Source organism: Colossoma macropomum, unplaced genomic scaffold, assembly GCF_904425465.1.
Source record: "Colossoma macropomum unplaced genomic scaffold, Colossoma_macropomum, whole genome shotgun sequence".
Classification (NCBI taxonomy): Eukaryota; Metazoa; Chordata; class Actinopteri; order Characiformes; family Serrasalmidae; genus Colossoma; species Colossoma macropomum.
In genome coordinates this window covers 25,278,817-25,350,905 of record NW_023494785.1, presented here as the reverse complement: position 1 = coordinate 25,350,905, position 72,089 = coordinate 25,278,817, and the positions used below count along the sequence as shown (strand labels likewise).

The 72,089-nt window shown below is 38.8% G+C and overlaps 1 protein-coding gene across 1 annotated transcript; it reads left to right on the top strand.

Moving 5' to 3' along the window:
• The first annotated feature begins 35,111 nt into the window (after window positions 1–35,111).
• On the top strand, window positions 35,112–66,541 carry LOC118820161 (lysophosphatidylcholine acyltransferase 1). The gene is made up of 14 exons (XM_036588316.1): window positions 35,112–35,354; window positions 41,888–42,027; window positions 44,784–44,998; window positions 51,681–51,793; window positions 54,279–54,339; window positions 54,557–54,615; window positions 58,243–58,277; window positions 59,526–59,580; window positions 61,993–62,075; window positions 62,508–62,633; window positions 64,229–64,382; window positions 64,768–64,866; window positions 65,482–65,623; window positions 66,254–66,541. Exons 1-14 carry the CDS (start codon window positions 35,235–35,237, stop codon window positions 66,427–66,429), a joined length of 1,578 nt encoding a protein of 525 aa, XP_036444209.1. The 5' UTR covers window positions 35,112–35,234; the 3' UTR covers window positions 66,430–66,541.
• The last annotated feature ends 5,548 nt before the right edge of the window (window positions 66,542–72,089 follow it).

The following is a 72,089-nucleotide window of genomic DNA, read 5'->3' as shown; positions in this document are numbered from 1 at the left end:
CAAAAGTTTAATCTCCCATCTACTCTTGCAACAGTGAGCAAGTTGCTGGCACAGTTTGAAGCGATGAGTAGTGCAGGGCTACACTCGAAGTGTTCAGCAGGGTGGACCAACAGGGTAGTGTTTTCTAATAAAGTGGACAATAGAGGAGTCCAAACTTCATTGGACTGACTCCATAAACATATGCACATTGTTGTGATCTTATGATGCGCATCAAGGAAATTCAAAATATTCTACTTAAATCTGCTTTTGTCTGCTTGTTTTGTATGTTTTTAACCCTTTTGCACCTCCAGCTGGTTTTAACCTGTTTGTATCCCTACTTCTCTGACCAAATCCACATTTCTCTCTGCTGTAGTCTGAAACGTCTCATGCCTTTTCCCTGTCTTACCCTGAGAGGCCCTGCGCATCCTGACAACAAATGGATATAAGCAAGCGAATATGTTTCCTCCTCTCTCTCTCTCTGTGCGTATTACTAATACATATTCTGTTGCTTGCATGGCATGAATACTTCAATACGCCTCCATTTGTAACTTGCACCAAACATTTCGGAACATATGAAATATAAATTGTCGTTTGTAATGGCCCTTTGTGTCGGGGTCTGCAGGGACGGCTATTGTTGCGCGCCAGGCAAAGTAAATTGAAATGGTTTCTGTGGGGAGTTGGCTCAGTACAAAGAAAATACATTTCATCTGACACTGTCGCTGTAATTATCTTCCCCCTATTATCTTTTATTGAACAGCAAATGAGTGTTGCCCAGGAGGATGCCGCACCATGCTTACTGAGGCAACTACATCGTTTGCACCAGGGACATGATCTTTTAAAAGTAGGTAACCATCTGCGGTGTGTGAGTGTGTATGTGTGGAAGATGGAATGAGGCATCAGTGTGGCTTTAAGTCTAAAATAAAACGAAGAAAAAAAAAATTCTTTTGCGCAGCAGAAAAGCCCCGAGGTCGGAGATGTGGAGAATGCCACAGGACGTCCTCAAAGCCAACAAACCAAGTTACAACCGCACCACGAGGGGGACGCTTCGTGCAGACTTGTCCTACATCTCCACTGCAATTGAAACGAGGAAACCGTGGCTGTTCGTGGTATGAGGAACATCTGCTCTGCTTGTTGTAAGCTTTGAGAACACAGCAGCTAGATTGCAGCTACACAACTCGCGGTGTGCTCTATCAGCTTGCCTTCGACTAAAGACAAAAAAGCCCTCTTGTTCACTGACAGTGTTGTCAGACTTCAATGTGGTAGAGTTCATTCTAACAACAAATCAGTGATGATTTTAGGACTTTTGTGGCACTAAGGGGCCATAATTCCTGTTTAGATTCCTGTTCAGGGGCCAGATGAATAACTCAAAATTCAGATAGTGCCCAAATTATTTAATATCTCTAGATTAACTCAAAACTCAATTCTGGTCCAAAACTCAATCCTGGCCCAGTGCTTGAAAAAATTAGTGCTTTACCTGCTCTCAGCACACTTGATCCAACAAATTAGTTCATTAACATCAGTTAATTTGGGTGTATAAAAGCAGAGAAAGGCCTCCAGGACCTGGGTTAGAAAACACTGCTCTAGATATACAGCCAGGTCCGTAAGTATTTGGACAGTGACACAATTTATGTAATCTTGTCTCTGTACACCACTGTAACGTTTTTGAAATGAAGCAGTCAAGATGTGATTGAAGTGTAAATGTTTAGCTTTAATTCAAAGGGTTTAACAAAAGGAATTACAAACATTTTTTTACATAGTCTCTCCATTTACACAGTACAAAAGTAAGTAAAGGACAAAAAGGACAAACTGACATAATGTATATATATAATATACATAATATATATATATATAAATACAAACATAATTTTTAATACTTGAATGCATCCTTTGTAGTTAATGACTGCCTGAAGTCTGGAATCTATGAACATCACCAAATGTTGAGTTTTCTCCCTTGAGATGTTTTGCCAGGCCTTTACTGAATCTGCTTTCAGTTGCTGCTTGTTTGTGGGTCTTTCGGCCCTCAGTTTTGTCTTCAGTAAGTAAAAAACATGATCAGTTTTTCCACACCATGCAAAGAGTTCATCCACTTTTGTTGTTTTCTGTTGTCTTCCAGGCCTTCTGGTGTTGCTGAGCTCGCCATTTCATTCCTTCTTTTTAAGAACATACTAACTTGTTGATTTGGCCATATGGCACCGTCATAGATTGCAACAAGTCAGTTCATCAAACATCTAGTAGCAACAACAAATCCACCACAAAGCACTAGGCCACACAATCAAGCCTAAAACCTAGTTCAGCCTAAAACTTTACTTCATGTGGCAACAAGCAATGCAAAGCAATTTCTTAACTTGAGATGAACAAAAGTTCTTCAAATCAGCTTCTACCCTGTTCCTCTTTTTACAATCTATGCTTTACAAAGAACACAGTTTATTAAGCCTAATTAATATCAATTAACCTTTTGTTTGATTACTATACTACATAATTTGATAATTACCACATTTTTCCATATTTTCCTAACCCTAACTACACTGAAGTTTTTTTTCCACTGATCATGTGGTATTAAAATTTGTATTAAGGTGACAGTAACATAAAGGGATCCCAGGAGAATATTATCTTAAATACTTGAAAGTAATTTATCTAACAAGTTAACCCTATATTTTCTGTATTTTTCTTCTTTAATTCTTTGAAGTACAACTTTGTCCAGAAAGTTTAGTATCAAATTTTTACCAGAGCAAGTACTCACACAGCACCACCCTTTACTCTGAATGAGGAGAATATGTTAATGTGGCATCATTTTTATTAGATTCACTACATTCACTCAAAATGATTAATATAAGCAATTTTGCATATGGTACTGCATTAACCAATATTTCCAATGCACTAAATGCACTTATTAGGAACTTTATCAGAAACCCCTATCTTGTACTTCCTCTCTCTGAGCACTTTATCTGTCTTACAGGTCCACTATTTAGGTGTAAAAATACAGACTGTAGACCATCTGTTGACATCTGTAGACCATCTGACCACAGGACTGTTCAATATGGATTATTCTCAACACAGCAGTGACACTGACATGGTAATATGTATGGTGCTGGTATGTATATGGAGTGTATTAGGTAAAGTGGTGTTGCTGGAGATTTTACACATGCCAGTGTCACTGTTAGGTTGAGAGTGGTCCACCACCCTCCAGTATGCAGCCGAGAGCCAGAAAGCTGACTGGTGATGAAGAGTTGGACACAAATGATCTAACACAAATTGTGTATCAGTAGATGAGCTACAATCTTCAAATGTACACCATTATCATAAGAGTTTCTAATAGACCCTAAACTTAAGCAGAAATGTTTATTAAAATATTAAAATATCATGTTTAGTATTTTATCAATGAGATGATAAATGCTCTACTTGAACCATTAAAAGTCTAGAGCTTTACACTAAATTTAAATTCTATATTGACAGGTTCAAGTCTGAGTGGCAAATATTGTTTGTTCTAATGTAAAAAAATGATAAACCTTCTTTGTACAGAACCAGACCACATATGCATTAATACATTTTCATAAATCCAAATTACAATAAAATATTTTTTGTTTACGAACACAAATGTGGTATTGATTAAAGGTTTGTAATCTGAACTTTCAACAGAATATATCCATGTTTCTCAATGAGCTTTGAGCAGGTAATAATTTATATGAAATTGGAACATATTTTTGTTATTGTTGGTGAAACTGCAACTTCTGAGGGTTATATTGCACACTGTACACTGTACAGAGAGCGCAAGCGTCCCACTCTCTGAGTTAAACCCCTGTGGTCTTACAGCAGAGCGAGATATGGGAGTTCTGACCCCATTTCAGAAAGGCCAAACTGTGTGTGTGTTCAGAGCCCTGGCGATAGCTGAGCAGTTGAAGGGGTGGGGGAGTTGGCGGGGGAGGGCGGTCAGCGCTGTCACTCAAACACACCATGTCAGAACAGCCTGGGCCTCAGATCACACACACCCACACACATCTTGTGTCCAATCACAAAACACTAAACTTCATAGTTTTGGAATCACTGTTCAAATGCATGTAATCTTTATTCCATTGATGTAAAATCAACTTATTTGCAGACAACCACAGACAATCATTCTAAAAATAGTGACTGGAGGCCTGGTTTGGTATGAAGCACTGTGTCAGAGACAAAGTATGCAAATTAGGACAGAAAGGCATTTAGGCCCTTCAAACAGAGAGTAAAACAGAGAAAACATAATGAATATGTTATGATCATGAAATAACAGGTAAAGTAAGTTTCATGTTATCATTTTTAAGCTTTGTCACATCATCATCATTATGCCATTGTAATATTCACTAAGCTACAAAGACAGTTGTTATGACATGCTATGTCACCCAACCCAATGTTTTTTTTTTCAGTTATATATATATATATATACATTTTTTTTGTTGTTTTTTAAAATGTAAAGTCAAACTTTTGAATGGTACAAAAACTGCCCCTGCTTACAAACACTCACATGCTAGTTGCTGACCCTGACAGGCAGCACTGAAGGAGGGGAAACACCTCAGTCCAAATTTATCTGCTGCTGGACAAGGTGTTGGCCGACAGCCTGGACTGATCCTGTCTAGCTCCAAGACTCACTAACTCTCTCTCATACACACACACACACACACACACACACAAACACACTGCCAGGACCTCTTACAACCTCTTTCATCATTTGACAAGCATCAGATTGGGCCAGGGCTGCGGAATGCCCTTCGCTTCTGAGCGAGGCCATGCAGAGGTTATCAGGCCAAAAGCGAAAATCTCGCCTCCGCTCTCCTCCCGCAGGACCTTTATCTAAAGCGCCTTTGATTCCAGGCCCCAAACGATGGCTATGGGGGCTGGCCAGCGGTCTGTGGACGCCATGAGGCAAGCTGAACAATCTCCCTCCACACCATAGGAGAACCACACCTTTTTATCCCTTCAAAGTCATTTATAATAATAAAAACAGTTTTTACATTAATTATTTCTCTTTCATAACTCAAACAAGCAAAGAAATGCTTTCAGAAGTGCAGATTCTAAACTTCTTCAATTCATTTATGTTTGTAAATATGAGAGAAAATATTTTATTATGATTTGAATTTGATGAACAGTTATTTTTGTGCATCCAGCCTTGTTTTGTGTAAACGGAATGTAAATGTAATTAACTAACATTGTCTAACAATGTACTAGCTTTACTAACTATGTAATGAATATAATTTAATAATGCAAATACATTCAAATGATATAGCAAAGCCACAATAATAACTCTAGGCTTCTAAGGGTTAAGTTTCCTCTTTTGGTGTGCCAGACAGAATGATGTCAGTGCTGCCAGCTTCTCTAACACTCAGCTACAGTCATGTGGGAGGATTTCTCACCCTCTTTCTCACTTTGTCCCATCATGATCCTCTCCCATAAATCTCCTGCAACACTTTATTTGGATGACCCACTGTGGATGATTTGCAGATGATTAACTTGTCATTAAAATTTATTCATTTAATATATCTGTTAGAAATCTAGAGTTAATGTTGTCAATTTTCTACACCAATGTAATAACATGTAATTACATGATTAATTACGCTGTTATGTGATTAATTATGCTGTTATGTGATGAATTACGTTGACATTCACTTTTCATTCTTTATCAACAAGTTTGAGTCTGCACTTTTGACCTTTCTTGTATGTTCTGTCTATTTAAGAAATAAAAAATCATGGTAGAAATTAAGTTTTTTTTTTCCTTACAAAAAACTGTAACTTCTAAAAATTAACTTCACCTTAACAACCTACCCCTAAAACTAACACTTACTCTGACCCTAACCTTAACCCAGACCATAACCCTAATCCTAACCCTAAATCTGATCCTAAACCTCACTCTAATGCTGTTGATAATTAACCAGAGAGTTTCACTTTGCTATTAATTTGAGCATTAGTAGATCAAATATATTAATGCATCCAAATAAAGTGGGACCAAAGCCCCCCACCCTCCATTAGATGATCTTCAAGCTTGATTCCTGGCCCATAGTGGGACAATATAGTGGCCTAACTCTGTCACTACCTCTCTAAGATTAAGACTGAAGCCAGGTCAGGAGAGATAGAGCTGCCTCCTTTTGATTTGGCCTGATAATCTCCTTATCCTGCCACAGTGATAGTATATATTGGATCTGGCCTGACTGGAGGCTGTCTGGTGAAACACACAGGGGATGGGTAGCGTTACACTTAAACACTTAGTGCCAACTGACTGGATGAATGTGTCTCAGGGCAGCAATACATCTGCTGAGACAGATCTTTGGCTAATGGCTGAGGAGAGAAGATGCCACCAGCTAAAGGTTAATGCGTCTTTGAGGGAATATTATATGGCAGGGACGGTGATCTCTTCATAACCGTCCAGTCTACTTCCATCAGCCCTCACAGTCAATGAAGAGAGAGAGAGAGAGAAAGGAGAAAGACTTAATCGCTTTAAGAACCCGCTGTGACAGTCAACTTTTGCACACTCCATTGAACTTTAATAGTATTTGATGAGTTAATCGTCTGATAGATTGTTAACAGAGGGAATAGATGGAGCGATCTGGATCAGTCAGAGCTCACTATCTGCATGAATGAGAACACGCAGGACAGATGAGACTGCACTGCCATTAAAGACGAATCAGTCTGCCTTGAAAATTTTTCTGAATAACTTCCTTCACACAATGTTGGCAAGCAATACTACAATGTAAGTTAGAGATACTTTCAGTCGAAGTGCTTAACTCTTTAAAACCCCAGGCTATTTGCATACTAAGGCTTATTTTTAATAAATAGACGACAAAGCAAACTTATTCTTAGGTTATCGTGTGTAGTGAAACTTTGGATCCATGTGTGTTACACTGGTATGAGTGCAACAGACAAGTTTTTACACACCTCAGCATCACTGCTAGATGTCATGTCAGGCAGATGAACCAGACTCTTGTGGACGTAAAATGAGTGAGTTTTATTTACAATAGGGCAAAACAAGAGAGTGGTCAGTGATCAAGTCCAGGTCAGAACCGTGAGAGCAATGAACAAGTACATAAGGAAACTAAGATCAGAGTCCATAAACAAGCAATGGTTGAAATACAGAGAAGCAAACATCAAAACCACCAAAGGAAAATCCAACAGCGCAAACAAGGGACAAAAAGGGTCAAAAAGCACAGGATGTCAGATCCAGATGCATTATGGGAGTTGGAGTTCGCAGGTGTGTTGAAGACTTCGGGGAAACCAGGTGGCATGAAACTAGACTGAGAATAGTCCACCAACCAAAACTATCTGTGCAACAAGGACTACAGGATGACCAACACAAACTGTGCAGCAGCAGATGAGCTATCGTCTCTGACTTTACATCTACAAGGTGGACCAATGAAGTAGGAGTGTCTAATAGAGTGGACAGTGAGTGGACAGTGAGTTTGCTCCAGCAACACTGCTGTGTTGGATCCACTCGCACCAACGTAAGACACTTTAATGCGCCACCACCACATCACTGTCACTGCAGTGCTGAGAATGATCCACCACCCAAATAATAGCTGCTCAGTGGTGGTCCTGTGGGGGTCCTAATCATTGAAGAATAGAGTAAAAGGGGCTAACAAAGTATGCAGGGAAACCAATGGACTACAGTCTGTAATTGTAGAACTACAAAGTGCTCCTATATGTTAAGTGAAGCTGATAAAATGGACAATGAGTGTAGACACAAGGAGGTGGTTTTAATGTAATGGCTGATCAGTGTATATATACCCTGCCTGTGGAAACATTCCAAATGTTTGATTGTCACTGTTACTTTTCTGTGAAGTGAGGAGAAAATACCTGCAAAGTTGTTTTGGGTTTCTTTTTATTTTCCTCACTGGCCTAAAGAAAGTTAATTATTAGCTGTGTGTTAGGGACAATAGGGTGAGTGCACTGTGTGCAGGTTAAAGCACATTTTGTAATGTGAATCAGCTTCTGCATTATACAAGTGGTGTTAGATGAGTTTACAAGAGATGGCGGAAGGGCTCTACATGTCACTAATATTAAGTAGATGCACATGGCCATTACAGTTTCTGACAAATGAACAATCAGACAACGTCCTTTATTTATTGGCTCATTCCTCCTAATAAGTGATACAATTCAATGAAATGCAAATTCAGACTCAATCAATTTGCAGCATGTCTCCCATAATAATGGCTATCCATTAAACATGGCTTGGGCCTTGTAGCCAACAAGCTGCGCTTACAGGAACGGGCGTCTTCTTTAGGCCGGTCAAGAGCCTGATAGCGTATGCAAAAAAACGAGGCAGTGAAACCAATAGTCAAATGTAATTAATGGCTTTCCCATATGCATTTGGAGGATAATTAACTATTCACAGGTGAGAGGGGCTGATAGGAGTGGTCTTCCTCCACAAATCGAATGAGTCATGATAGTATCAGCCGATCCCCCCTCTTTTTTTTTCGTTCCCTCGCTTTCCTTTTCTTCCCATTTTCCCACCAGTGTCCTTTGGTTATCAAATTATCAACAAAATTTGTCCACCGTCCCTCTCTGAGAAGTGGGGAGAGAAAAAAAAGAAAAAACTTTAATTACTGGCCTCGTCCAGTGGCAGGTCATTAATAAAACCTAGTTATCTTGGGCCTTGGAGATGGGGGTAGCCTCTCTCTCTTATCCTACTTATCTCATAAAAATTTTGGAGGGGGGGAATTCCATGAAAATAATTCAAGATCGTATCTGGTCAGATATTCAAAATGCAGCAGCTAGGTATTCGGTGTGTGACGGAAAGCTTGCATGTGTGTGTTCTCTGGACAAATGTTGCGGGATTACACGGCCTGGCTTCATAAACATTGATGGATCTTACCAACCTGCGAATGCAGATAAGGGCCGAGTCGCGGCCAGACTTGGCTCTGCCAAATGTATATTTAAAGGCCTATAGGTTACATATGCATTACTTATTCCTTTTGCCACATACATCAATGCCAAGGCAGAGAAAAATGAATAGGCAGTAATAATGCGCTGGCTTGGCCAGTGCACTCTGACCGTGCATAGATTACTCTCCGGTGTATCACACAGAAATAGTGGGTAATACCAGCTTCATTTCCTCGAGTGTAACCCCAGTGGCCTGAACGCTGCAGAGAACCAGAGATAGAGAGGCTAGCTGTGTAGTGCATCAGCGGCCTGGACACGGACACACTGTTTAACCAGCTCCCATCTATCTCGTCCAGCTGGGTCTCAACAGGCCAGAGGCAGACACAGTATTTCTCTAAAGCACTGCTAAAGACTCAGACATTCAGAGACAAAGCACCGCTTCCTCACCTAGTCTTGCTGAGACCTGACAGATACAGCCTCCTCCCTGTTTCTCTGCAGTGTCTCTGTGGGACTGTCTTTTCATTTGATTGTATGGGCATGTAATGTAAATGTCTGACATCACAACACAGTGTGATTCAATTTGATTGTCTTAGTTATTTATTTTATTTCATTTTGGTATATCAAACATTCTACCAAATTAGATTGAACTGCCATCCCACAGTAAAAAAAAGAAAAGAAGAAGAAAAATGTTTACAAGAATTACGTTATGATCTATTTTGAACTTTTTGTGTTTTAATGTTAAAATTATGATTTCATATGTGTAGAGCTATTCAAAGCTGTGTTTGCTAGTCATTGAATGACCCATGTATTGGGTCATTCAATGCAAAAGGTTTTAGATTTTAGTCTTAAGTCCAAGTCAGTTAATAGTGTGTGTTTTCAACAGTGACACTGAACTAATTCAGTAGAATGATCTGTACATATTCTTATTTATTTTATTTTATTTCTTTTCTTTGAAGGCAAGTATTTGTACAAGACCTTTCTGGGCTTTCTGGGCACATTCCCTTTTTTCTTTACAATCAGCTTTCTAGTTTTATTTTCTCTCTCTCAGTGTTGTGCAAATAAATAAAATACATAAATTAATAAACAATTAATAAATACAATTAATAAAAAACTAGTTTGTTTTTGAATGTTTATCTTTAAAAACAGACAGATCATTTTATATCTGTCAAAAAAGCACATTGTTTATTGAATGTTATCATAATCTATTATTTTTCATTCTAACGTTCCAAAGTCATTGGAATCACCACCTTCAGAACAGATGCAATCAAAGTATTTCTGCCCCCTTAATGGTTAGACATTTTTCCTCTGCTCTATAATCCTGAGGCATACCAGCACTTAGAAAAAAAAACTGTCAAAGCAACACTAAAATCAATGCATGTGTGGTCCAGGCTGAAATAGTGGCTTGTGTTGCCTGGAGACGGTGTAGCCGTGTGGGCAGAGCAGTTTGCTCACATCTGACAATAGACAAAACCATGTCACCTAACTGCAGTATAATGGTAATCAATGTTTAGATCAAAAAATAAAGATAAAACTTTACAAACAGATTTTTTGTTCATTTTATAAGAAATACCAAACTTGTATTTTCATTCACCGGCCACTTTCCTGCCTACCTTACAGGTCCACAGTATAGGTGTATAATTACAGACTTTTGATGGTGGTCTAGAGGATGGCTAACACACTCTGCATCAACAGATGGGCTACAGTCTCTAAATGTACACCAGCAAGGTGGGCCTACAAGATAGGAGTTTCGAATAAAGTGGTGAACATACAGTGCCATTGTTAAATACTGATCTACTTCTCTCTGCCAACCTGTCCATCAATGCAATTGGTCTAATACCTTCAGAGATTCTTTTAAGTAAGCCCAACAAAATCTGAGCTGAGTGTTTGGAAGACAAACTTGTTGAAATGATGTCTATGAATGTCTACTACTTGCTATTGATTGCAAACAATATCTACACAGAGAATCACAGGACAAACATGGTGGGCACCTAAGATGGATTAGGGGCCAGGGGGCAGCATCCAGGAGCCTGAAGGAGCCTTGGCCTCTGTCCAGTGTATATATTTGAAGACATGTAAAGTGAAGATATTTGAAGACAGATATTACATAAATATTAGCCAGATATTGTAGGCATAATGTGTTATCTGTGACTCTAACCTCAACACTAACCCTGTTCATCTGGCACTGGACAGTGTGCATCTAAAGGACACTAGTAGAGAGAGAGAACATTTCTTTCATTTTATTGTAGCACTGCTCTTCTTGCAAGTTTGATGTTGTGGATCTAAGTGCTGATCAGTCATTGGTCATTTTGGTTGCTGCTCTTATGCTGCATTGAATTATTTACACTTTTGAAAGAGAGAAGAAGAAGAAAAAGAGAATGTCATTTGTCAAATAAATAAATGAAAAAAGAATTCATTTATATGACTGATCAATTGATTGTGTTATGCCCAGCCATAGCTAGGAAACAATGACAGAAGGCAGCAGGGACCAGAGAGCAGCCAATAAAAAAATAATACATTTATATACGCCCATCGTTTACGGTATGGGCATTGCTATGTAGCTAGCTATTGTTCCTCATCACTGGTGGTATTCACTCCTAGTAGGATGGCAACATAATGAGTCAAGTCGAAAATGTAATAATAATAATTTTTTGAGTTTAATAAATCTAGTTCAATTGCTTTTTACTACATGAAGTAACTCTGTTGATCTGACAAGCCATTTTTTACAGCGTACAAGAGAAAAACATGGCTAACTGTGAGTGTGGCTAAAAAACACTCTTCTGCTTGCCTGCCCTTGCTATGCTATCAATTGAATTCGTTCATTCAATTTTTTTCAAGCAGTGAATGTCACTGGTGAGTCATTTTGCATTATGACCAGGTGTGTTATTCCTAAGGCCCAGAAAACAATGTGTTTCCCTGCTCTGATATGTTGCTTTGGATATGCATTTGCAAACCACAATGATCGTGGTGCTTGATGACTTTGGACTTGGCATGTGATGCTGAATAACAAGGTTTTGTAAGATCTAGTGTTGTTATCATATCACTCATATTGTCCACTTCCTCTAACTCCTGCACCACGTTACTTTAATTTGTGAATTGTGATTTCATTGATGGAGTGCGTTTGTGTTTGAATCAGGTTTGTGTGTAGTTTCATTGATGAGTCGGCTGCCGCCCCTACAGTTTTTTTGTGCCCCTCCAGACTTTCTGCGCCAGAGATGACTTTCTTAGCAACATAATAGCCAGCTGTTGTCACTTTGCTACTGACTGCAAAATACTGAGTTTGTTTATGCTCAAACACTTGGTGCTGATTATAACTGTTTTTCACTATAAAGAATTATTCAACCCCACTTTATATATAGCATCTGTTTTGTGTTTCAGTCCAAAAGCAAACCGCCAATTTCTGCCAAATCACAAATCTGCTTATTTGCATTATGTCATTATAGAATGGAATAGAATGAATCTCGCAAGCAATGAGTAGCTGTAAGGTGAGTTTTGCTAATAAAATGACACGAAAAATATAGTTTTGTTGAACTTCATGCCATACTTACACTGAAAGTCATTTTTTCATTCAATTAAAAAGTTCACCCTTAATAAAAGTCAGCGTGCAGGTGTTCCACTTGCTCCACTGTTCATACATGTATGGTTGTGTGTGCGTGTGCCCGTATGTTTGTCCTCACAGTAGAATCAGAAATGCACAAATTATTAGCAGTAATACAACAGGCCACACAGTTGTGAGAACTCACAAGCTAAATGGTTAAGAAAAATTGCTGACATATTCATAAGAGCAGTGTGGAAACATTGATCTGAACAAACAACAAGCATCTGGGTGAGTCATTTCCAGCCTGAAACAACCCCTGCCTGCCTCTGTCAGCTCCTGTGCAGCAGTGCCAGCAGCGGCAGGAAGTGATAGTGGAAGAGGAGAGAGATTCTCCGTGTCTGTGCTGTCTGGATCGCTCACTCCTCTCTCTTATTAGGCTGCCTGCTCAAAGAACATTCAGCATCACTCTGAAACAGTAGCACACTCAGCTGGCTCCAAAATCAAAGGGCTGCTTTCATCTGGATATTGAATGTAAAAGGTGCCTTTCATTCAAAACATTCTTTTCAGATGGCACTAGATGGGTAACTGGACTCACAGGGGAGAAGTGGGGATTCAGAGACTCTGGTTTGATGGGAGGGATGAGGCAGAATCTGCGTGGCTGCTCCCTGCTCCAAACATCAGTCTCTCACTGCAGTGAGCTGAGCAGAGGAGATCTAGGGACAAACTCTGAGATGTACATAAGAATGATTCTAAATGTTATTCTCAGAACAGTCTTAATGCAGTTGAACTTCCCTGGTCAAAATACATGTTTTGTTGATTTTCGTCTACAAACAGATATATAGCAATATTGTACAAATTGTAGAGAACTATTTTTGGCTGAATTGAACATGTTAAGAAAAAAATAAAAATAAAATATGAAATGTGCCATGACCTTTGTACAGGCCACATTTTGTATTGTATTTATGTAAATTTATGTAATATGTGAGACTGGACAAGGTTTACAAAAATCTTATTTAATCTAATGAGACAGTGAGACATTGTGGTAACTCTTTTTGCTGAAGTGCCTTAGTTTCGAGTATGTTATTCATTTCAAAGGAAGAGAATAAAGCTGTGGGAATGACCCAGTCAATCACCAGACTTACAAGCAATAGAAAATTTGTGGAAAGAAACGAAGATCAAGATTCACCAGAATCGGGCCCCTAGAATCTTCCAGAGTTAAAAACTTGAAAACTGTGAATGATTAGTTTCTTTGTATAGGAAGAGTCTTGAATCTGTCATTGCAAACAAAGGCTTTTGTCAGTTAGTGTGTCAATGCTTTTTTTCACTTACGTAGCACGCATAACTTTTTTAATGTATTGGAATGTTACAATTTCTTAGGCTGTGTAGCTGTATTGAGTTAATACTAATGTCTGGTCTACATTTCATGTGAATAACTGCTTTTGAAATATGTTTAACAAACATATAGTTAATATGTTGAAAATTAACTATGGAGTCCAACAAAATAAGACCAATTTTTGTTTGCTAGCTAGCTAACCTACTTACAGATTCCTAGTCTGTGCCAGGCACAGCATCAACTGCAGAGTGTAAATCTTATAAAGTTACAGTTTTAGAGGTTTTCAACTTTATAACTCCTTCAGTGTGAGGCAATTCTTTTTAAAACAATATTCATACCTTTTTACTTTAAGTAAAAAATGATGATGATGATGATAATAATAATAATAATAATACCCTGAAAATTCTTTCTGTGAATAAAAAATGACAATGTGCCTGTTTACTCACTATTGTTATGTCTCAGAAACCCCTACTGGCATCCAATCTTACCCTAAATGGATATGTTAGACTACCTAATTGAATCATAGTAATATCATATTTAGCTGTTGGACACACCAATAGTCAAAAAAGACGGTTACATACATTCCCAAAAACTCTTGCTGTGTGAGATACATATTTGCCTGGTATACATATTTTCATTCATGTTTGAATAAAATAATGTTTGATCTTTTAACCTTTTTAAATTAATGAATGGATGGAGAGTTCAGTGAGTAAAAATGAGCTTGAGATCCGGTATGTGGGAAATGCGGTGACCACTGAGACCAGGGGATTTGGTGTTCCCTTACTTCTACAAAAAATAAATAAATTACATCTTTTCAGCCCAGATTATAATAATGACTTGAACCAGGGAGCTCCTACAAACAAGCCAACATGTTTTCCCTTTCTCATGCATGCCTTTATCTGAGCCTTGCCACTATAACGTATATGGCTCATAATATTATCTTCAGTCATAAAGCAACACAAATGCCTTGTTTTAATAGAGTCTTCAGCTTGATTTATAAGGTCCAGGCGAGATAGGGTGGCAGCAGTACTGGACTGCAGGCCCCTGTGCATTCACACTTTGCTGCTGCTGCTGCTGGTGCTGCTGACCTGAGAGTGGTCCTGTGTTTTCCCTCACAGCTGGAAGAGAGAGAGAAACCTGATCCCAGATCTGTGACCGGAGACTGTTTGCATGTTGTGCTTCTGTGTTTCAGGGTACCAGTCCTCATTCTGCTCCACACTGAAGCTACATCAAAAGGCCTGGACATCTGTGGAATAGCTAGTAGGACCAAAGCAGCACGTCCATGCAGATTAAATGATCAATAGCCAGTTCTGTCCAGTCATTGGCCGGCCCAGATGCTGCCTGATGTTTTATCTTCCTGATCTACTATTTTCAAAAAGGTTCTACATAGAACCATATACAACACATTCTCCATCATTCTGAATAATGATTTCACCCTACAAAGAACCATTTAAGCATGTATATGGTTCTTTGAGTGTTCATGGTTATATATAGAACCACTGTCTTTCCTAAAGAACCCTTGTAAAACCATTTTAAGAGTGTTGGACCTATCCAGAGAATCCTTCTTGGCAGGTTTATTTTAAGAGTAGATGAACTTCTCTTTGCATATCAGCTTTACTTGTTAAGTAATGAACAAAACAGCACTCATCTCAGAGTCAGTCCTGGGCATATTTTGCTGGACCAGTTCTAATCCCCACAAGAGGCGAAGACCTGAATAAAACAAACAGAACACATTTATTTACTGATAAGAGGTTAAAAAAGAGCTACAGAAGCTATCAGCTTTTCAACAGAGACACTGAATATACAAGCGAGATTGATGATTAGAATTTGTGGCTGTGGGAGAGTGGACAGCATGTAGCTTCTAGAGATAATCAGAGAGAGAGAGTGAGAGAGCGAGAGAGAGAGAGAGAGAGAGAGAGAGAGAGAGAGAGTCTAACACAAACATAATCACTCCCTCTTTTCTGGCAAACAAATACACAGAGCAGCATTGTACCCTTTTGTCTTGTGGCCTATGTAATCTGTAAGAAGTGGACGCAGCCAAATCCTCCATGTCACAGCCTTAGGCTTGTACGAGCGAGTCAGATACAAGCCGGCATGACACAAGGAAAGAGAGCGAGAGTGAGTTAAGTGTTATCTTGGTCTTTAGGTTGTTGTTTCTATTAACAGAATGCTTAACAAAGCCTGCATTTCCAGCAGTTTGTTTTATGGACTATAAAGCTTTCAACATCATTTAGTGAATTAAGTTCGGCATCAACTAACAAACTCCTTTGATTCACTGTTTTCAAGCTAAAACATAATAAGTGAAATAATAACCGATGTTAGGCTTGGCTACTAATGTTAGCAAGGTTAAAAGTGACAATCAGCATTTGTCTGTTTAAAGACTTTAAATGAACTGCTTTTCTTGGTGTAAATAAAGCCACCTTATGTCACCTGCTATTGATCTCTGTGGTCTTGTTCTGGGTTTAATGCAGTAAAAGAGAGTAACAGAGCAGCGCTGCAAGTTGCTGAATAGTGATATACTTCAGATATATTTCAGACATAACTAGAATAGTGTATAAATGCAGAGTAATTGCGCAGCTGAAGCTTGTTGCTAGGCAGTTGGTAAGGTGGTTCTAGGCAGTTGCTATGGCATTAGGGGTGTGAACTGAGTGGTTGTTAGGGGGTTGCCAAGTGGTTGCTAGTTGTTGTGGAAAATGAAAGGGAGTCTAGGGGAGAAATGAGGGATGAAAAAACGACACATAGAGGAGTGTGGGTCAGTATGGCTGTGGATTAGAACTTGGGGACCTGCCCTGAGTGAGTACATGGAGTTTGGTAGCTGTCGGGCAAAGAAGTAATTGGGCTTATTATATGAGTGTGGATCAGAACATTGAGTTTGTGCTTGGGTGCCTACCCTGAGACAATACATGCACAATGATGTCTTTCGGTCAAGCAGAACTACAATAGAAGGGCATGCTACTTTTGTGCCCCATTCATTCCAGTGACAAAATTTGTACAAAAACCATATGTCAGACCAAAAAGCTGTATACGAGCACACCATTCCTGATCAGCCTGAACATTCCGGAGTTGGAATGGTGTCGATACGTCGAAAACTGAGGGATAAGTTAGCAAACAAAATATGACAGAAAAATAAGAAAAGAAGAAGACGAAGAATATAAATCAGAGAACAATAGTTTTGCTTTGCAATACACAAACATTAACAAGTTTCTGAAAAGAATAACAGCTGACATAAAATGGAAAATACATTTTTATTTCTCTAATAAAGGTGGTATTAATCATGACAGAGCACTGATTTTCTTGTACATGTAAAGCCCACTCACCACAGTGTTTCTAATAATTAAAATATTATAATATAAGAGTTTTTTTTTAACAAATGGCTTTAAATATCTGCTAAGATGCTGTGCATGATGTCTGCACAGTACTATGTATTCTGGATATTAATTTTATTAGTGCTTTTTTTCAATACTATACGGATAAGTAAGAGTGGAAAACATTTTAGACATGTAACTGGTTTAGACTTTAGACTAAAATCCTTTTGCTTTGAGTGACCTTATACCTTAATTATGTTTATTTTACAAAAATAAATAATTGAACATTCCATTTTGTCACTAACAAAACAATCATAAACACTACCTAAACTTTACCAAACGTTTCGGTAGTGACTGTTTTGGCAGTGACAATTTTAGCTAATTTTGAGCAGAACTCAAAAACACTAGGCAGTACACAACTACAAACAATGTGGAACAGTTGTACACATTTTAAAACATATGATTTTTGTCAAAACACAAAAAAGTTTACTTAATTGCAGAAAATATGTCTTTCAATACTGATAGTTACACACTGATTTTCAGACTTTGGGGCACATTTAATTCAAAACAGTGGGATCTAACTGCTCATCTTGTGGCCTTTAGGGACAAGGATGCAGTGTCACTTCCTGCTTTTAAGGCTCCGCCTATAGAGTAAAACTCTGTGTTTTGTAGAATGAAAACATGGGATAACATTTTTTAATGAAAGTTTTGATTTAAAAAAAATATATATTTTAAATATAAATCTTTTAACATCACTTTAAAAGAAATCAAAACGTTATTGAAAAAATGCAAAAATAAGTATTGTTTTCACAAATTGCAATTTAGTTTTGGGACAGCGACCTCCCAATAGAAAGTACTCTATAAATGTTGGGTTTGTGTATAATTGGTTTATTATTATCTCAATTAATGCCTTGGACTTAAAAAGATCATAACATAATCCTTGTATATATCTAAGAGATTTTTTTTTCCATAGCTTTAATTAATTCAGTAAAATTTGTCATTGTAGAAATATCAACAGCTCTGTTCATCTGGCAGACACTTTTAAACATGTTAGTGAGGTAGGCAAATAAGAGTATTGCCCATTGATGTAGCATGGTGCTTGTCCAGGTGAGGAATCGAAGGGAAGTATAACTTTTCACATGCTACACATAAATACCACTATTTATAAATATAAAATGCAGTGCACACATTCACAACATGTAATAGACAAATATACAAAACGTGTATTGGGTACATTCTGGGTACATCAGAAATGTCCTTTTTTTTTGTTTACTTCCTCTACAGTCTTGATTTTCATAATGAAGAGAAAACAGACACAATCAAGGAACTCAGACAATAAAAAAAGACTTTGGATAGGAACACATCCAAAATATAAAAGATTTTCGATGTAAACACGGAAATGCATAGATTTTAGAAATTTGAAAGAGATTATTATATTTCTGAACTAATTAAATGTTGTGTGTAATTGGTCTTCTTCATTTCTTATGGTCTGAAAATCCAACCTTAATATGTAATTTTGTCAAAATCAGAGTTTGTCAGCTCAGCCTGACTATGACACATTAAAATCTCTCATGTCCACCCATGTGTTTTGTTACAAAAACACATAACATTGACATCAATATGTAACGCACAATCATTGTTCTAATGCCAGCAGAGGTTACTCTCTGTTCAAAGCAGGGTATATTTCCTGACATGCAGGCACACTCCTGGGTTCATCCCTCCAGATGGATGACAGAGGAAAGGAAGCAACACCTCCAGTTATCAAGGAGCGCTGTATTTCCACCATTCCAACCATATGGCTCTTTCTACAGCACAGAGGAGTAACAGGGTTGATCTGGGTTGCCTGAGTTTGGCTAGTTACTGTCACCCACAAGTTCACTCTCTCTTGCTCTCTCTCTCTCTCTCTCTTTCTCTCTCTTTCGCTTCCCCTCTAGCTGCAAGAACATCACTAGAGCTCCTCCAGCTGGCTACAGTCAGTACTGAAACGCTAGAGCTGCTGTGAAGACTAGTATTGGACAGAGCTTCTTTGCTCAGAGTGATGCTAAAATGTTTGCTTCTAAGAGCATAACTATTACAATGTGTATTATCATTATATTAATATTATAGATTTCATATTAAAATTGATGAGACTGATTTCTGAACCATATTTAATTGAACTTTGCATTAAAACATTATTATTATTATTATTATTATTATTATTATTATTATTATTATATTTTGTGTTTTACTCTTTTTACAATGTTACTAATTTTTAATAAAAATAATTCATTCATTGATTATTAATGACAATAAATCAAACAATAGCAAGAACAACAACAATTAATAATGATACTTTTAAAATAATATAAACCAAAAATAAATAAATAAATCAATAAACAAACATACAGACATGCAGGAGGAGCTAGAATTTCAAATTTACTTCAAATTTCTTGAAAAACACAAATATCCATAAATGTGCCAATTAAACTTCTGTTCTGCTTCATGACAAAAACCTCCAAGTTGCTTCTGTATTGTAGCTACAACCTTCATGCAGCAAGTTTGCTAACTTTGAGCATTTCTTCAAAGTACATCTGTTAATAATAGGCTCACTCAACAGTCTGATATACAACAGAAACACTGAAGTTCCAAGCAGCTGGTCTTGTTCTCCAGAGCATTTTGGGCCATATTGAAACCGTGTCTGTTTAACATTGCTGTGCAATTGTTCAGGGAGTTTCAGGCTCAACTGACATTTCAAAGTGCTCTCATGTCACTGAGATCTACCAAACTACATTTGCTGGAGCAGCAGAGAGGAGGCAGAAGTCAGCGGCCCTTGAGTGCCGCATAACAGTGGCCTTTTGTCCACTATGCTGGACACCTCCTGGAGGAAATGTGAGTGGAATTTCAGCACTTTGATTTTGCCGTCATCACCACAGATGCTCGCTGCATTAGACCGAAATGCTCGTGCTTCTCTGCGGCATCGTTTGTGCACCAAGAGGGCCCCATTTGTTGCAATGTTGACAGATGAGGAGGCGGTGAAGGGCACCTCCCTGTGTTTCTGAGGGAGGCCGGGGTGGGCAGTGCTGGACCCTGAGCCCTATCAGAGCTTTTGTTTTTGCCCTCAAGTTTTTTTGATCTGCCTTGTCAAGCAAGCGTCTGCGCTCATCCTCTTTCTTCATCCATGTTTGACATTGGGCCGTCCGCTGACAAACGCTAGGCAGGCCCTTTGATTTGGTCCTTTAACTGTGGAAAAAGTTGATCCGACTGACCGACTGGCCATGTTCCTCGTGCCCCTGTTAATTGCATGCATAGATGTCACGAATTGGATTTGATCTGTGATGCTTGTCTCACAAATCAGCCAGTGACCACAAGGTCACTCCAGCCAGCGGAGAGTAACAGAACACATTAGCTAGACTTGAAGGCCATAATAGCTTTCCTATGATAGTAGTTGATTCCTGTGCTTTGTTCCTAAACCACTCTGATCTTTAGAAACTAAATACTATGCAGCATTTTGCCCACCATGAGAAATTCTACTCTTACTGGAACAACATTTGTAATGAACAAGGTTTTAACTTCAAAAGTCCAGGAGAAGATAAATGCATACTCTAATTTTACATTATTTATTTCTCACTTGTAGTTTGTTGAAGTGGAGACATTCTGTCAAAAGTGTGATCAGAAAACCTCCAATTGATAGAACAATTATATTTATAAGTAGATAAGAAGATGTTTTGTTATTATTATTATTATTATTATTATTTTTTTATGAAATGTTGTTGCTATTTGTCTTGGTTAGCAAAAAAAAAAAAAAGTTTTATATAATTTTTACTTTTCTTAATGTCAAAACATCATCAGACTCAATGCAGACTCAAACCTGTCAATACAGAACATGCACTATCTTACTAAGTAAATAAATAATAAAATAATATTATACAATAATGTAACATATTGATTGTACAACAACCAATGATGATAATTCTAGATAAATTAGTTCAGTTCAGCGAAAAGGAGTAATCTGAGGTGAAAGGAGATGGAGCGGTTGTGCTCTGGTGCTCACTTGAGGCCTGTGAGTTTGGATAACCTTAAAATAACAAACGATGCGGGGGTCAATAACCTCGGCTCTTATCTCACTTTAAGCACAGGCGGAGATCAGGGTGCACTCAGCTAACACTCAGCCCTGTCGATACTTTGCAAGCACCCAGCATTCGTTTTCCCTTCTGCAACACTTCCACTTGCATTCCCAGCTCATTAGCCAGCAGGCTGAAGAAAGCAATAATCTGTAACTGGGCTGTGTTTGGGAGCGACGTCCGGAAGGCACTTAGGGATGTAAAACAGGAAGACTGAGAGGGCAGGAATTTCATAGTGAGAGGTGACATTGTAAAGGGTTTTAATACTATTTATGTTGTGCTAACCAAGGTGCGAAATACAGGGGGTCCTGAGGGGTCCGAGATTAACCTCTTGGACCCCCTGAATGTCTCAAAGTCAAAATTCCCTAAAAAAGAACTTATCATGACGTTATGCTGTCCATTAGGGTAAAACACAAATTCAAAGAAAGCCCATTGTTTGGCCTGCCTTACCCACAAAACAGCAAGCTTGTGTCTTTGATATTGTTAATCAACTAGTGATGCAGCACTGGTTTGCCTCAGGGTGGCGCTGCAGCAAACTACCAATACTGGAGTAGCTGGCCAACAAGGGACCCCCGAATACCAGGGGTGGTCTCTTCGTGCACTGGGGCTAACTACAGAAGTAATAGAGTAATAGGCAATTCAATAATGCTATTTACACTTTGAGGACAGCTAGACCTGTCAAGATCATGAAAATTTAGCTGATGATCCCAAAGTTTTATTGCACACTTCTGTAACCTAAGAATAGCTCAACCAGTTTGCACTGAAGTCCCTGTAGTTACTGAATAATAAGACTTAGTATGTAATGAGACTGGGATTTATGGGGTTAAAAAGCCAGCGTACAGTACAGCCAAATCGGCTGATTAGTTCTCGTGCTTCCTAGCTGTCTTTGTGACTAATCCTGAGCTGTACTGTCATGAGGTGATACTGTTTTGTTCAGTCAAACATAGAAAAGGTCTAAAGTTACACAGATTCATGTGTAGAGTTTATACCTTTTACATACAGCGTTACATATTTCTCTTGAGTGAAAATATGAGCACAAAGCAGTCTGTGCTACCCTCTAAAAATGCCCATTTTAATTTAGAACTTTTAATTAATTTAGTAAGACAACAATAAATGCATTCAATTCACATTCTGTTTGTTGCAATGCAAACATAATTATTAGAAGCTTAGTCTTAACAGTTAACAATAATGCACATAACTGTAATCAAAGGCCAAGCTCCAGCTTCTAAACCATTATGGTCATGAATAAGCTGATTTCAAACTGTCTAAAACTAATGAAGTATTTCACTACTGATAGTACTAGACAGAAACACTACTATTTTCTGGCATGACTATACACTCAACAAGGTTCACTTGCTTTATAGGTCCACTGTATAGGTGTACCATTGACCATTTGCAAAATTATGATTGACGTGCCTCTCAGCCAATCATAGTTGACTCTAAACAATTTTTTCTGTCAAAATGAGGTAAAAGTTTGACACAACTCGTTGAAACAAACCTGCGGTTAGATGTGATGACAGTGGAAATAAATTAGTCAGCACTATTAGATTGGGAAATGGTGGGAGGTGTTGTTGAACCTGAACTTATTTTGGATTAATCTTTGTGGAAGATCTCTCATTAAACTCATAGTTTCAAAGTCAAAACTAACAGGCAGACATATGCTAAAGCAAGCTAAACATTTCTCTGAGTTACTATATTTGTTAAGTATTTAGATATGATTCAGGTATGTATTTGTATAGATTTCTGTATAACATTACAGAAAACGAAGATAATGTGGCTAGTTAGCTAACTGACAGTTAGCTTGAGAAATAAGTGTATAGTGCTCACATTTGTGATTAAAAAACATTCCATGCAACAATAAATATTAATGAACCTGCACACATGACGTTCTTTGTACTGTTTCATTAAAGTTTGATGAAAAATCTCATATAAAAGATGATGAGTCCTCTTCAGCATCTAACATTGCTCTCTGACTAGCCTCAGGCATTAGCATTAACTTCTGAGCCACATATACACATATGTATTTTGAAATATATATATATATATATATATATATATATATATGTGTGTGTGTGTGTGTGTAAGTATAACATATAACCGTTATATGTGGATCATACAATTACATCAGATAGGTGGGTGAACATGAATATGCATAATACATGAATCCTACACATCTACAGTTACAATTGCTAGTACATTACATAAGTATTTATTTATGTGTGTTAGGCAACAATATTTTCCTTAATGTTTTAATGATTTTATTGCATAGCTTACAGTGCATGCTTTTAGATTTTAGTTATGTAGCTATTGTATTAATTTTCCCTTTATTAGGGAGCATGCAAAATAAATAAATAAATAAATGCATGAAAACATTATATAATTTAGCTCATCCACATCCACATATGAATAATCTTTCCAATCATATATTGTTAAATACATGTGTTGCACACATATGTTTGTATATGGTGATATATGGCTGAAATCTGTCCCTTATTTGAAAATGTCACATGTATGTCTATATGTAACTAATACAAGATACACATAAGGGAAATCCATATATGTAGGTATTTCCGTTTGGGAAAGGGTAGCTTCCATTGGCAAAACCACTTCTTGACATGAAAACCTGCTGCTTTAACATTGAGGGACCAAACAATTTTTCTAGTTTGATTAATGTCAGCATGGCTTCCAGAATCCTTTTTTTTTTGCTTTAAACTGGTTCTCAAACATGTACATTTACACTTAACATCTTTTAAATCCAGTATATTTTTGATTGAAAAATGTTTCAAATGTACTTCTCTGTGTGCTTCTACCTTTTCTTTTATACTACTGAACTTTTCAGTCTGTTAGCACAAGTGTTACAGATGCCCAGATAGCCTAAGCTGAAAGTTTGATAGACATCAACAATAACTAAGAGAGGCGATACATTCCATGAATTCTGCAGATGCTCAATTACAGACTGACGCACAATCATTGGTCAGTTTCTAACCATAGGACGGCTGTTGACCAGATATTACTTGGGTGGTTGACCACTCTTTACACAGTAGTGACACTGGAGTGGTGGCGGTATGGTAGAGTGTGTGGTGTTGGTATTGGTGTTTTAGGTACAGCAGTGTTACTGGAGTTTTACAGACATCAGTGTCATAACTAGGTAGATAGTGGTCCAGGTAGTGGTTTCGAATAAACTGGCCTGCACATTTACATCCAACACCAACTTAATTTACCCAACATTCTCTACCATGAATGAGTTTTTGAAGTGTGTACAGTTTAAGCGATATTAAGCAATTTCTAGGGCTTTTTTTGACGTAATAAGAGGGGCAAGGACATCCTTGCAGTATTATTAGTACATAGCTCACAGACTGAATTGAATTGCTCTTTACTGTACAAACTATAACTGAATTAGTCCAAACATGTCAAAATGTTCTTGTATTAACTTTCTGATGAATCCAGTTCTAACACTCCTGCTATTTACATTTTTAGCCTTTATTCCTACAAGTGTGGCAGATGACTCGCTGACTCCAGGAGAGTCTATGTGTGTCCTAATAGCCTGAGAAGAACAAGCCACAACATTCTGAGGTTTCACACCTCTTCCTCATTAAATGCATCTGAACGGCATCTCCGGTTCATAGGCAGGCTTTGCCAAGGCCAGCGAACCCCTGCAGACAGCTACATCAAAGGTATGCAAGCACATTCGCGGTTGACATACGGTCCTCACCAAGGGTACGGAAGCGACCGCTCTGACCCGGGGTTGGGCCTTCTCCATCTGAGCCGCTTTTCTGTGACACCTGCAGGGAGCAAAAGGAGCAACCTGTCGCACCGTGTAATCTGACGAAGCGGTTTGCCATTTCTGGGCCGTTTAAAATTACAGCGTACAGGTGTTTTTCAGGGCGGCCGGGCTTGACAGACAGGCATGTTAGAGGACAGCCAAGCACTTGTGTTCCCCACAAAGATCCCTCTTGTCTACCAACAGCCTGGCCGGCGCACGCCTCGGTTTGGGTTACCTTCTATCGCTCTCATCTCTCTTTGAGGACGTGGAAGGTGCTCTTCCAAAGGATCGACTGAGTTTCAAAGAGCATGCCGTGTGTTTTTTCTTTTTTTAGGTCCTGTCTGCAGTACAGCGCACCTGTCACTGACATACAGAGTGCTTGGCTTTGCTGCCAGCAAGAGCTTCAAAAACCCATGCAGATAAACGTGAAACGGTCTCATCTCATGAGAACATCCATTGAGCCACAGCTTTCACTGAAAAGGACTAGCACATGAAAAGGGCTAGACACAATCTTTGCCCTTCACATGACTTTTAGACAAAAGCGTAGTGCTAATAAAGGGCCTTTTTATGGACTATTGCAGTGAAAGCTTTGAAAATATTGCACATGTAAACACATGAGGATAGTTATGCTTAGGATGAAAGGAATAATTTGGCATAAAAAATACTGTTTTTCAAACAGACTTGCTTATGTGGTTTCTGAAACTTTATGACAAAACGGAAAAAAGGTACAGTCAAAATTTGTTTCAAAATGGTTTCAAAATGGCTGCAACTTTTTTAATCTGAAACATAATTTTGTCCATGTTTTATAGATAACAGTATGTTATACAGTGAGACTCCATAAACAAGCCTATTTACTAAACAATTTGAATAAGTTGAGTCAACTGCGTGACGCAGTTTGTACTATTGGTACGGTAGAAACTTCCATTTCTTAGCAACATTTTAGTAGTAAGTAACATTTATTTATCAAGTAGATTTTGCACAACTGTCATTGCTCCAAAGTTCTGAAAAAAATGACATAAGGCACAAAAGGTCATCACAGGACAGTTATGACACACCACACATACAACCATACATCATTATGAGGCACTTCTGTCCTCCGCAGGTAGACTGTTCTATAGCCTTGGAGCGACGACTGAAAAAGCCTGGACACCATTTAACTTGAGCATAGCACGGTTTACAGTGAAGAACTGCTGTGATGATGACCTCATGGATCTGGGAGCAGAATATGGACAAGGCAAATCTGAATATTTTTTTGTCCCAACCCTTTATGAGCCTAAAAAATAAATAATAATACATTGTACTGAATTCTAAAATTAACTGGTAACTACATGCTCCTTCTTATTCACACCACTAAGTACTCAAGCAACAGCATTTTGCACCAGCTGCAGACATGATGCAGACAAGGATGACTGTCTTACTCCAATATATAATGAATACTGATCATGATAAACTAACCGTGATGAAATAAAATCATCACTTTTTCCAAATCATTGAAAGAGTTTTTATTTATTTATTTTTTTATTTTATGAATATTCTTAAGATGGAAAAAAGCTACCTCTAACCACAGCTGGTAAACTATCTGTTTACCAAATTTTAACTCTGAGTAAAAAGATCACTCCTAGATTCTTTGCAAAATCTGCTTAAAAGAGCTAGTTATTTTGGGGGACCCAAACAAAATAACCTCTGACTTACTTTCATTAAGATGCAGGAAATTATCAGCCATCCAAATTTTAATATCCATGAGAAACTCATTCAACCTTTTCAAAGAAAGAGAGTTGTATAGGCCTCAGAGGCCTATACAACTGTGTATCATCAGCATAACAATGAAAAGATATGCCATGCTTCCTTATAATTTGCCCCAGTGGTAACATACAAAGAAAACAAAATAGGGCCCAAACAGACCCTTGGGAACCCCAAATTTGGCTACAACAGATGAAGAAAAATGGTCACCTATGTTCACTGAAAATGATATATTCCTGCAATACAAGGTAAACCATTTCAGTGCTGTTTCCTTAATACCTTCACAATGTTCCAGATGTTCAATAAGTAAAGTATGACCCACAGTATTGAAGGCAGTGCTCAAATCAAGTTGAACAAAAAAAACCCATTCCCAGTGTTTTCTGCAAGTAATAAATTGTTAGCCACTCTAAAAGTGCAAATTCAGTACTGTGACCAGATCTAAAACCAGACTAAAAAAATACTTACTTATAAATGATACCAACTGAGAGAAGATGACCTTTTCCGCTATTTTTTTAAATAAAAAAAGTAATTTGGAGCCTATAATTACTGAGTACACTAGGACACAAATTGTGCTTCTTTAGAAAAAGGCTGAACCACTGCAGGTTTAAAACAACTGGGCACAAAGCCAGCAAGTAAGAACAATTTACTTGTTAGCTACATTAGCATTATAGCTCCATTGTCAAACTAAAGAAGCAAACTTCAAACAACACGTCTCTGGTGATCACCTACCTTTTGGGAAACTGTGTATGTTGTGTAAATTGTCATAAAACATGCATCATACAAAAAAGGGAAGTTTCAAAGTGCAAAAACAGGTGTACTGAGTCCAGCCTAAAGCTAATGCATGTTTGCACGTTCGTGTTTGTTGTTGGGTATGTATGGAGCAGGGCCACATTTGACTGACAGCCAGCTGCGTTGGTAAAACATAGTATTCTCTGAAACAACAGCCAGTCTGTCACCGTCCAACCGTTCTGGGCCCTCGGGGGGGAAGCGTACTGCGGCACAAAGCGCAGACCTCGCAATCTCAGCAAACTTAGCAGAGGTTCGGTATTATTTCCAAACATCCTAATGCTGTTGGAGCTTAAAGGTGAAGTGCATAGCCCTTTGCACACCAATTTTTACCACCAGTTCTTCTTAGAGATACGCAAAAGTGAGATCCGGCCCAAGATTTTCTAAATTAAATAGTCAGTTGACTATGATATAGTGTAAACTTTAATAAACTCATCCAGCCATCAGATCACAGTGTAAAATGCCCTAGAAGGATTTGTGTTCAATACAACATATGCTCAGGATTTGACAGTTTGAGTTGTCATGTAGGACAATGTAGGACACCTGAACTGGTGTGTATTTACTTCTAATTCATGAGAGATTTTAATGTGAAATGAAATGTACAGTGGTAAAGAGGCCAGCTACCAGAGATAAATATTGTATTACTGAAATTGTACGTGTTATCTATTGCTTTACAACTCAAACTAGTCCTGTATGTTGTTGGGAGACAATTCGTGTGTCGCTGTATTTGCAGAGAATAGCTTGTCATTTTCTGACTTTTTCCTCTGTAGGGAAACGGGCGGCTTGCTGGCGCTGTATAAACCCCCGATGTTTCATTCTCCGAAATGTCATATGGATTGATTTTACACCTGAATTACAATTCTAATCAGTGGTGTAGAACCACATGTTAAAATGCACTGGCCCCTGGGCTATGACGGAATTGGACAAGGCCCAGGAAATTGTGTCCACGGCAGAAACAAGTGTTAGGTGATTGTTTACTTCATGTCTTTAAATTGCATTTCTTCCGTTTTAATTTCAGCGGTGGCGAGCGGGGAAAGGGAGACCTACTTGCACCAGCTCTCCCCCTTTCTCTTGCCATTATTCCAGCCTCAGCGATGCTCACCATATGCAAATGTCATGACCCTATCCAAGAGGCCTGAGGCTAGCTTTGACAGTACTGTCTCCGTTTAAAAACTCTGGGAGAGGCTGAGGGACACTTGGCGGCAGGTGACTCGCTTTTGACACTTTGCAATTACGAAACACAGACTCCAATAACAGGAACGCAGAGGACTGTGAAAATGAGGAGGGTTAGTGGGCCGGCCCGGTTTGTTGTCAGAGAGGATGTATGATATTATAACTCAATACACCGTGTTTTCCACTCCAGTAGGTGAGGACGCAGGTTTAGCAAGGCCGGCCCGGTCTGGTTCATGTTTACGGGAAGAGTGTTGTTCACTTATTTTGCTGGATGTGTGCATGGCTAAAATGAAGTAATCTGCAAACAGAATGAAATCAAACATATTCTACCATCGTGCTTTAGACAAGTCCAAAAGCTGAGGCAAGGCATGACAATAACCAGCCTTCAACATCTTTATCTACCATTTACTCAAAAAGACTCATGTTATAAATGTTTCAGAGCATGGTATGTTGTACCAGTACTGGCTGTCAGTCAAATGTGGCCCTGCTCCAAACATGCCCAACAACAAACACGAATGTATGAACATGCATTGTCTTTAGGCTGGACTCAATGCACCTGTTCTGCCACTCTGAAACTTGTTTTGTGGTACAAAAATTAGAGTAAGAAAAATTTAAATAGGCCTGAGACACATGCTAATATTTCCAATGCTGCTGCTGCTGGATCTGTATCCTGCACATTTTAGTGTTTTCCTGTTCTAGCACAGCATCAGCTCATTCCTAAGCCCTTCATGAGAATAAAATGGATATGTAAGTTCATATATATCACTAAAAAATATAAGGAAAAGCTTTTCCTGGAGTCAAAATTTGGTAAATATTGTTCTCATGAGTAGATGGAATTCAGCGGCTGATCTGCTGGCATTGTTTCTGAAGGAACTGATGAATGTCTGCTTCTTTCAGTAAAGGTATTAAACATTTTTTTCCATACTGTCCATGGGACAATAGTTTTAGAAATGGAAAGTTAAATTCAGAGAATTTCTAGTAGAAGTCTCACTCACTCCTCTGAGTTGATTGAATACTAGAGGGCACTTACAAAAATCCAAAATGAATGGAAGGATTTGTGCAAAATTGCAATTTGTAACAGAAAAATGACCTAATTTTCTCAACATAGGATAGCATAATGTGTTTCGACACTGCTATTATAGCTTTCAAACTTATTTATATTAGTGACATTACTCAGGATAAAAATCCCATATGCCAATATATTTCCATATATTTTTCATACATATGTCATATATACTTTTTTCAATGTAATTTCTACATATAAGTAAATATTATTACTATTATTATTATTATTATTAATAATAATAATAATAATATACATATATATGTCGTCTACATATGTGCATCTATTTCCATATATTGACATTTATATTCATACATTGACATACATTGAAATTTTCAAAAGGGGGAAAAATATATTTAGCATATACACCGATCAGGCATAACATTATGACCACCTCCTTGTTTCTATGCTCATTGTCCATTTTATCAGCTCCACTTACTATACAGGTGTACTTTGTAATTCTACAATTACAGACTGTAGTCCATCTGTTTCTATCAGTGTTACTGCAGTGCTGAGAATGATCCACCACCCAAATACTACCTGCTCTGTGAGGGTCAATGTGGGTCCTGACCACTGAAGAACAGGGTAAAAGGGGGTTAACAAAGTATGCAGAGAAACAGATGAACTACAGTCTGTAATTGTAGAACTACAAAGTGCACCTATATAGTAAGTGGAGCTGATAAAATGGACAATGAGCATAGAAACAAGGAGGTGGTCATAATGTTACGTCTGATTGGTGTACATTTAAAACATCACATATATTGCACACTTTGTTTTATATCAACAAATATATGTACACATATTTTTCTTCTATATTGGATCAGCCGACCAACCAGTATTCAGTGGCAGTAACATATCCTACTGTCAAAAACCTTTTTGTTGTTAAAAAAAACAGAAAGATAACTGGTAAGTTGTCATGTGTTTTATATCTGTTCTTCTGCTTTCACAAAATTAAAGTTCATTTCTGTCTGAATGAGTAGAAATTTAATTAACATTTAGCCACTGAACTCCACTGACTTCAGTTCATTTAGGACTCTCTTATGAGCTTTCTAGTGTTTGTGGTTATGTTTTTGATATAATGAGATAAAAAGGAAGTATGTTGGCTTCCCCTAAACTGACTCAATCCAGGTCAATCCACAAAGATGTTCTAGGAAGTGCTATGGGTAATGTGAGTATGGTATGACTGCAGACACCATTCTCAAGCCCCACCACTCTCACGTCTAACATATAAAATTTAGTTTTCCAATATGTTTCAGTCACTTGGATCATTAGCTAATGTTAGCTAACTGTAACCTTCTCTATCATGCTTTTAGATAGCTATAGCTTAGTTAACGTTAATCATGTACTTTTATAGCTCTGTATTTAAAGGACTGGTCACTAACAAAAAAAGGGTCAAACTAAAAAGCAAGGTCAAAACAAAGCATCTTTAAAAATTTACCATAGAACTAAGTAATAGTTATTTAGAACAATGTGTATATTCTTAACTTGCATATGTTCTTAATTTACATTTAAAAAAAAATCTCATTGACAATCGAGTTAAATAGTTAAATATTCACCACCATTCAAGCACACATCTGAATCTTTATATCTCTTGTAAGCATCTTGTAAATTCTATCAATTTTACACCTGCTCATCTAAAGTTTCTTCTGAAATCACAGGTATTAGTATGGAGATTTTCTTCTTCACCACAGTACCAGTCTCTACTCTTCTGGACAAGCTTTACACTAGATGATGGAACATTACTTGGATTTGATTCAGCCATAAAAGCTTTACTGAGGTCAGGCACTAATGTTGGAAGATTGATTCTATATCACACATCTCACTTAAACTCATCCTAAACTTATCCCTGCTAAGGAGCCAACGTTTGGCATTTGACAGGTGACCTGAGTCTGCTCCAGAGCATCCCATTCTATTGTCAGTGCTTTTGTATGAAGATTATACAAACTGTGTCTGTGCAATTGAAAACCTGGGACAGCTATGGGTGAACCTTAAAGCAGCTGAATTCACTAATTAGAAGGAGAGTCTGGAAACTGTAGAACTTACAGTATGTGTGGTTTGAACAGTAATGTTGCTGCTGCTGTAGCTCTGCAATTTTAGGATTTAATAATGTAAGGGCAGCTTTGACATCTGTCCATGTGCCTCTGAAAGAGCCATTAAACTGCTGAAGCAATTTATGGCTGTCACCAGCGTCCACAGCGCCTCCTCCTGGTATGTCACAGCGTTCTCAGCTTCTCTGGAATGGTGGTAACAAACATCACATCCACACATCAGTAACCACGGTAATAAGCACATACACAGGCCTCGTTTATTCATTCATTCTGCTCTCCCTCTATTGGTTTTCTGTTGCAATAAATGGAACCAGAATTTGTGGATCAACAAAGTACATCTATCAATCTATCTATCTATCAATCTATCTATCTATACTGCAACTGTAAACTATATCAATATATATATATATATATATATATATATATATATATATATATATATATATATATATATATTGATAGATAGATAGATAGATAGATAGACACACAGAGGAGTAAAGAATCATTAGAGAATCAATAGATTAACAGTTGACAATTCATCTATGCACCACTAGATGGCATTTTCTCCCTATTCTCGTTTTAAAACCTTATTTAGAGTGAGCTTGCCTTTTGTGACTTGGAATTATCTTCTGCCTGGTATTTGTCTTTGAGTTTAATTTACTTTTGCTTAGACTCTGCACTAAAAAAAATTAACCAACAGGATTCTGGATTTACAAACTGAGAATATATCAACAATACATACATGCTGTGCTGTTGTAACTGTTGTACAATTGTGCTGTCCTTAAGTTACTGGTTTATGTAAAATGGACAAAAATTAATAAAAGTGCATTTTAATTAATGATAACGAGTGAACGTATTGAGTTGTCAAAAAATCAACAAAGTACAGTTGTCATTTCATCTAAACAGCACTAGATGGCAGCAGCCAAGTCTATTTCCCCCTAAATTTTATTTCTCTCCACCACAAGATGGCCACATAGCCCATAAACACCAAGATACCATGAAATTCTTTTGCTGTCATTTCCAAGCTAAAAGCATCTTCTAGTGCCCTGAACACTTTTTCAGTTAGCATTGTTTTAGTCGTCAGCATGTGCTTATTCGATGAATCAAGTGTACAACTTTAGATTTAGAGTTATCAAACTTGGACCTTACTGTTGAATTTGTTATCCTTTTTTATGAGGGCCTCAAAAGTCCACTGAATAGGAGTGCATAGCCCATCTATTGTCATACATAATTTCACATCCTCTACCTCATTCATCATTTGTCAGTTTCTCACCTCAATACCACTGTTGACCAGATATTATTTGTGTGGTGGTCCATTCTCGACACAGCAGTGACACTGAGATGGTAGTGGGATGGTGGTGTGTGTGGTGCTGGAGTCTATCAGGTACAGTGGTCTTGCTGGAGTTTTTACACTTCATTGGCACTGCTAGGCTGAGAGCGGTCAACCACCCAAAAATATCCAGTAAAGAATAAGAGCAACTCTGTGGTCAGAAACTGAAAACTGATGAAGACTAGAAGATGTCCAGCAAAAACTAGGCATCAGCAGATGACCTACACTCTCTAGCTTTACACCAGCAAATAGGAACTACAAAGGAAGGCTTTCTAATAGAGTGGACACCTGGGGAAAAAGTTTTTCCCCATTTTTCTTCACTTTAGCCTCATTATTTATCTGACGTGGTAGCCAGTACTCTGTGCTCCTGTTTTATTTCCATTTAAATAACATTTACTTTGTATCAGGCTCTGTGAATCTCCCCTACACTCCGCTCAGTTTAACATGCAGTCTTCAGAGTTTAATATGCAGACTCTCAAATAGAAACTAAAACCCCCGCACACAGACACACAGATGATAAAGACTTGAACTACGCAGCTCTATACATCTCCTTCTCCATCCAAAAATAACATGCAGAAAGCGCTCAACTCCCACCGCTACAATAAAGGAGCTCAATACCGGAGACAAAAATAGGCCCTCACCCACTGCCTCAGATGAGTTTCAGAGCCGAGGGAGAAGGCCGGTCACTTTGATCACTGAAAGTTGTTAGATTTCTACAGGGTGGGTTTTGGGGAAACCTGTAGCTACAATACTATAAGACTGAGAATGAGCTTGAGATGTAGTGGCTTACCCTATTTATAGGCAATATGCAAACATTTCTGAAAACATTTATAAATTTCATTCCTAAGAGTGCGTTCAGTCCTGCTGAGTCAGTATATATACACTTCACGTCCAAAAGTTTGCTGACTTTCTGAGATAAGGGTATTAATAGAGAGTTTGTCCCCCCTTTGCTGAAGTTATAGCCTCTACTCTTCTGGGAAGGCTTTACACTAAATGCTAGAACATTGTTGTGAGGATTCAATTGCCATCAGCCACATGCAAAATGCATATATTGGATAAATCACAAATAATATTAATATGTCATTTTACAGTACGCATAAAAATTAATTTACTGCTAGTACACTGGCACTACTGCTACCGTTATTACCAGTAAAAATAATAAATTGCGTAGCAATATTTTATACTGCTATAAAGTCGCGCTCAAACATGCATATAACTGCACGTTAGTTCAGATAAAAAGCAGGTCAAATCGCCTGTGCTATCCACATTAATATTCACTCATTGTTACTGGTGCTCTCCGTGTATAGTGTAAATAAACACAAGCACAGGCCTGACCAGAAGATGCCCACTTCCCCTCACACGCGCGCACTGGGTGCACATGCAGGGCGCATGCGCGCTTCAGGTCCACGGCGCATGCGCTCTTCAGCAGTTCACAGCAGCGCAGGCGTGGTTCGGTTAGAAAAGTCCGACTCCTGAACAATCGGTTCATTTGAATCGGTTCCTTGTAGTTGGAACGATTTACAGGCCCCAAACGAAGGAATCTTTATCACCTACAAACTGTACATAGTCTGAAAAAGTTTTTTTTTTCTCCTAAAATGTAATGTAATAAAACGAAAATATAAAATTTCGCGTTGTAACGCCAACAAGCTTTGGATTTATTTACATTTTCTTTCAAGTCCTCCGTGTCCATAATCAAGCATAGTTTCGGTTTTCATGTTATAATACACCTTTATTTAACTCATTAAATTCACCACTGAATTGTAAGGTTTTGTAAGTTATCAGATCAAGGAAATCATCACCAAACTGCTTTGACTGTCGAGCACTCCTTGGGCAACTCCATGAGAGAGGACAACAGACTAGCTTGATGAATCTAAAGCTTCTGTATATGGCGCAGATGAGAGTGTCGTTGCCTGGACTAATCCTCGTGTTCATTTTGTGATGGAGATTAGAATAAAGTCGAGCTGAATCAGAATCTGAAGCAGTGAATCTGTTAATTCGAACGGTCCGATTCGTTAAGACGAAAAGTTCGTAAGAATCGGTTCAGTAGCTGAATCGAACTCCCCATCACTAGGTGCCGTCCCTGCAAGCCAGTCTTTAAGCTAGTGTTTTCGGCTGCTGTGTCTCTCTCTCTCAGGCCCCCATCGGGACTCTGTTGCCCCCCACCCCGCCCTGCTCCCACCACATGATCCGCTCGGACGCGGAGCACAGAGCCAGATAAACCCGCAGAGCCCCGTGGACACGATGAAGGTGGCCGGCAACAGACGGAGCTCGGCGGACGGAGACGGGAGGAAGGAGCTGGCTCTCCCCTTCACTAACCCTTTCGTGCACGACCTGAGGTTCACCCCGTGGCAGAAGCTCCAGGTAAAAACCACGCGTTTCTGCGGCCAAGCCTCCATCAGGACATGTGCTGCTGCAGCACGGCGGCCTCGCTGCGTTTAGCCTCGTTAGCCAGCAGATACATATCATACATGAAGCTAGTAGATTTGTTCATTCTTCATCATTTCATGTTGCTCTCCTGATGCAAGACTTATCAGGCCATGGCAAACAGCTTTCAGATACACACAGCTGTTGCTCTTTTATTACAGAACTATTAAATGAGACCTAAGGAGGCCATATTCAACAGTTCATCCATTTGATACACGGCTGATTCTTATTCCGAAACTGAGAAAAAAGCGGGCGCTTCAGCCTTTGTATGCTCTATATACATAGCTAGGTATTGCTTCTTCATTGCAAAACATTAAACAAAGGTCATTTATTTATTTTATTACGGGCTTTCTTTGCAAAGCAAACATTATTTAATGAGAACCTAGGACACTTAAACAGTGCAGCGTAGGTTTTTCTCTTTTATTTTATTGTAGTCTTCAAGTACACAAACGAATATCGCTCTTGAATTTACTCCAGGATTAACAAGCATTGAAGTGCTGCTTTTAAATGAGTTAACTATTGAATGAAGGCCATAGCAAGTCATTTAGCCTTTATAAGCTAGGTAACTATATTGGGTTTAAGTCGTGTACTTTATTGTAGACCTTATAAATGCATATCTATATCGCTCATTTGTTTTATTCTGGACTTGAAGTTTTTGCCGCTAACGCGTTTCTTTCTTTTTTATATAGCAGCAGCATCCATCACTTCACGTTAGCCAGCGAAGCTCAGGGTGGCTAACAGTTAGCGAACCGAGCTAACCCTCTCTTTTTCTCTTGTCAGAAACACGCCGGGTAGGTTATCTGTGTAACGCCAGTTAATGACTGTTGATGTGTAATATGACTTTGTCTTTTTAATTAAAAGCTCTGCTTAGTTTATTTCCCCCCTTTCCGCACCTGGCTTCGTTTTAACGTGGGCCTTTCATATGAACGTAACTAGCCGGCTAGCTAGCCTTACTTTACTGGCCCGTGGGGAAACTCTTAAGGAGTTTATCGTCCGATGGCTTTGGTTCTGGCCAAACGTGAACACTGGAAAACAAGTTTTGTTCATTAACTGGCTAGCTAGCGGTTTTACTTCTTAAATAGTCTAATCAGACCGGTTTCTGTCTCTTGTGTGGAAATAAGAAGGCGGGGATCAGCTTTGTAGCTGGTTAGCATGCAGGAATGAGGAGTGAGCAGTTCTCACTGATGAGAGGGGAAACAGTTTGCATGGATATTAAGGGGTAGAAATGGTGAAATCATCAGTTTTAATGAAGAAAGAAAGATAGATCTTGGTTAAACAGTCAGTTCACCTGAAGAGAGATACATATTTTTTTTATGTCCTCTGTCTCCCTGAGAAGAACAACTGTTCAACATATACGTTTTCAGGAAAGAGATGAAATGATAGATAGAGGAGCAGAGAAGAGGATGAAAGTTTTTGTGAACAGAAAGGGTGAGAGATTGGTGAAATGATCACTGTTCCTGAAGGAAGAATGACATGTCTTGGTCTGCATGTTGGGCAGCAACAGTGTAATCCCTCTTTGGTTCTGATTACCCAGATTAAAATGCCACTAACACTATTTAGCTGACTAGACACATGTCCTCTGAAGAGAGAGCATTAAAGTACTAATCTTGGCTGTGTTATGCTCTGTTTGCAACGCACTGACACGTAGTAACAGTTTTACTTTTTTGTAGTGATAAATGTGGTAATGGCGCAGCTGAAGCTGTTCACAGTTTGTGAATGTCTCAGTTGAAGCAAGGCAAGTTGTTGATGATGCCTTCAGCATTAGGTAAAGCTGTTTGTCCAACGTTTAGGATTTGATTGGCAAATGGTGACTTAGTATGTCCAAATCGGTTGCACCATGGACCCGCTGTGAACTGGAACTGCATCAAGCTGCTTCTCTGATCTCTTCAAACTCCCATTTGGACCTTTGGCGTATTGCAGTTCATCAACACATGCAGGGGGTTTTGATGCTTTCTTTTCAGCTGCATTGAAGCAACATAAACCGAACTGACGTCCTGAGACCACTTTTTGCATTACAGTGTCTCATGGATGGGCTTTCAGGTCGACTGCCTCAAAACCACCAGAATCCCCTAAGCCTCACTACTGCTAATTAAAGCAGCACAATTCAAGGCCTCCAGTGATTAGTTACTGAGGACGGTCAATGGTGTAGTACATTTTAGACATGCCTGTGAAACAACAGCCAAATGCTGCTGTCAAGAGTAATTACTGCCAATAGAAAATTTCCATCTTTTGGCTGTGCTTCCTTGTGGGTTGCAATGTTGTTTCCTTCGTACAGACCACATGTACCATGTAAGTCTTTTTGAGGGGAGGTGTCCGCCACAAAAGTTCATGACTTTGGTTTTCATTCATGTCTTTGCCACGTTGCCGGAAACACTACGGCATTATAGAGGGCAGAAACAAAGCATGATATCATCTTGCTAGAAACTCTTACTTCTGGCAATTCTCTGCTTTTTTTCCCCCGTGTTTTATTTTGACGGGGAGGAATGGACAGCGGTTGCGGCTGTAACCGTGATATTTTTCAGCATATCGCTGTTAAATAAACCTGACTTAACTTTAAGCTTTTGTTCTTTTTTATGTGTGAATTGTTTTTCCTATCATGTCTTTTCAGACCTTCCTGGGCATGTTGAACAACTTCGCTTTTAACCTGTAGAAAACATTCATACCAAGTATAAATCTGCATGATACAGTCGACCACTAAGCCAGGAAATTCTTTCTTTTTTTCTTGTGTTGCATTTGGAAAATCTCTACATATTTACAGGTTTATTTTAGACCAAAAAAGCATTGCAATAATTGCTTCAAATATTTAATTAATTTGCCCACCTGCATTGAAATGTTTAAAGAACTTAACTTCTCAGATAAATGTCTAAAGCCAGTTGTATATAGTTATGAAAAGATTTTGAAACCTGTGTTTTAGTGTTTAGGTTCCAGTAACCTGACTTGGAAAATGTAATGCCAGGTCTATCCATGGTAACTGCTAATCAACAGAGACTTAACAAATTACATAAATAATTCAATGTTGAATAAATGTTAATTCCAGTATTGTAGTAGCTTACTGTCCTGTAACTGCAGATATGACCACAAACGTTTGTTCCTTCTATAAGGAAGTATAATACAGTACGTAGTGTATTCTAAAGTCCTATATCTGTTAGTTTGGTTTCTTATTTGTCTGAAGCTGGTTGGAAACGGCAGCCTGTTCAAGTGTGGTTTGGGTTTCGAACCTCCCATCGCGTTCACAGTCTCTGGAGAGAAGTTCAAGCTTCAATTTGGAGTTAATGGCTCCACCATCATTGATTTATGTTGATTTCCTCTTGTTTCTAAGGAGTTCAGGAACCTGTGTGGTGCCCAATTAGGAAGAGGATGGACAGGAAAAGGACATTCACTTACTCCCACACACAGCAGCTAGTGCTCCATTTGTCAGACTAGCTTTTGCCAGCACTGTTCTAAACATGTGATTTTGAAAGGGGAGAGGGCTTAAGCCAGTGATATTTCCATAACAAACTCCCAAAAATAAACTATTGAAAAGGTCTGCATTAGTTGTTAAGTTTATTATGAAATGATTAACCAATCATTGCTGCATGTCTGCAGTCAGGAATAACCTCCTTTAATTTCTGTTCACTTTATGGCACAGTGATATCCTCATGTGCAGTTGACAGTGGCCAACCTTGAAATATTAATAATTTGTTGGAAAGCAGTACACCTGTACAGATATTATGGATAGCCTGTGTTAGCCGATACTATGGCCATCGCTTTCAGGTCTTCCTGACTCTAATCAGTATTGCAAAACAGACAGTACTTATCAGAAATGAATCCAGTCAAACTTTCTCACACTTGATCATGTGGTTTATATTGTTATTATTAGTGGGGTGATAGATGTAGATGTGGATAGCAGTATGTAGTGACACACAACACGTATTGGTGAGCTCATTGTAGTGTTGTGTTTCTTTGGCATAGACGTGGAGAAGTGATACTACAGACACCCAGTCGTGTCAGACAGGCCATTGTTCACACACACTGTTGCTGTTAGAAAACAGGCAACCAGATGGTTGAAATACAGCTGAAAGCTACACTTCCCTGGACAGTGATAGCATTCTGCCCAAGTCATGTGGAAAAAAAACTATTGGCTACAAAGTTGGTCTTGAACACCTTCTTTTGTGATTATTTTAAAACCACATTTTAAGGAATTCTTACAAACTTTAATAAATTGTATGAGGGTAACATGCAGTTTTAGTGGTTAATTTGTACTCAAACTCTGGAATTTAATATTGCATTTTTTTAAAGTATTTGTTCCTGCCTGTGCGACGTGTAACAACAGTATAGTTAAGCTCATGCTGGTGCATTAAATACGTAGTAGTTAGCCATACAACTATGCAGGACATAGTACAGTATATGTTCAGAGAGCATGCTGTGCTAGTGCTCTGTAGACTTGTGCTAGTATGTGGTAATAAAGTATACTGCAGTATTAAGTACGCGCAGTAATGTTCTTGTGGACATGTTAAAATACCGCCACTGCAGTTTAGTGAAGTTGTTCTACCAGAGATTTTTTTTATTTTTTTTTAAATAAAAAAAAAAAGATCAGCTCTGATTTCACAAGTTCCCATATGCTGTCATGCTTGATCATGTGATACCTTCCCTCATCTGAGCCACAGTGTAAACACAGATAAACATTCACAGCTCGCTCAGCCACAGCACGGCAGGAGGAGGGGCAGTCCTTCATAAAAAAAGGTGGAAACTCACCTCCCACATGGCTTGGAAGAATAAGAGAAATGCAGGGTCTGTCTTATACATGTATATTTGCACTCACCATACCAAACATAACCTTCATAAGAACGCTGGTTTGTTTAAAAACCATCTTGGCAGACTGCTAAGGGGCTAATATTCAGTTAGGCTTTAAGTTGAGATGGATACGTGTTTTTAATGTCTCTTTAAATGTCTTTGAATGTGTAGGCTGGAGCTGTGTGGTATTGAACTGTTAGCTTGACAACTTAACATGGGTAAAGCTATTACGGCGCTAGTAGAAATTAGCATTGTCGTAGCGGTGGATAAACAAACGCTACTTAAGGTACTTCCACATTAAGCGCTGTTATATCATGACATGCCTAGCTGTCAGATGTCTGTGATGGTAAAACATTTAAAATGTTTAAAAAATTACTAGTATATCCTATGATTTATTTTATGTTTGAGCATTTTCACATCCCTCAGTAAAGGTCAGTAGTTTTTAGCTGGTTTTTAATCATTACTGTATTGTGTGTAATTGATATGTGAAGCTGCTTATACTTGTGCGTTGTGTATGTATAAATACTTCCACAGTATTCTGTAGGTTTATCACTAAAAATGTTTATATATATCATAAACAGCGATAAAAGGTCAATTTTGTGGTTTGTGGAATAAAATTTTTATATTGGCACATGCCTAGTGCACGTACTTAGTACCATCAACTAGTTGGCATATTTAACACCAGCCAAGATGTAGTTTTAGCGGGAGCATTTATTCATTTATTTTTTGCCCACATCTATTATACAGATGTGCAAGTGGCATTGATTCGAAAATGCCATGCGTGTTAACTATTCCTTCCTGCAGGCCTATCTTTGCATCTCAGGAAAGCCGAGAGTGCTGTTGTGACACAGCAGACGTCAGTCTCACCATAAATGGATTTCCAGTATTTTCAGTGTAGAGGAATTCTCGGGCACGCACTTGGCAATAAAGTCTTATTGTGCTCACAGTTCAGTCTCCTCCTGCCTCTTAGTGCCCGTGTTAGGGTTTAAGAGGGAGCTAGTTTTAGTGTGTTATCTCATGTCTCTGTTCACTGATATGGGATTTGGCAGCCCATTGGTCTGTGATAAACTCAAATAAATCGGCCCAATGGAGACTTTTAAAGCAAATTAAGCCACTCCTGAGCTCCGCATTGCCACTCTTAATTAGCCACTCTGAAAGCTATCAGTGTATGAATGTGGCCAAGCGGTGATAGCATAAAAGTAAATATTGACCCAAGATAGCTGCCGTGCTCTTAATTGTTGTTACTAGATAAGCGCTTTAGATAAACGTTAGACTCTTAGGAAATGACATGATTCAGCATGCGTTGTGCATCATGGGATCATTGAATCTTCATAAGACATCTTGTTTTGTGGTGTGTGCCAGGTTCTTTATTTTCAGTTTTGTAGAGTATCCTGTGTGTTGCACTATTTAGATGCCTTGCATGTTCAGGCTGCATAGAGGGATAGTCCCTTTATCTGTGTTTACCCAAGATAACCTCTCCTGGGAAGGTCACTGGAAGTTGCTTCTGTGTTATATAAGCCGTTGAGTATTCTGTCTAGGGCTGGGATTTTGTTAAGGTTATCTGTTTTCTGTAAGACTGAGCTCAGGAATCACAAATTGGTCACAATCAATGTTCACACATTCTCCTGATAAGTACTCTGGGTCATGTTGGTCAGCTCCTGGAATTACTTGTTGATATTTGTTGTGTCTCTCTGCAGATTGGGGTGATGACGCTCACACTCTTCCCCATTCGGCTTTTCGTCGCTGCATTCATGATGTTGTTGGCGTGGCCCTTTGCCTTCATCGCTACCATGGGGCGTTCCGAAGCTGCCGTGGAGCCACAGTGCTTATGGAGGAGGTAGGAGGCTTGTTTCACACATTTACATCTAAATAACTGGTATGAAGATCATAGTTCAGGCAGGGTTGAGCATTGTATTGAGTATTTATAATATATTCACAATTATGTTTTTGAGACACGATTATCTGACCAAACTTGCGTAAAAAGTTGACGGCGACCACACATGTATTTCAATAGGCTGGAGACATTACTCTATGGAAAGAATTTGGCTAGCTTGCATGAAACCAAAAAGACCACTAAATTACGTTTGTTTACATTTTGAATGATGACCACTGAGAATCAGTTTTGAGTCCTGTTGCAGTGTTACTTTGCCAGTTATCAATCTATTGATCTACAGAGCCATACACTTACTTTTACCAAGCAAACTCAGTAGCACAGTGGTGGAAGATGGAGAAATACATTTGTAAACATTGTTTTAATTTGAAAACACACTACCTCAATCATTCAAAAGCGAAGGAGATATTTTAGCCTCTGTGAGTTGAACGAGTAGATGACCTAACGCTAAAGGTAACAGATGCGTTAGATGAGTGCCAGCCGTGTTCTACATGAGGTTAATTATTTTATGCTCAGTGGATGATGCAGAACCATGTTAGCTTGTCGAGATAACGATGAGAACAGAGAAATATCTTTTCTAAGTTAAACTATTATAGTTTGCATAACTGCACTATTGCAGACTTCTCAATCATGTCAATGACGCTTGTGTTTTGTAGTAGCAAATTAACATAATATAGTAAGGCACTAGACAGTGAGTGAGATTTGTCTGCAATCTTCAGACAGACTTTATTGGGACACTGAATTGCCAGTTTATTAGATGCACCTGTCTTGTACCTACACTTGTTGGTAGGTCAGCTTTTAACATTTACAGTTTTATGTGAGAATGTACCTGTGAGAATCTCGCATCAGCTGTTTTCACTACACTGGTGATCTTAATGTCTCGTTGTGCGCTTTTTGTGCATTTACATGATCCCTCCTTTTCATGCGAGCATGTGCCTGAGCCTGGTTAGCAAGATGTTAATCACAAGTGATAATCTAATGTGTAAAGTGGCCGAAAAGGACAGTGGATAATTCCACAGAAGTCACACTTTGATTCCGTGTTCAGGTGAGAGTACAGACAAGACTGCGAATACTGCATTTGTTATGTTTAACTGACCCTAAAAGATTCAAAAATTTGTGTGCCATCATTGCTGCTTGTGGTAATGACGCATATTGCTGCACGGACATTAATGCCCTGCCTTACAGAAGCATGCCGCTGTCAAAACACCCTTTCTTTTATTGTTTTCTTTTTTGATCATTTTTCATGGAGGCTACATCTGTAGTTATTACTTAAATTAGTGCTGACCAGCTCCCAGCTCTTCTGTAACCGCTGGTCTGAATCGGTCCATCAGTAAGGAAGGTCATGTCCGGCTGCCTCGTGACTCACCTGACCGCCACTTATCCCAGTGTGCCATGACTGAGTCACGAGTCTTTCTTAGGACAGATGAGCTTCCTGTGTCTCTGAAGACACAGTGTGTGATCTCCTTTGGTCCTCAGTGACTCTCACTGTCTCCTGATGCCACACGCACTGCACTGTGTCTAATATCATTATCAGAACCACAGTCACATGGCTCACAGAGCCAAAATAAGAAAGCCTGCTAACAGAAAAGCCCACCATGCCACATAGGCTATACTCTAGACATGTGACTCATTAATACACTGAATGAACACAGTTAAAATGGTAGGTATGTTTTTGTAATGAAGCTGTTTGATATTTTCTTTTTACACGTTACTATAAAGAGAAGTACACAATAGGGCTGCTTTATCTGTGTCTGCTGTACAGCTTGAAATATTCATGTGTGGTTCGGACGTCATTTCTTAAATATTTCGGGGTCGGGTTCATATTTCACGTTTGAAATTCTAACAGCCGCCTCCCACTTTTAACAGGTTTCCCTCTTGAGTTTTTTTTCCTTACTTTATCCTTCACTACTTTCACTAATTCATTTTCTCATCAGGCACGCTGGAGTCATTCAGCAGTGTGGTCCACGAAACTCACGCTCATGAGAAAACGGGACATAAACAGTGAATTGAGTCATGAGAGAACAGTTCAGTCCAGCCAAAATTTTTTTTTTCCTTCTTTAATTTTTTGACCCCAAATACTTTTACATTACATGTTCTGTGTGCAGAAATAGCGTTTTATGATTAAACAGATGATCTAACATCTTGACTAAGATTCTGGTTGACTACGATTCAGACAGGTGACAAATCGTTGCATTTATTTATTTACAGGTAAATTATACTTAAAACTGTGTATTTGAAATGTCTTCAAATGCTAGTTTGCACCATGTAGCTAGAAAGTCTCTTATTCTGTTGTACTGAATGTATGGTTCATGTGCATTAATGGTGCAGAGTACTGGTTATTGAAGAGCAGGGTGGAAGCAACATGACAATAAAATATTAAATATCTACTGTGCAGGCATTCTTACATTGTAACAATATTTCTGAGGAGGAGAAGTGTAAAATCTTAAGTGCCCCCCCCCTTTGTTTTCCCCTTGGAGTACAGCATAGAATATGATGTACTATTAAAAATGTGAGTGTTATGCTACATATTGGCTGTGTAAGCTTGGAAATTGTACTGAAATATTCTTAATATTCTTCTTTATTCATTTCTCTGTTTTTTATTTTTTTCTATGTGTATTAACAGTGTGCTGAATACTCAGTTTGACGTGTCTGGGTGTCACATGCATTCTGTTTGAAAATACAATTTGTTTTTGCTTCTGCAGGGTGGTGGACATTATTCTGCGAACCATCATGCGGGTCATGTGGTTTGCAGGCGGCTTCCACTGGATCAGTGTGAAGGGCAGACAGGCTCTGCCTGCTGAGGCACCCATCCTCACCCTTGGCCCCCACTCATCCTACTTCGACGCCATGCCAGTCACCATGACCATGGCCACCATTGTCATGAAGGCCGAGAGCAAGGACATTCCACTGTGGGGAAGTAAGTGGGCTTGTGATGTTATTAATATATTTATTTATGGTTCTGTCAGAAATCATTTACACACACACCACTGACAGAAAGCACAAAATACAACATATTTAACCCCAGAATGTTTAAATATGTGAACGTCTGATAATTTTTAACGTTGGTACTGGCCAAAATATTTCTACAGTGCAAGATCAGACAGACTCTGTTGTAGCAGACTCAGTCCATATATGGAAATGGAGCTGCAAGAACAGCCTCTTTTGAATTAGTTGTTACTGTGATGTCACGAGAATCAACTCATTTAAATATGTCCACCTATTCAGCCTACAGCAGTTTAGCCCTAATCGTTGATTGAAGGGCCACAGGCTAATTACTCAGCCCATTTCTTTGTGTTTTTCCCACTCTACCACAATCATGCAGTTCTTCGCAGTTTGTCAGGGTCTTGCAGGTGCATGTGTTGCCTGTATATGTTTTGTGAAGCTCCCAGTTTAATAGTCTTTAATATGACCTGAAGTCAGCAGACATTTTCTCTTTGTTTTTATTGGTCAAGAAATATTTGTCTTGCTTACTTGAGCTAAAACAAAATTTAACCAGACCTGAAAACTGTGGAGAGTATGCTGCTGTAGTGGTTATGCAGGTTGGATACTGACCTGCCTTCATGATACTGTTACCTTTAAGTTAAACCCAAAGTTCATATGAAATAATCTTAAGTTTAGCCCTGCCCATTCACGCTAAAGTTCTAAGGAGTGTTTCAGCTGTATCAGGATTAGATACGGATAGAAATTATCCACATAAAATTGCAGGTGTAAATGCACCCAAGACACATTCAAAACAGATTTAAATCTGATCACTCAAACCAATCCAGGAGGTGGTCTGAGACACGTATTAGCCTGATGTTGTACAAATGTAAATGCATCCATCTCTCTGAGATATATTTGACAACCAAAACCCCTCCTGATGCTGTGACAGTGCCTCCCATTGCTGTTCCGCTTATGGATATAAACTCCCTGGACTGCCATCAAGTAAACAGAGGCATCGCTGCTCCCTCAGTTCATCTCCTGTGTTTGGTCACCTTCAGTGGCCTGAGCTAGTTAAAGTGCCAGTTTAGTTAGTTTTTACTTTGCCTTGTCTACTTTTATTTTGTTTCTTTTTCTGACATTTAATAAATTTAAAAATAGAAAATAGGGCCCCATTTAAAAAAAGACTATTTAAAGACTATGAATACAAAGATGTGTATTAACATTTTATGTACAGTGCTGCACTAAATGAAACAGGACATTTTTTTTACTCTTTATAATCAAACTAACAGTTAGGAAGTACTAATGATATCCACAATATGTGCAGAAAAGCATATTGTCACACACTGTGGTGCAGTTTGTCACAATAATGATAAATATTGTCATATTGCCCAGCCCTAAGTGGACTTCAAGAGAAAAAATAAAATGCGAGGAAATCATAGGATATTGACCCTGTTTAAATAAAACCCTAACTGGGCATACACTGATGGATTGAATTTCGACATCTTGTTCTCCATAAGCACATCCCATTATCCAACATGAGCCTACGCTCAGCATGTCATGGGGAAAAAAGTAACATATAGGGTGGAAGTGAGGGGCCGCACCTTCTCACAACAGGATACACTGCACATCTAGTCAGGCTGGTTTGCTCAGTTAACTGAGGACAAATACTAACACTGTTGTTGAAAGAATATCAAATGTACACATTACATGTAGCCAGTCAGGTGGGAGAACATCAGATCATTATTGCCCAATATTGGAATGTTGCAGTATCAGTATTGGGGGGAAAAAAACACCACCTCTAACCTATATAAAAGTGAATACCAGTATTATGGTGTCTCATGAAATGAAAGTTAATATAATGGCAAAAATAATAAAAAGTAATTAAGGAAATAACATGTAAAGGTGTACATTTTTCAAGAAGCTATTGCTTTAGTAAACTTTCAGTGTGCAGCAGCTAGTTATGGAGCAGGCTGAGAACAGACTAAGCAGCGCTAGGCAGCGTGTGGCGTAGAGTGTGGCGCATGTGCTGTTATTTTAAACTCTCTTAGGCCTTTCCAGAGAAGGCTTTAAGTCCTCTGATGATCCTGGACAGCTCTGAGCCTCTCACCACTGTCTAATCCCTGCAGACAGAGAGCTGTGCCTGCCCCTCCTCCCTCTCCTCCTCGATCTCTGTCTCTCCCCCTCCCTGACTCAAACCTTCCTTCATGATCTACACCCCTTCAGTCAGTCTGCATCTCAATCAACAGCCCACCATCCGGACCCTTTCCAACAGTTTAGAGGGTGGAGGAGGTTGATGGATGAGATGCCACAGATAGTGAACTCATCCCAGCCTCAGTGGGATGGTTTATGGACCTCACACTCAACCACTCTTGCAGAGAGAAAGAGAAAGGCTGAGACGGCTCCTCAGCAAAAACTGATTTTAAAGACTAGTTCAGCTACAAATTGTATTACATTCACACAATTTTTTCCTTATTTTTGTTTTCTTTACTTTTGCTACGAGGTAAGTGTAGTTAACAAGTAATGGAGGTAGTAGTGAACAGTCTGATGGATGAGTCTGAGTTTGGTGAATACCAGGATAACATTACCTGCCTGGCTGCACTGTGCAAAAGTAAAGTTTGGTAGAGGAGGGATAATGCTGTGAGGTTGATTTTTCATGGGTTGGCCTAGGCCCCTTAACCTTGTGGAAACAGTTTGGGGAAGACCCTGTTCTGTTCCCATGCACAAAGCAAGGTCCATAAACGCATGGCTGGGTAAGTTTGGTGTGGAAGAACTGGCCTGCACGGAGTCCTGACTTCAACCCCAATTAACACATTTCGGATGAACTAGGTCTGAGATTGTGAGCCAGGCCCTCTCGTAAAACATCAATGTCTGACCTCACAAATACTTTTCTGGATAAATGGGCCAAAACAGACACGCTCCAAAATCTTGTAGAGAGCTTCCCAGTAGTAGAAGCTTTTTATTGTGTCAGTGCCTTAATAGAGAATTCAGTTAACGTGTGTGCTCTTAAATGTGCTCTAATGGGTTTCGAATGTGGCTCAGCCAATGAAATTTCACATCTGTTTTGTCATTTTTGTTAGGCCACATTCTTAATTTTAGGCTTGCCAGTTAATGATTCACCGCCAACCACTGACCAATATATTTAACCAGAATTTGCATCCTTAGTCCATTTTAACCGTTAACAGTACAGTATACAGTGTCAGAAACCACATAAGCAAAATATGCAGTAAGATATGTAGTTTGCCCAGTGCTAATTGGTGTATGTTTCCATTACTTGTAAGTTAAGTTAACTGGCACAGCCTTAGTGCAAACGTAAAGAAGCAAACGTCCGACTTCAAGCATGTGTGTCTGACTACCTGTGGATTAAAGAGAAAATCATGTAAAACTGATTTTTGAGGGGCTGTGGGAGTGTTTGTTTCATATGGTCATGCCGGAAATACGCCTCTGTAGCTCACGAGAAGAAGTGAAACAGGAAGCTTAATCTGTGCTCTGTCTACCAGGAGTACACACACACGCACACACACACCTTATTATGGATGATTGAAGGGCCACAGGCTAATTACTCAGCCCATTTCTTTGTGTGTTTGTTCCACTCTACCACAGTCATGCAGTTCTTCGCAGTGTGTCAGGGTCTTGCAGGTGCATGTGTTGCCTGTGTGTTGTGTGAAGCTCCCAGTTTAATAGGACTTGTCTTTAATATGGTGTACATGAGAAATAGTTGCTTATTGGATTGATATCAAGGTCTCGCAATATTTGTTTGGTGTTCATCTTGGCAAAGACATCTCACAGTGTAATCCAGGAACAAAGAAAGACATTTTAAGATTATTTCATGTGAACTTCGGGTTTAATTTAAAGGTAACAGTATCATGAAGGCAGGTCAGTATCCAACCTGCATGACCACTACAGCAGCATACTCTCTCCACAGTTAAACTTTTCCAGGTCTGGTTAAATTTTGTTTTAGCTCAAGTAAGCAAGACAAATATTCCTTGATCAATAAAAACAAAGGGAAAATGTCTGCTGACTTCAGGTGGGTTCAGGTAATTTGGGACAGCTTAAAGTGAACTGTGTGTATTTCCTGATTTGAGAGATCATTCTAAGCTAGTGCTGTCATGTGTTAGAGTTTAGGGTTTGTAGAGGAAGTGGAAGTGTTTGAAAGCAAAAATTAGTGTCCCAGATGACCTTACTCTATCTAAAGCAAGGAAACGCACCAATATGTGAAAAGTGTCAATAAAATATTTATTCATTTATATGAAGACTAGTCATATTACTGTTCAGTTATTTATTCTACCTGATTTCCTTATGTTCTTATTAGGAGTTATAGCATTACTTTTTATAGTGGAAAGTAAATTTAAAGGGCCCATATCCAACATTTTCCTGCTGCTTATAACTTTTGTATGCTTTTATGTACCAAAAACATATTTTCTGACCTCTTTTTATTCATTAGAATTAAACAGGCTGTTTTTGTAACTGTGCATTTAAAACTGATATATGTAAATTATCTTTGTTCTGACTGACTTCCCTGCATCATGCAAAAAGCAAGGCTGAAACACTCTTATAACTTCAGTACTAATGGGCATAGCTAAACTGCTGTAGGCTGAATAAGCATGTATATGGAAAAGTGTTTGTTTTTGTGACAGAAACGGCTAATTTAAAAACAATCTGTGTTTGTAGCTTAGTTTCCATAGATGGACTGTATAGACCGGGGAGTGAGTGGTATGTTTTCAAATGTCAAGTGTTTACACACTACATCCGTACTACAGTTCTTTTCTTCAAAGTAATGAGGAAAATTCAGTTTTGTATGATATAGGCCCTTTAAGGTCTGTCACTGATCTTGTTAAATTCCCATGCTCACCATTTTCCCACAGAAAAACAGAATATGTTGCAAAATGTTGTTAGTATATTTCGAAACACACTTTTTTTCTTCTGTAGTAATCTGGCAGCACACTGTTAGAGCTTTCCACTGGAGTGTGTGTGCAGTGGGGAGTGTAGGTTGTGTGCTACATCACTGCAGGACCTTCATCTCTCCCTTCTTGTTAATGGTCAGAGGGGAGTGTGTGATTCCATCCTGCTACATTTAAAGCAAGTGAAAGTAGAAAGTGTTCTCTTTGTAAGCTTTCTATAAGACTGATCTGAATTAAGACGTTTGTCAGTTTGCTCCATTAGTTTTGCACTGAAACTACAAGGCTAATGTAGGTAACAAGTGATGGAGGCTTGTATTTCACTGCTTAGACATGTGAACTGTGTACCTAAATCTTTCTTCAAAGGGAAATATTGCAATATATTATTAATATATTGCATTTTTCTAAGGGCCAGCATACACCTTTTTTCATACATGGGCTGATGGTTGTAAGCTCCCAGGGCTGTTGAGGGTTGAATGGAGGGGGCCTCCAGTAAGAGGATATGCTGGTGCCTGTCTTACTTTTTTTGGACCCGTGACCAAGACCTTTAACCCCTGTCTAATGGCACTGGATAAATAAGGCTGAACTTGCACACTGACCCCAGCCTCCTCTCAAATATCCATATACACCTGCCTGTGTCTTTGAAGAAGAGTTGGGCTATGAAACAACACCAGTTCCAACGTAGCTATACACTTGAATGTCAAAGGAAACATAAAATAGCGCAATATTAGTCAAATCTATAGGCAGTTGGTCTCTGCATGTTTGTTTGTGATGATGCAAGTAGCCTGCCATCAAGTTATGCTACTCTGTGAATTCCTGGATCAGAACAGCAGCAGTTTAACATTTAGCTTTTTCTGCAAGATGGAAGGGGAATTCCATAGCATGTTCCAAATTTCTACACAATTTCATTTGTTGTGATGTACACCAAGCCAGAGTGGTTTGATGTGAAATGGTGCATAGTCGAGAAACATACCAGCTCCTGTATCTTTACAGTGGACATCATAGGGGACAGGGGTTGCAATGTCTGCAATGCAAATATAGCCATTTTATATATTGTGAAATGCTGATAGTAGTAATACTCTTTGAAATTGCAGTTTCGATATAAAAACAATTAATAGTTTGGCCCAGTTTCATGTAATAGTTTCGGTGAGGTCATTTTTAAAGCATTTAACATCTGGTTCTTGTCACCACCATTTGTTAACAATTCTGACTCATTAATATACTCTGGAATGGTGCATTTTGCATTCAGGTCTCTCTAGTTGACTCATCTTTAAGATTTAATTATGCAGAAAATCAGTGGAATTCCTCTTTAACAGGAAAGTTTGGGAGAAAGTTTAAAACTATGAAGCTAGTGTAGTAGAGGACTCTCAAAACCAGTGATTGGCATGCAGTTTATAACAATGCTAAATTCATTTTACATTTGCCTCAAAACTGCTTTGAGTTGTTAAGTAATCTTATTTGCTTATGACGTTAATGATGGATATATTTGAAAATGGACTAAGTATATTAGAAACAGTAGTAGTAGCAGTAGTGTGAATTTCTGTTTTTAGAGATTGTCAGTAGAGAACTTTATTTGAGAATTAGAAATTTCAAGGTGGAGTAAATAAATGCAAGTCTTCCTTTTCACAGACTTAAAGTGATGAGGTTCAGAAGAAGGACACCAAGACGTTTCGTTTAGTGATCCCTCACTCTGCTCTGCTCAATCAAGAATACAACTGTTCACATCCTACTTATCAAATGCTGACATTTCCTAAAATGTCTCAATATCTTTCTGTCTTGCAGCCTTGATTAAATACATCCGGCCCGTGTTTGTGTCAAGGTCGGACCAAGATTCCAGGAGGAAGACGGTGGAGGAAATCAAAAGGAGGGCTCAGTCTGGAGGAGAGTGGCCTCAGGTGATGCTTAATTTCAAAGTTATGGGCAGTAGATTTTTCCATGCAGGCGCTTTGTTTTCTTCCTTGGACGTTCCCAGTAACCCTGTATGCTGTGAGACCGTTTATGCATGTGGAGTGAAAATAAATCAGTGTTTGGTAGGCCTGACAGGTTTTAGAGAACATCCAGGATCTGACAACAAGAAGGTAGAAACGGGAAAACAATTATGCAGTGCTGTGTCTCTTGATTTCTTCTGTTTTTTTTCACGTCATATTTCATTGTTTCAGATCTTTAAACAAAATTTACCGTAACAAAAAACAACCTTAACAGAAAATGCAATTTTTTAATGATCATTTCATTTGTTGATGGAAAAAAAAACACCAGTTGGCCCTGTGTGAAAAACTAATTGTCCCTTTAGTTACTCAATCAACCAGTTATCAAATTTAGTTGACAATTAGGATCAGCTAAACAAGACACACCCAGGCCTGATTTCTGCCAGCCCAGCTGACCTAAACATCACTTAAATAGAATGTGAAACTGGCTAAAATGTCTTAACAAGCAGCACACTATGCCACAGGAAATTCCATAAGAGATGAGAAAGTTGCTGAAATATTTGTCTGGAAAGGGCTACAGAGCCTTTGCTAATGCTCTGGGACTCCAGTGAATACCGAAAACTCGGAACAGTGGTGAATCTTCCCAGAAGTGGCAGGCTTACCAAAATTCCTCCAACAATGCAAGAAAAGAACCCAGATGAAATTTTTTTTTTTTTTTTTTCTTTCCGCTTCTGTAATTGGCTTTCAAAACTGGGAGCACACTGCTAGAGCTTTCCACTGGAGTGTGTGTGCAGTGGGGAGTGTAGGTCGTGTGCCACATCACTTCTACCCACCCTGCCTTTTGTGAATGGCCAGAAGAGGGCATGTGATAGTGTCCTGCTACATCTAAACAAGTGACAGTAGGAAGTGTTCTGAATGTAGGCTTTCTTAAAGGAACAGATTGGCCAGAAATTCAGTTTGTGCAGTGTTTTCTCTTAATTTAGTCCATCGGCCAAGACATGTTTCGTGTCTGTGTGCTTCTTTAGCTTTGCACTGGAATTAAGAGACTCAATGTAACTAACAAATAATGCAGTGGTTCCCGAAATTTTTACAGTCCCATACCCCTTCATCCATTTGACCACCTGCACATCTTGCCATGATGCACATGTAAGACATTTAGCCTTACAAAATCAGCGCATGTTTATAATGCGATGAAACCCCAGATGTGCTGAATAATATGAATAAGTAATGTTAATCAAAAATTCACAGTGGTCTATATGAGGTCACATGCATGTTTGAGACACTGTTAATTGAACAGTGAATAACAATATGTTCCCTAACATGCCACAGATCACATTCAGCACAGTGACATCACCCGTAAGTAAGCCGACAATAACCTTAGATAACCACTGCAGCCTTGACAACCTTTGTGTTAAAATGTAAGCTTTCACAGTTTTTACAAATTGTACACTTTTTAGATGCTCCCTTAAACAGTAATGCGTCACTGTTTTGTTGTTTGGTGCTTTTATCTTCAGCAGAATTTAGAGGATTTTGTTGGAATATATTTGGTTTTAGTTTGTTCTCTATGTTCTCAGAAATGAGAGCGTAGGTCTTTTCATTTTTGCATCTCTACTGCAACCGTGAATGGAATCCTGTTTGTGAAAGTGAAACACAACTAACATGGATCATACAGGCCTTTACAACAGTTTGTAAAGGGCACTCATTCACACCAACAACAGAACAGCGCTTTAGATTAAACTCAGTATTCAGAGGTCTGCTCAGTTTCAGTGAGGATCTCTTACTCAGCAGTTGGTGAGTGGAGTGCATAGCTCTTTGTGTTGCCTGTACCAGGGTAGTATCTGTGTAATTGCGCAGCTGGCTAATGTATTGAAATAAAGATTAAATGAAGTGTAGAATTCAAACATCAGAATTTTTTTACGTAGCCCGAACGTTATTTGGCGTACCCCTCAGGGTGTGCATATGCCAGTTTAGGACCCACTGAAGTGATGGATATTTTACCTGTTGAATTAACATTTTGCGAACTGCATACTGTCACTTACGTTCTTCACAAGGACTTAAGTCTATTTGAGATCGCTTATATGGTGTCCAACATTACACGGTCTAATAATCTGTGCTTATTATTAGTTATTTGCAAAGATAAACAGAACTGCAGATAACTTTGTGGCTGCTACTGCTGTTTTTAGCTATGCCAGTTATGTCAAATTGAGTTCCTCCTGATCCACAGCTCTGCAAAGATTAGCATTTTACCTTGTCTAATGCCCAGAATTCAGTTGTTAATTAGCTAAAGAGTTGAATCGTATGCATTTAATGAGGCAGAACGCTGAGGTCCTGTGGCCTGGAGGCTGACACACTTGGTGAACTTTTAAACTGACTACATTTGGTGTGTGTGGGGGGGGGGCATTGTGATTTACTAAGTTAAGTATGATTACTGATATTTCATTTTCATCCTTTGCAGATAATGATATTTCCAGAGGGAACGTGTACCAACAGATCCTGTCTGATCACATTCAAACCAGGTCTGTGTGTAATGTGTTCTTGCTGCTTGAATTTGTGTCAAAAATATACAGCACATTCACACTTCCTTCCTTTAACATTTCGCTTAGCTGTTAACAGCCTTCTGACCGCAAGAGCGACGTTAGACTGCTTCAGGCTCGCCATGTAGCCTGGCTGTTTTTAATACTTTATCTGAAGAGTAATACTTTTTCTTCTGTTTCCTGTTTTCTTTTCATGCAGGTGCATTCATTCCAGCAGTGCCCATACAGCCTGTTGTTATTCGCTACCCTAATAAGCTGGTAAGCGTGTTTTGGGGAGAGAGTGTGTGTATATATGTGTGTGTATATATGTGTGTGTGTGTGTGTGTGTGTGTGTGTGTGTGTGTGTATTTATATATAAGGGGTGCGGGAAAAAATTGATTCTTAGATGCATCACGATGCGGACGTGAACGATTCTGAATCGATTCACAAATGTCAAAAATATATTTTCTAAATATTTAATTTATAGCGTAATGTTGACGGAACGCAAAAGGCGGAACTTGGAAGTGGGTAAGTGCAGCGCCCGGACACTCCGTGACGCGCACATAACAAACACCACTGGATGAGCGAGAAACCGGCTCCCTCTGCATTAAAAGCCAGGTCAAATCAGGAGTCACAACCCAAATGTTTAGAAGAGACATGTTGTCCTTTCAACAAAAATCAAACCATCATTATCACATACTGGACATTTAATGTCCAGTATGTGATAATGTCCTAGTATAGGCTAAACAATATAAACGAAAACACAGACTTACTTCGCTCTGCTTTAAGCTTTAGCTATAGCCGCTTTTCTTCCAACTCCGCCAGAAAACTTTTCCTCAAAAGTTGAATAAGCTAGTTTCTTTAAAATGTCTCTCAGCGTTCGACTGATTTACGAGGCTGAAGTCACTTCTCCCTCGCCAGCTTCTTGCTGAACTTTCCTGTTCCACCTTAAATTCTGACTGAGGCGCCGAATGTAAATGCAGCACCATTTAAGGTGGAACAGGAAAATTAGAAAGAGAAGCGACTTCATCTTCGCAACATTTTAGCGTTTGACAGTCTCTCGTGGCAGATTTAACGTACCAGGAAACCAACTGCGCTGCTTATAAATGCGAATAAGTCCATTCATCTCCAAATGTTCGTCTGTCTTTTTTTTCCTTTTTCGTTCGCTACTAGCTCGGCGGAACCTCGTTGCTAGGTGACCTGCAGTCTGCACACGAGTTCGCAGTCGTTGCGAAACAGGGCTTTCGCGCACCCCCCTCCCTATCACGAGACCAAAACCGAAGTTATAAAATCACTAAAGAAAACGGGTAGGACAGCTGTAATGTGCTGCGTGGACATCCATTACCACTGGATCTTAGTTCACCGTAACAGCGCATTTTATCACAGATGAGTGGCAGCAGCGTCTTCAAACAATGGCAGTGAAAGAGCCTTCCAGTTCACATCGAGATGCATCGATAATCGTTTTATAATCGCATCGCAGCCCTCTGAATCGTAATCGAATCGTGAGGTGCCTAGAGATTCCCACCCCTAGTATATATCTGTGTGTATATATATATATATATATATATATGTATGTATGTATGTATGTATGTATGTATGTATGTGTGTGTGTGTGTGTGTGTGTGTGTGTGTGTGTGTGTAATACACATATAAAATATTAATTTGTTAAAGTCCACCCTCTGTAGTGCTGGGGGTGCTAGTTCACACTTGCTTCACACATGCTAGTGGTCTTGCTGAACCACTGGCCCTTGTCGGGGCAGGAGGAAGTGAATTTTTCCCTTAAAGATAAGGAAGGGGTTTCGGGAGCGACTGAGCTGAAGAAATCTCTTGTTCTTTGTGCGCTCTCAGATTCTGTGGTGGAGAATGCTGTCTGAATTTCTCCACAGTTGGAATCTCACTAAATTCTGAATTTTAGGTGGAGAACTGCCTTACAAGTTGAGTGAATATGGTTTTATTAACCATAAATATAACTTATTATGCGTACAAAAGGCTACAAATGTGTCCTGGATGTTGAAACAAATCAGTCATGAGTGTCATCTGATCCTTTTCTTTTACATCAGCCACAAACAAACTATAGGACACAAGCCCCGCTCACTGTCTCACCCTCACATGCACTTTTTTGCATAATGTCATCGCTGACAGATTCCAACTTTGCTTGATCATTTACATTAGAAGCCTGGATCACAGTGTACAGTGTTGTTTGGGATGACATTTTGTTTCATCTCATCGGTTTAGAACTGCAGTGGCTTTTCATAAAATTCAGAAAACACTTTTTGAACATTTGTAATCATTAGAGATGTGAGCTTGTATCCTTTGTCACTTTCAAAGTTCCAGTCAGATCGTAGTTCCCTATCTACATATGCACACTCCCAGATTAGGCTCTGTACTGAGTGGGACATTGCCTCCATGAAACTGATTTTAACTTACTGTTAATACCATGAAGAAAAACCCCAGCCGTTTTATCAGCGGCTACATGGCAGGGGACACGCGTGCAAACAGTCTGTTTTTTGCTGCTTGACTTGGACAGCCTACCACAGAGAGGATGCATAGAATGCATTCCACTTTGGTCTTTTTACCAAAAAGCGCTGCAGAAAGATTCTGCTGGTTGCACCATGCCATGTTGGCACTGATTATTGTGCCTGATTTGCAATGGGTTCCTTTTTTCCTCTATTGCTGAGCTCTGTTGGGCAAAACAGATGTGGCCAAAAGTATGTTGACACCTGACCTTCACACTTATATAAGCCTGTTGGACATCTCATTTCAAAACCATGGGAAATAATAGTTTGCCCCCTCTTTTCAGCTGTAACAGCCTCTTCTGAGAAGGCTTTTCACAAGATTTTAGAGTGTATCTTTGGAAATTTGTGCCCAATTCAATCAAAAGAGCATTTATGAGGTTAGTCACTGTTGTTGGACGAGAAGGCCTGGTTGGTTGCAGCTGCTTGGTCATGGAAACCCGTTTCAAGAAGCTCCCAATACAGTTTTTGTGCTGATGTTGCTCCCAGAGGCCATCTGGAACTCTGTATTGAGTGATACTGCAAAGGAGTTTGTGTGGTATGTGAGTTTGTCTATGGCAGGGGTGTCCAATCTTATCCGCAAAGGGCCGGTGTGGCTGCAGGTTTTCGTGCCAAACAAGCTGGAGCTCACCTGATTCCAATTGTTTAATCAGTTGGCAATTGATCATGTGAGCTCCTGCACTGTTGGAATGAAAACCTGCAGCCACACCAGCCCTCTGCGTATAAGTTTGGATACCCCGGTCTATGGAGACGGAGAAACACCTGAAATCAATTAGAAGATCTGTCCACATACTTTTGGTCATATGGTGTATTACATTACCTGTTGAGCTTCACAAGGAAGGATTTGTCAGCTCATAAACCCATCCAACATTAAACTTTAAGCAGCAGAGCAATAAACTTGGAATTTACAAACATACAATAAAACAATGTTATTTTAGAGAGCAGCTGCAAAGTACATAATATATATACACATTATAGAGTGAAGAGATAAGAACATAGAGGAGAGATTGTAGGAGGGATTGACAATGAACTCATTCCATGAAAAGGAAAGCTGTTAAAGTGAGTGTAACAGTTAGTATAGTGTTTTGGTTGAATAGTTTTTATAAAAGTAATGATGACTATAACGGAGCCTAATCCAGTTGTTTTTGTTTATCCTGATAATCTGAGTAGTGGAACATGTTAAATTTCAGTTCATAACACACGCTTACTCTGTATCAATTTAAAAGCCCATTTTTAATACATATCCCTAGTTTGGTAGTGTTTCATACAGGCAGTGTCATGCAATGTCAGATGTTCGGGCAGTGTCAGATCACTGACTGAAACAAGACCACACTTCGCAGTTTTGTGTGTGTTAGTGCCCATGTGTGAATTGTGGTTGTGTCTGTCTCCTCAGGACACCATCACCTGGACATGGCAAGGCCCTGGAGCGTAAGTACTGACTTTTCTTACAAACTTAAACTGCTGTTAAGGCCAGGCTTCAACAACTGAACAGAACTCCTACTAAAACCAGGCATAAACTACAGAGCTCACTTTTAACTGCTATTGAGGCTTAAATGACTGGGCTCACCTTTGTTATTGCCAAGGCAGGCTTAACAATTTAAGGCAGAAAAGTGACTATTTCTGCCATTTTATCCACTTTTTTCCCCATTAAATTAGCCATGGAAATTTGAATTTTCCCCCTTTTTTTTCAACGGCCTGTTTTGAATTCACTGTTTTTGTGATGTCACACAAACCATGACTGACATTCACAAGTTTCATACCCGTTCAGAGCACAGCCATTTAGCCCTGCCCATTTACAGTCATAGTGTTTCACCTCCATTTGCCTTTTGAATGAGTCAGAACAGAGCGCATTTACGTATCAGTTTTAAAGGCACAGTAACAAAAACAGACGGTTTAATTATGAGGAATAAAGGAGGCTTGGAAAATGGTCTTGTAAAAATAATGATTTTTGGTACCTTAAACATGACAAACATTAAGAGAACCTCAAAGAAAAAAAAAAACTTGAAGAATAATAGGATATGGGGCCTTTAATGAATCCATTTCTGAATGCTGTTGAATTTGTTTGATATGTAGAAAATGTAATTTAACTGCTCATTTGTCCTTTTATTAATTCATGAATTTATTTTTACTTCTTTTATATTTTGCGCTCTGAGTTAGTATGGTTAAACCACTTAATTGCTGACAAGGCCAGGCTTAAAACCAGTTTGATTCCCTGCTATTTGTCTGGCCTTGTTGAAGTCTCTGTTTGCACTGTGATTCTAGTCTAGTTTGTCTCATGTGAAGCTGGCTGTTTGATATGGCCCATCTGTGAGTAACGATACATTGTTTGTTTACAATTCCTACAAGGGTTGTAATCTTTATTTCTGGCTCTGCTCCCAGCCTGACAATGACACAATACAATACAAGACCAAACACTATTTCCACCTTTAACAATAAGGCTTAAAATAAGGCTTTATTTGGATGACAGCCTGAAATTTCTCCCTGCAGTTGCTCTTAATAATTTGAAAGTGGGGTCAGCACTTAAATGTAAATCACCAGGATATGTTGCACTTCCACTTTGTCAGTTCTGCTAACAGGACTTAAGGTGTAATGAGGGGAAAAATAATCTTATCTATGAATAAAACGTTTCTTTTAAAGATGACCTTTTAGCTGACAGCAGTTCTGATATTTTCCCAGGTTTAAGATCCTGTGGCTAACTCTCTGCCAGCTTCACAACAAGTTTGAAATCGAGGTGAGTGTTCAGCCCTTGTGATTGACTCTGATGTCATTTATTTACTTACTTACTTACATGTGGTTCCTGACACTGAAGACTCCTCCTCTTCAGCGCCCCATTTGACCCATTGTTATATTTTTGTTTTGAATGTATGGACAAGACACTACACACTTTATTTCACTGATAATATAATTTATGGCCGTTATTAAATAAACAACTAGTTAAGCGATCTGTGCTACACAGGCTTCCCCCCGTAAGGTATGGGCTTGAAGCAACAGCCAATCAAAAGCTAGAAAGCTGCTGAGGGTTAACAAATACACATGCATCATTATCATTCGCTCAGCAAAATGGATGACATGAGACTGACGCAGTGTAATTTCTGTAGATCTTTGTTGCAATCATGGACGGTTCCCAGTATGTAGGTATGATGAACGGCTCTGCAACATACACTGTGTGAATGGTTGTGGTGTGGGAGCTGTAGCAGTCACTGCAGCATCACTCATGTCATACAGATGTAGTCCGTGAGCAGGGAAAAAGGACTGTCTGGCTCATGGGATGGAGCGATTTCAGAGCGAGAGGGAACACTGACGCTCTGACTTTCTGAAAAGCCACTCCGACCAAAATCACGTCACTCCTCTCTCACACTGAACCGCTCACATACTCTGCTCCCCTGGCAGAGATGCACTGTTCATTATTTGCGGTTGCAATTATTACACCATACATGGCCTGTGTATCACTGATACCACTAAAGACTGCAACATGCATATGAGCCTCTAAGACCGCTTATGTATTGAGTATCAGGGCTGACCTCAGATGTTCTTGATGAGTATTTGTGATTTGAATAGATGAACAGTTAAAAAAATAATAATAATAATAAATAATGCAGGCAGTCCTTAATTGTCAAATAAAGGGTTCACCAGTTCATCCAGAGGTTTGTTACTGCAGCAGTGAAAGCCTCATCCTTTTTTGATTTATTTTAGAAATACTGGTCTTTAGGTATTCACACACAGAGCTTCTATATTTCAGAGTGTATATTAGCCCTTAAAGGTGAATCCCTTGTAAAGGTCTGCACGAGCATTAAATTGAAGCCCAAAGCCGACCCAAACCCTTGAGTTTGAGTCCCAACCTGAGCAAGCCCGACTGGTACTGTTAAATTTGAAACCCGAATCTGTATAATACATGATAAACAATATTTGTTATCAGTATATTATTGTGGAGTTGCCCACCATACCTGACCGAGAGCAGGGGAAAGATCTGCTGTGACATCTCTACAAATCAGATTATGAATTTTGTGGAATGTTTAACCATCTTACAATTTACCACTATCTTAATTGTGTGATTTTTGTCCTTATACAGTAACTGGACTTGCTAAAACTGACTTTGACTGATTTGAGATACATACAAGGTGCCGTTTGCTCCCCTAAGATTAAGGAGGGAGAGAGAGATAGGCACTTGCATAAAGTTTCCTAGCTACTACACATACCTATCAAAGTTGCTTTCTCAAACTTGTAAAGAATGCCTAGTTGTGGTTATGCTAGTGACTCATCTAATATTTACTTAACAGATGAGTACCCGGAAATAAATACTTTAACGAGACGCTGCGTGAGGGGTGAGAGAGATTTGATGTGTGCTAATTGGTAAAAGCTAACTTATGCATTACTGAAATACAGACAGAAGAAATGGCTATATCATAAAGAAGTGCAGAAGTCAGTCTTGCGTCTTCGTTTTTAAAGTGTTTTATCCCTTTTGCCGGCAATTGTTTTTTTCTGTCAGAAACACATCAGTTCACTGTTCACTTGCCAGAGTATATTTATTTATATATAAAGAAACAGCCCATCAGCCTGTAATGCAACCTTCCAGAGCAAAAAGGCTCTGAAACATTTCTAAATAATCATCTTTCACAGTACTAACAAAAATACCAGATAAAATACTTAAATACTGAGCCAAACTGCAGCCAGGTATTCCATTTTTGTATATATTTACGTGACAGTGTAGTTTCACAGGGGTTAATTTTGATTTTGTTATTCATGCTGTGGAGTCATTGTTTCCCCCCGCTCCCCACTTCAGCACCAAATGATATTTAAAATATTTGGGAAACACTGGGCGTTCTGGTTTGAGGAGCTGAGCTTTAACACCACTTTTGGGTCAAACTTTAAATTCACAGCATTTTTATTGTTTATTTTTTAAGTGCAGGATTCATAACTCTGTGCCCAGCTCACATGAGCACTATTAGACTGCTGTCTGATTCAGTTCTGCTGCATTGCTTCTACAGACATTAATAGTTACCTTCAGAATGCCTTCGATTGAAAGTTGTGTATTAGGAAGTTGATGTACATACTGTATGATAAAAGAAGTGGCTTCAAGATTTGTTAGCTTATATGTGTGTTGCAGGAGGTGTTTGTGTAAGTGTTGTTGTTGTTTTGCTTTCAGTTCCTCCCAATCTACACACCCAGCGAAGACGAAAAGAGGAACCCCCATCTCTTCGCTCACAATGTGCGCCGCCTCATGGCCAAGTAAGGCCCCCTAGACTGTATGAATGCACTGCATGTCAGAGTTCTAGATTCAGTAGTAAAGTTTCACTCTTAGTCACAGTTACCTTCTGACAAAAAAGAAAGTTGTAGTTCTGTATTAATAATATCTTGTAATTTGTACATTCATTATTTTTTCCACTAATAGTTCTGTTGAAAGAGCTGGTTCTTTTGATACTGTTTTTGTGTGGGTAGTAGAAGAGAATATGTAGTTTTTTATTGAATTTAATGGAATTTTAAATGAAGTCGTCTTTTGTGGAAAGAGAAATCATCTTTTACATTTTAAATTGGGGAAAAGTAAGAAGTGCAGACCTTAATGCGACAGTAGTGTGTGTTTGTGTGTGTTGGGAGGGGTCGGGGTGGCCATGGTAAAAGCAATTTGTATGTCATGTTTGTTCTGTGTGTTTGTCCATTCAGGGCTTTGGATGTCCCTGTGACAGATTACTCATTTGAGGACTGTCAGTTGGCCATGGCAGAAGGCCAGCTCAGGCTGCCCGTGGATACATGTCTACTGGAGTTTGCCAGACTTGTCCGGAGATTAGGGTGAGTCTTTCTCACTGGGGGTGTAAAAACTCATCAGTGCATCAGAAGGTAGTGATTCAACTACATAGATTGATACAGTCATAGGGTCAGTGATGAGATGTGCCTTTTTTGTGTCCAAGTCCCAGTTATTTAATAAATACAGGACATGTCACATTATACATTTTTTATGTGAATACATTTTCAGTGCATCAGAATAAAGTTTATTTTGGGTATTTATGTCTGGGGGTAAAATAGATTTCTCCTGTTTAAAAATAAATTTTTACTAAAAGCTATGAAGCATCTATGCATTGAATAGATTCTTGCAGATACAAAAATGCATTTCATATCCATTTCAGTATTTTTACATTTTTATAATTTCAAAAAATAGCATTTTCAAATTCCTTATTTGGCATCAGTAGTTTCTCCAGTGAATAAAAAGGCTGTATACCAAGTGTATTTTTAAAATAATTATGAATTGCACTAAAACAATTATGAAATTTGAGATTTCACAATGTATTGAATTGTTGAACTTTCAAATAATAATAAAATCCTTGTAAGATTGGCACCCCTGTCCCGTACACTGTTTTCACAAAGCACAAAGGTTCACGAGTTCTGCTGCTAAAAAAAGCATTTACATCTCTCTCACACTCAAAATACACACCATCACTATACAATGTCACATTCTTTCACAAACTCCCACATATACTGTTTGCTGTTTGAAGGTTCTTTTTAAGCACCTTCATTTACACTGTTCTCATGCATGCACACACACACGCCACACACAGCGTGTTCTATTAATTGCTGTTCTGGATAAGTCTCCGTGAGAAAACAAACACTGACTCACATCACACTTGTCACAATTCATAACTCTGCACTCACACGAATGCACACACCATGTCCCCTGACCTCATTCTCAACATCTTGCTGTGCTAATATTATTTAGCTCCTTTCTGTCCTTTTCACAGAGCAGCTAAGCAGGCTGCAATATGTTTGTGACTATTTTTACATGGAAAAAAAAAATGAATGATGAATTTGTTGTAGTTGTGAAAGAGTGTAATGCTGCTGCTTAGACAGGGGTTGAGGGGTAGAGATAAACACTCAAAACCATTTTTTTTTTCAAAGCCAAAAGCAGTTATTGCACTGAGATAAATACATTCTTTCATTTGCAAGACAAAGTTGGTATGTCAGTTACATACAAATATTTATAATAGTAAGACTTTTTTTATTTTATATGCATAATTTGTCAAAGAATTGGTCACCAAACCTCCTCTTGGAGTTCTGCTCTCCTGTAGTTTAGTTCCAACCTGCATCAGATGTTCTCTTACATAACACTAATGCATCTGATCTAGCTAATCAAGGGCTGTGTCCAGTACTGCATACTACTAATGCTACTACTTTCTAATTGGCATGAATCATCTCTAAACATTTACGCTGAGAGAAGTGCCTGCATGCACAGTCAATAAAAATTTTATTTTGTTCTTTTTTTAAATAACTTTTTTTTTCCACTTTCCTACTTTTTGTGTTGTTTTCTTAAATTAAGTCCTGAGTCGCTTTAGTCACTGTGTGGCTCTCAAAGATCTAGTGATGATATATGCATATGTATGTGTGCTTTTCAGGCAAAAGCGGGAGAACTCTGAGAAGCTCCTGAAAGAGTACGGTAAAAGGGCGCGTAAGCTGCAGGGTCAGAGGCAGAGCCTGGAGGACTTTGCTCAGTTTCTGGACCTGCCGCTCTCTGATGTGCTCAGAGACATGTTTGCTCTCTTTGATGAGGTAAGAAATTAAGCAGTGACAGTCACTGTGACTTACCGTTTGTCCTTCAATCCGATAATCGTTTTTAACCATCAGACCAGAGCAACAAAACTGTACTCTGCCTTTAAAGTATAGCTCTTTGTGAATTCTCTGAGTGAAAGAGAGACAGTTTATGGACTAATATTATCTATTATAGTGTGTAGAAGTGGTAACTGAGCTTCATATCTCATTAGTGATGTGATTTATTCTGGCAATATAACTAATATATTTTTGACAGCAACATTATGATCATGGATGGTGATGATTTAATGTAAACCTGGACGGGTTCATTTATACAGTACATTGTGCACATAGCTTGTTCCTTGGTTTTGAACTGAGCCAAGTTCCTCTTTGTTTTGATTTGCAGCAGAAGGACGGCACAATGGACATCCGGGAGTTTGTAATTGCTTTCTCTGTCGTGTGCAGGCCTGCCAAAACACTGGAAACTATCAAGTTAGCATTCACGGTTTGTGCTGCATTCACACGTTCAAAACATTTCTTTCCGTAACACACGCTGCTTCTCAGGTTTGGGGACATCTTGCCTTGCTACTACTTACTACTGCTAGTTTAGTCAACCTGAAACCGAAATGGATCTTATTTTTTAACCTGTGATGCAAAACAGCCCTCAGTTACGTGAACTAACACCCTGAGGAATTAATACACTTTTGGCCAAACTGTATCTCCAAATGATTGTAAAATGATGCCTCAGACATCAGGCAGTGTATTCTCAACTGTTTCATATAAAAACTTTCTGTGACAGAGGCTTTTAAACTCTTCAAATGCCTGGTTACCATCACCACTGTTGTGAACAACTCTGAAAGTTTCTCTAGAACACAGCATTTTACATCAAACCACTCCGAATGAAATGTTTGTTTACATTTTGAAGATTCAGTTATCTGGTAATTTTGAAAAATGATGAGCATTAAGCCTCGGCTGATCCTCCTGTATCAGCATGCCTGCCAAAATAAACTCTTGGGCATGTTCAAAACCTTATGAAACAGCAATGTGTATAACATTGCATGGTACTTCGCTGTGGTTGATTGGGGTCAGTACTAACTGTTTTGGGTCATTGTTTGGTCAGATGTTTGGGGATGAGGATGATGGGGCGATCACAGAGGAAGAATTGGCCTGTATCCTGCGGACAGCCCTCGGAGTTGCAGAGCTCACAGTGTCCCGCCTCTTCAGCGCGATCGATGTGGATGACAGCGGGAAACTTACATTTGGTGACACTTCATTTATATTTGTGTTTTTTTTTGGTCTTTCTTTGTCAATCTTTTGTGTAACTATTTTTCTATATTTCTATAGTGACAAATGACATGTACATACACACAATACATATAAACTAAATGTATCCACACACCAGCTACTTTAATGTGCATCTATAGCTGACATAGGCATTCAACTGCACACACACAGATTGTATCTCTGTAGAAAAGTATTGGTGAATTGAATCGGAGGCTCTGGAGCAGCCGACTTGTACAATTATTGTGGTAGTAAAACAATTTTTAAGGCTATGTTCACCCAAGACTGTTTCTTTTCTATTCCGTAGATTGTACTTAAAGTAGGCTATAGTATAAAATAAAATGAACTAGGTACAGTCTAGATGTGTAATGTTAGAGGGTGCAGAGTTAAACTGATCCTCAGGTCAGTTCTTGGCATAAACAATCCTCTGGATGAATAGCTTTTTATGGTGATGATTTTAAGGTGATGGCTATTGAGATGCATTGACCAGTAGTATAACTGCATATACTGTAGAGCTGGGCTGTGTAAATGCCTGTGACATTCACTGTTGTTCCTCACTGTTTTAATGCTTGCTCTGACTTCTCTTGTTCCCTTGCGCCCCCTTTTGGCAGAGATGTTCCAAAGCTTTGTGGAGCAGCGGCCAGACTTTGCTGAGGAGTTTCTGTATGCAGATAATGCAGGCTTCTGGGGCAGTCCACCCTCCTCCAGCTCAAGCCCTGTGTCCAATGGTTTCTGTGCTGATTTCACCCCCAGCGATCACCACACCGGTCAGAAGAAACTCAACTGAACATCTCTACCCCCCAGGCCTCGGCTTGCTAACTGTCCAACCCTGGAGAAGAGAGAGAGGAAGAGCAGGGAAGGGTGGTGGAGGCCATTGGACTGCCAGTGTCCGAAAATGCAAAGTTTACTCCCTGTCAACCAGGACATTCGTGTGACTCTTTGGTTATCTTCACTTCTCCTTTATCTCACTTGCTTTTCTCTCTGCTCCTGGGTTTTTTTGTTTGTTTTTTTTTTTTGATTTTTTTTGAAAAAGGGACAAAATCTATGAGAGCCAAAAGATGGTGATTTCTGGTTTAAAAAAAAAATGATTACTTGAAAGCCAAGCACTTATTTTGTTTTCATTTGTTGGGGGAATAGATTGGGAGGAGCAGTCGTGTTATAAACATTTATCAAAAAAACAGTTGGAAACAAAATGGTGAAGTTTATTTAAAAGTGAAATTTTTTTCCCCCTTTTTCATGTTTTATTACTGTAGATGCCTTTCTTAATCTCCTTTAGTAAGCATTTGCATGGGCTCGATGCTTGATGACAGTATTATTCCAGTGTTTGACTGAAGGGTCACAAAGCGCTGGTGACAAATATCTGGCCTCTAAGAATGGAGGATCAGATTTGAGGTGCATTTAGGCCCAAATCAATATGCTGGTCTGAATTTAACTGAGCCAGTCCAATTTTTAATTCTTGATTTTTTCGTCTTTGTTTTGTTTATTTTTTGGGGTTTGTTTTTAAGCTCAGGGTTTGGTTAGAAGACTGAAGCTTGTGTCTTGATGAGCACCATGTGTAAAGATAGAGGTGAGTGCATGTGATAGTTTATGGATCTCCACTCCTTTGACAAATGCTGGTTCTTCATTTGGCCAAATCAGTTCCCCCATCATCATCGATAGTCTCAGCAGTATGTAGGTAATTGCAATTTGTTTCCTTTTTTCAGCTTAATCTGACATCAACAAGGACCAAAATTCTTCTACTTGCATGTATTCTGTCGTAGTTCTCTAGAGTGCACCAAGATTATGAAGAATGGCAGGAGTCAAATAGAGCGTTTCTTAGCCGACAAATCTCTGTATCTATATCGTACCATCTTGTGGCATTCCTTTATGTCTTTATTGTTTTTGAGACGGAGCTCCACCTTGAGGCCGCCCCTGCTGAGACACAGTAATCTGCGATTGTACCCTTTTTTTGAGTAAACTTCAAGCTCAGCGGGCCTGGTGCAATGCTCTTGAAAAAATTGTTCAGCGAAAAAACAAATTTATTCAAATTTTCTTCGTACTCCCTTAAATGCAATCATCAGCAAGTCATGTTGGGAATAACAAATGGATAGTATCACAGAATTTAGGCTTAGCTCTTAGCTCAGTTTTAGCTCTTTTGTTTAATGAATGCTTGCGGCAAGTTTATGACCATTTAGGCATGCAGTTTACACAATGCTAATTCATGATGCTAATAATGCTTCCACTCTTTGTTAGCATTAGCTTTGTAGATCCAGTGCAAAATTAAAGCAGCAGATTTCAGACACCAACAGTGTCTTAGCTGATCGAGTACATTTGGGTGAGAAAATTGTGTAAACCACAGTTTTGCCAACTATTCCTTTACTGAAATCTCTGATTGGGACCTAAAAACATTTAATCATCACTGCCAAAATGTGTTTTTCCATAAGAACGTGTTTGCTGCTGGTCAGACAGTTGTTCATAAAACAGGAGCTTAACATTCAGCTCTAATTTGAAGAAAAAGAATAACTTTGTCACATGTCTTCATATAATATTCTGTACCCACTGCTGCTAAGTAGCATGATTATTATTTGATGACATCTTCATTAAAATTTGATTGGAAATGCTACTTATAGCTCCTGTAAGCTTTAAAATGTTGCAGATGTCTTTCCCTTTTAACCCAGAGCAGCCCTCTATCGTTTTGATAGGAGCGTTATGGCTCAAAACATGACCTCGTTCTTTCTCTTTGAATCCATTTCTGCCTGAGCTTTCTCATTGATATCATCCATCTTATTTGTGGCTTAGTTTTCTGGACCTAGCTGATGTTCTCTTTTCTGTTGGAGAATTGGTTGTGCCCAGTCTCCAGTGTTGTAGAAACAGTCACACTATTTTTGACAACATAAGAGAGCTCAGGTTTAAGGGAATAGTTTGGTGAAAATCAGGTTTACACGATTTTCCCTTAAAACCCTGATGGACACGTTTGGTGTTTGAAATGTACTACTTTGGACAAAGGTGCATTGATTTAGCTAAAACAAGTACTGGCCAGCATCATTTGGCTTCTACAGCTTTGTAGCTTTGGGTGTTGTTTTTTTTTTGTGTGTCGAGCTGTTACATTGGCTGACAACATCTGTCGATTTATTTGCAGACTCCCAGGACGAGGCTAAAGGGAATTATACTGGTGCATGGAACAAAAGACATGTTTACTGTTACACATTTAAACAATCGTGATCCTTTTAACCATCTAACGCAAATGAGCTGAAGTAGTCTTCGGTTTTCATTTTGCAGAAATTTTTATTCTCCATTAGCAATTTAGGAATGTTTCTCAAAGTTTATTTTGATATTGAAGCAGTTAAAAGTGTAATTCCTATAAAATTTCTTTCAGAGCGTACAGTTTTATATGATCTGTTTTTTATGGTTGACGTGTTTGTGACAGTGATAATAGATTCAATTTTTCTGATGTTATATTTTTGACTATCATTTTACATGAGAGAACCAGGATTCTCATTCAGTCTCAGGCATACAAGGACAGACTCCTTTAATGCCTTACCATGTACTGCTTTTTCTTCAGCTGTTTGACAAAATTTGTTGTTGTTGTTATTATTATTATTATTATTATTATTATTATATATGAATTTTTTTTGCACACTTTCAGCCCTTTTTTCCATAAATGAAATATGCTTCATTTTTTGTCGTACACGACCACATTTGTATCATGTTTGTTAATGAAGCAATATTTCAGCAACGGAATCGCTCTACACCTGTTAACCAGTCTTCTTGTATGTATTTTGAATATTCCTTGATGCTGGGCATTTTGTGAATTTTTGATATACATAAGAGGTTCTTTTTGTTGTTAATGTTCTTTTTTCACTGCCATGAAGATCTGTGGTCTGAAATGTTACTTTCAGATTGTACCGCTGGCTGAATTGATGGAAACGTAGCTCACCTGTCTTTGTACATTGTACGTGCTATATTCCTAAATAACGGCAAATGATTACTATTGTTATTGGAGGGTGTTTTTTTTTTTTGACTTTGTTGATGTGAAATGCAGATTTCTTACAGATTATCGCTGGCCTTGAATTTCAGTGTAATTTCTATAATGAAAAGTGAATGTATAGACAATCTGTCACAATCAGAAAATGATGCACAGTGAACCCGTCCTTGATGTGCAGCTGCTGTACATATGACAGGACGGATGACTGCCGCACTCATTGTGGGCCTGCGAAACACTCATCACTGCCCAAGTCCAGATGAGTTTCCTTGTGCTGGCACTTTAGACTTTTCTTCTACTTTTTGGATCATTTCTTTCCTTCCCCTGACAAAATGTGACTGTATGTCTGGTTTGCATGTCATGAGTAGGTAGCAACACGATGCTGTTTCTCTGTTTGCTTCCAGACTGCAGGAAGCATTTGTAGGATGTGAACAGGACTCTAGTGAAAGGGACCATGGCTGTAGACTTGGCCTTTTCTGCTTGGTTGTTATTAAGGGACCCAGCGATTGCAGTGCTTTGCCACTCAGGTGCTGAAATCAGGCCTGTAGCTGCTAGTTCGTGATCACTTACTGTCACGGTCATGTGATCCAGTTCATTCAAATGGAATGATGCGGCCAGTTTCACGTCTGCAGATTTTGAATAACAGCATGTTCTGCCTTACGAAGCCTAAGAGCAGTAACTACACCAACAGAGTTCAAGCTTCAGAATTCTGTTGTAGTGTGGATTTTGCATTTACTGCAATTTTTGCTATTTTCAGAATGAGAATAGTTGAACCAAGAACTTTGTCAGTACATAAAGCTGATTTACACAACCCAGTTTTAACCAGAACTGTAGTTACTGCATTTTGCCTCTGTATGGCAAAACTGAATTTACCTTGGTAGTCTGAACACAGCCTCTGAAAAACTTCACTGCCTCTTTTCTCTCGTCAGGATTTTAGAAATCTGTGCAGCGCCACCTAATAGTGGAGGTGAAGCAAACAGACCAAAAATAATAATAAAAAAAAAAGAGTTTAGTGGAAAGGGAATCTCTTCCTGTCTTCATCTCTTCCTGTCTTCTCAAAGGGACTTGCTTTGGTAGTGTAGAAAGGGTGATCACTATGTGGCTGTGTTGGTTTTGTGAAAGGAACAAAGCAAGTTAGTCCAGCACAAAAGGCTGAAAAGCTTCACAAATGAAGGCTCGAGTATACAGCGTCCTTTGATGTGTAGTTAGAAACTGAACAACGGTGTGTTTGAGGTAAAGATCAAATCGAACTTCCTTTTTGTTACTTTTTTTGTTGTTATTGAAAGCAGGACAGTCGGTTTCTTCTTTATTTAACACAGCTTACTTTGAATACCTCACATAAAGAAGCCTGTGGTTTCTAGATGGCCGCTAAACAGCCCAGTTGCATCCATTTCTCTGCGTCTCATCTATAACGGTGTCCCCTTTATCTGAGCTGAAGACGAGAGACAGCTCTCTCCGATGGCTCGGCTGCGGACCCTCTGCAGATACAGACATGCATTTTTCTTTTTTCTTATTAAGCTCTGGTTTCTTTCTCTTTTTTTGCCCTTTTTTGTAATGTATGGAGAGTCATTTTTACAAGATATTTTGACCTGTCTGTTTTGACTGCTATGAAATGACTTGTCATTCTGACTCTTGAATAAAAAAGGGACACAACTAGGATGCTTGATTTTCTTTGTGCTCAACTCTTAAAGGGAGGAAGTTCAGCTTTATTTAATAATTTAACATTTGTGACTAAATCAATAAGTGAATTTCACAACACTGAACAATCTGTTAAGATGAAAATGACAAACTCTGGAAAACAAGTCATGTGATGGAATTGTTTCCTTCAAGTCCCTTTAACTAGAGCCAAGCAAAGAGGAGCAAGAATGTGTTACAAGATACTAAACCCCAAATATAAATGCAAGCTGAAAACTACAATCAGAAATATATCAAAATATGCGTCGTATCTGGGGAAAAAATAAAAATGCATTTTCAAAAGGGCATGAAGTCAGTTGTTTACATTCTGTTTACTTTTGTGCACTGACCACATGCATTTTTAGTTTGGCATTTATAAGGAAAATGAGTCTTAAATATTTATTTAATATTCAATATGTTTGAGATGTAGATATTTGTGTGTATTGTATGCTGCTGGCATCATATTCTGCTCACATAATTTTTGCATTTTAATGACATTTACCAACACATTCCTGCTTCAGAACTGGCAGGTAAATATTCTGTGCTGGGTAAAGGGTTGTGTCTCCCTCTAGAGGAGAAGATGGTTATTGGCCTGAGGTTTATTCAACTGCCACATAGAGTTGAGACCCAAAGCTGCACCGTTGCCTGTGGATTATTTATTCAGTGGTCATTTGTTTTTCCCTCCAAAACATCTGATTTTTAAATACAGACGCCATCAGGTGGAGAAAATAATTTTAAGGAAGAAAGGCATGAAGCATCCAATATTTCATTATTCTATTTATCTATCTATTTATTCATTTTTGCTTTCTGAA

Excerpts from the sequence above, each read along its gene's own strand:
- LOC118820161 (XM_036588316.1), top strand. The coding sequence starts at position 35,235 with ATGAAGGTGGCCGGCAACAGACGGAGCTCGGCGGACGGAGACGGGAGG. Across the intron at positions 54,340-54,556 it reads TCTGATCACATTCAAACCAG|GTGCATTCATTCCAGCAGTG; the intron begins GTCTGTGTGTAA and ends CTTTTCATGCAG. Across the intron at positions 54,616-58,242 it reads TTCGCTACCCTAATAAGCTG|GACACCATCACCTGGACATG; the intron begins GTAAGCGTGTTT and ends CTGTCTCCTCAG.